This window comes from Lissotriton helveticus, chromosome 12 (genome assembly GCF_964261635.1).
Source record: "Lissotriton helveticus chromosome 12, aLisHel1.1, whole genome shotgun sequence".
Classification (NCBI taxonomy): Eukaryota; Metazoa; Chordata; class Amphibia; order Caudata; family Salamandridae; genus Lissotriton; species Lissotriton helveticus.
The window spans coordinates 647,299,743-647,371,831 of NC_136073.1; positions in this window are offsets into that span (position 1 = coordinate 647,299,743).

Below are 72,089 nucleotides of genomic sequence, written 5' to 3' on the forward strand. Positions count from 1 at the left end.
TTCTGGAGGAAGGCCAACCACTTCATCGACCCCTGTATGTCGTCGTGGTCCGAAAGTCTTTGCTGCGAGGTTCCCCGCTTTCCGACGGCTACGAAGGACTGCTGCCCTGACTATCGCCCTGTCTTGGAGCCTTTGATGGTTTGTAAAGCGAGACGATAGACGGGTCTTCTGGTGCCGACATCGATACCTCAGTTAAGTATGAGTGGAGCGTCTCCCAGTCCTTACTTTTTGGGTATCCCCTTGGGATCTTTGATTTGGAACTTGCAAGTACCAAAGCCGAGGAACTCGTGTATTCACGAGACTATCGTATTCGATATTCCCTTGAAGTTTGAAGCTAGACTAGTGAGCGAAGATGCCTGGCCTTAGCAGACTTGGAAATTTGTTTTGTTGTGGTTATAATAGGGATTCCCAATTGGAGGACTCGTGTCCGGTTCCTCCGATTGGAACTCCAACCTATGAACTGTATGTGAAGCATGGCGTAGGCCCCATCGCATATAACGAAGTATGGATTTGTTACACAAAAAAGGACGGTGTCCTACAATGGCCCCGATATGGTAGTTTTGACACGGAAATTTTAGATAACCTAGAGGTTAGACTTTTTAAGAAGAAAGCCCGGCCGGCGATGTTTGACTCTTTCCGCCTATGGCGAAAGGAAGCCAAACAGAAAGAAATTAAATTAGCAAAGAGAAATAAAAGAGAAAAGGGTATCTCGATAATGCAAGCTGATATGCAGTATAAAGATAATGAAGAAGAACAAGCGAGTGAGCAGTTGCACAGGCAACGTAAAACGGCGATCGATAAATCCTATCCAGTTTTGCCACCTCTTCAGCAAGATACAGCAAAGGAACTTGAGACAGATCCTTTAATGTCACATTTGTTGAGCTCGCCACCCCCTTATGCGCAGAGTGCTACAGCACCTCCGCAACCTTTAGCGGTGCAACCTCTGGTTGCTTTGCCTCTTGCTATTGCACAGCCGCCAGCTCCTGTTCAGCTGGCTCCTACTCCTCTGGTGCAGCCTATCAAGGGCTGCCTACTTTGCTACCTGTTCCGTCTTTAATCCCTACGACTTTTCCACCTGTTTTTGCTGCCTCCCCTGCTACTGCTCCTACATTAGCTTCCTCTCAATCCGCTTTATCTCCTGTTCTGTCAACTTCTCCTTCTGTACGACAGAGAATGACGGATACTGTTACTAGTCTTTTGTCTCCTTTCTTTGGGTCATTAAACACGACCCCTGTTTCAGAGCATAAACAGTTACGTAGCCAATTGCCTGATTCTAGAGAGAAGGGAGTATTGGATCATTTGGCGCATAAATGGGTTACCGACCCTGCAAGATATGAGTTAGAGTCTGTTATGGATGTCTTCCGCCAATGGGAAGCACCGAAGCAGAGATATGTTTTTGATAAAATGTGTGTTTTTCTTTGTGAAGAATTGGAGGATAATGATTTGGAACCCAATCCACCTGAGTTGTGTTGTGTACGGTTCGAGTTTACGAAAGGCACGATTGTGGGTTCCGATGTTGAGAGAGCAGTTGCGACATTGTTGTCATTTAGGAGTGAGGCTATCTCTCGGTCGTTGTTTGAACCTGATCCCTCTGTTAGGAGAAAAGCGCCACAATATCCAATGAGAGAGGTTCCTCCGGTATGGAAGGAAGAAGTACCTGCTGGTGCAAATAATAACCCCCCAGCTGTGCCAGCACATTTTCAACGTGTTTGGGTACATGTTCCATGGAAACGATCTGAAGTTTTGGCTCTTAAACAGACCTTACCTGACCCCCGTAAAAAACCTACAGGGTATTATAAGGAATTATCACAGACTGCAGACTCATGTGTTATGAATTTAGCTGATATAGACATGTTGTTTGGAAACGTGGTCCCACAGCCTTTATGGGGATTGATTCGTCACACGGATCATGCGCAAGAGTTAGGTGATACCTGGGTTAATATTAGTGCTGCAGATGGGCGACAAGTTGGTGGTGCTAAACCTGAGCCTTTAGTTGCAGAACTTCCTGGTAAGATCGTTACTTACATGAAGACTTTAATGCCTGCTATGCGAGTAAACTGGGACAAATTGTCTGCGTGTAAGCAGAAGAAAGATGAAACTGTGTCCGATTTCTTCACTAGGTTTGACGAAACGTTTATCGACCACAGTGGTCAAGACATGAGTACTGAAGGTGGTCAACGGTTGTTTGTTGATAAGTTCGTGCATAATTTGCTTCCCGAGTTATGTACCAAGTTGAAGGATTCCGAGAGTTCATGGGCTGTTTCCTCATCAGCACAGATATTGGCTACTGCACAATACTACGAAAATAGGGATAAGGATGAGAAGGATAGGGCAGACAAAAAGACGAAAGAGCTAAAGATGAAGGTTCTTTTACAGCAAGCGTATCCGCCCCGTAGTAAAGAGCGTGATTATCAGCAACCTCAGCAGTTTCAGCAAAACTCGCAAAGGTTCGAGCCTTCTCAACAATGTTTCCCTGTAGGCCCTAATCAATGTGCATATTGCAAAGAAGAGGGCCATTTTAAAAGTAGCTGCCCTGTTTTGCTACAGCGTATGAATGGTGTTTCTAGCACAAGAGGTCGGGGTGTTCCACAAGCTCTTAGAGGTAGAGGACGTGGAGGTTTCCCCTAGAACGCACGTCCCTTTCCTCCACAAAATTCAATGAATAGTTTTGATCAGCAGAATAACGCGTCTGGTAGGACGACTCAGTATTATGCTAATGACTACTACGCAGAAGGTGAAAATATGGAAGATGATGATTGCTAGGACAGCCATAGACAAAGAGCGGGAGTTGTTTCAGTTCCAGTAGATCAGAGTGGACCTTATGTTGAGGTGATTACATCAGGTGTGTCAGAGCCTTTTCTGTTGGATACTGGTGCTACAAAGAGTTCTATTATGCACTCTAAACTCCCTGGCGCACCTTTGTCTGGCGAGACGAATGTTTCAGTAGGTTTTTCTGGTGCCCCGGTTAGGAACCCGATCTCTAGTCCTATGTCTCTTTCTGTTGGACCTTGTGAATTCGAAGCACCCCTTATTCTGACGACAGGTTGTGGTGAGAACTTATTGGGATTGGATCTGTTGAAAAGATTGTACGCGACATTGTATTGTTCTCCCTCGGGAGTACAACTTACACTGGGTAAGAAAGTGGTCTCCTCGATGTATTTGTCAAAGGATAAACTTCCGACAGAATTGTCGTCTCTTCCTGATATTATTTGGGCTACTGGTCCTAATGACGTGGGTCTTTTGGAGATACCGCCATATGTTGTGACATTGAAAGCGAATGTTAAAATGCCACGTATTCCCCAATACAAGATCTCGAGTGAAGGTGAAAGGGCGTTGCTAGCGATCATTCATGACCTGATTGAGAAAGATGTAATTGAAGAAACAAGAGTTAATGTTTGCAATAGCCCTGTGCTGCCTGTCTTAAAACGTACTGACTCTTCTCAGCCACCTGTTTACCGGTTTGTGATCGATCTTCGCGAGGTGAATAAGATTGTAGTTCCGCAATTTCCTGTCGTTCCAGATATCACTGCCTTACTGACCATGATTCCAGCTTCAGCCATGTGTTTTTCGGTGATTGATTTGAAGAATGCCTTCTTCAGCATCCCGATTGCCGAGGAGAGTAGGGATATTTTCGGCTTCTCTTTAGGAGGTCGAAGTTTCCGGTTTAAGAGAGCTCCTCAAGGCTATTGTGAGAGTCCATCAATATATAGTCAGGCTTTGAAAACACAGCTTTATACGATTGTTTTACCTGATGGTGCTGCTCTTATTCAGTACGTCTACAATTTGTTAGTAGCTGCAGATACTGAGGAGATTTGTAAAGAAGCCACCTTGTCGTTGTTGCGTCATTTGTCTGATTTACATCATAAGGTGTCTCTTTCAAAGTTACAGTATTGTCGACAAGAAGTGACCTACTTAGGTCATCTCTTATCGAAGGAGGGAAGAAGATTGACCCCAGAACGAATTCAAGCGATTGCAAAATTGAGTGTGCCAATTACACAAAGAGAAGTGCGTGCTTTCTTGGGTATCACGTCATATTGCAGACAATGGATATCGAATTTTTCCCTACTGGCCAAATCTTTGGTGGCATTGACTTGTAAAGATACACCAAATCCCCTTCTGTGGTCCGAAGAGTGTCAGAAAAGTTTTTCGGAATTGCGCGATGCATTGTGTTCGGCTCCTGTGTTGGATACCCCCGACTACAGCAAGCCCTTTACGCTGTATGTCCATGAGAGAGAAGGATGTGCATTGTCAGTGTTGACACAATCTTTTGGGGACAAGCAGCGTCCATGTGCGTATTTCTCGTCGCCTTTGGATCCGGTAGCTAGAGCGTTGCCGAGTTGTTTGAGAGCTACAGCGGCAGCAGCTGTTTCTATTCGACAGTCTGCTGGTTTGGTGATGAATAATACATTGATTGTAATGGTTCCACATGCAGTGGATACTTTGCTAAACAGAACCAAGACACAGCACTTAACTAGTGCTCGATTGTCAGGTTATGAGCTGACACTTTTAGCGAGTCATGTGCACATAAAGAGATGCAACACGCTGAATCCAGCTACGTTGTTGCCGATTGTAGCAAAGACAGATGTTTCTGAACAACATGATTGTTTTCTCAGGACAGAAGAGAAAACGAAAGGGAGAATAGATCTTAGGGACACTCCTCTTGTGAAGTGTGATGGTACCTTATGGGTGGATGGTTCATGCTTCAAGCTTCCAAATGGTGATAAGACTGCGGCATATGCTGTTACGACTTTGCATACGATTGTTGAAGTTGCACGTATCCCACATAATTCAGCTCAAGCAGCAGAGTTGATTGCACTTACGAGAGCGTGTGTATTATCAAAAGGAAAGAAAGTGACCATATATACTGACAGCCAGTATGCATTTGGTGTGGCTCACAGTTTTGGACGATTGTGGAAGGAACGTGGGTTCCTCACGTCTCATGGAACTAAGATACAGCATGGTCAGTTGGTGAATAAGCTTCTTGAGTCACTTACCTTGCCGTTGCAAGTTGCGATTGTGAAATGCAGTGCACATAAGAAGGTTACTGACAACGTTGGTCGCGGTAATGCGTTTGCTGATGAAGTTGCGAAAGAAACGGCAAGAGATGTGATGAGTCGAATGTATTTTGCGGGCCCTGCAAGATGGATTGGTGACGTTGGAATGTATGAAGATACGATAGAGAGTGTGAAGTCTATTCAAGCTGAAGCTACAGAAAAAGAATTGAGGGTGTGGAGAGAGAGTACGGGTAAATTAGACGCGAATGGTTGTTGGGTTGAGTTGTCAGAACATCAGCGATGGTTGTTACCCGATGCGTACGTGCTTGCAGTGGTTACAATGGCGCATGGAATGGCCCATATCAGTGTGAAAGGGATCTGTAAGTTGTTGGCTCCAGTATGGCAAAATGCTGGAATTCCTAAGTGTGCAGAGAATGTGGTCAAGAATTGTGTGATTTGTTTGAAATACAATCCTGGTAAGGGAACTCCAACTCCAGCTGGTCATTTTGCTCCTCCGACGTATTCGTTTGAGGTTTTGCAGCTAGATTTCATTCATATGGAGAGATGCAACAACCTGAAGTACGTACTACTGGTTGTTTGTGCCTTCTCAAGATGGGTAAAAGCATATCCCCTAAAAGATAATACTGCCTTGTCCACAGCTAAAGCCCTTGTCAAAGAATTCTTCCCTAGGTTTGGTTTGCCGAGAATGGTCTGGAGTGATAATGGGAGTCAATTTGTGGGTCAAGTGATGAAGAGAGTGTGTGAAGGGTTAGGAATTCGCCAAAAGTTTCATGCTGCAAATCACCCCCAATCAGCTGGTCTAGTGGAGTGCTATAATGGCACCCTCAAATTGAAACTTGCCAAGATACAAGCGAGCTCTGGTCTTAAATGGCCTGATGCTCTGCCATTAGCACTTTTATCAACTAGGATGACTGTGCATTCGCGAGTGGGACTTAGTCCATATGAAATAATTTTTGGTCGCCCGGCAAACATATGGGGAGTGCCGAGGCCGACGAAATTCAGTGAGATTGAACACCCTATACTGCTTGATTACTTGTATGATTTGACGGCTAAATTGCGTGTCTTACACCAACAGGTTCATGATACACTGCCTCAGGCCGCTGAAGATCCAGGGCATGCAATCGATCCTGGATCGTGGATACTAATCAAGAATTTCCAGCGGACAAAGAACGATCAGCCCCGCTGGATCGGCCCCTACCTGGTGCTTTTGTCCACGAGAACTGCAGTGCGGGTGCAAGGAAAAAAGAACTGGATCCACGGCGTACACTGCAAGAGGGTTCCTTTACCTCTGCCGTATGACCAGTGGGTCCAGGAGGGCATTCCTGATTCTGAGACTGAAACTGTGCCTCGTTTTCTGCCTTTTAGCGATGCACGTTTAATGGGGACAAGTTCTGAGCGTGAAAGCGACGATCTTCTGCAAGAAGCTGTGCCACCGTCAGTTCGACTGGACACTACCGAGCCTGAACTCTTATTCTGCGATCACACAGTGCCCGGCAAAGGCCGTTATAATCTGCGACCAAGAGTCATGGGACTAATAAAATAAAAATCCTTTTTTTCTTTACTATTTTTGAAAGTTCGGCTCTCCCATCTGAGAAACTGTTTTGACGGATTTTTGTTTTTCGAACCGCCATCCGGGTTCAGCTGTAGGGTCGCGCCGTCAAGTCTTTGGAGTGCAAGCCGAAGACACAAGGTCGACGGTTCTGGTTGGTCCTAGGGCGTTTCCTGGACTGACAGACGCATTCCTTAGCACGGAACACCCTACCTCCGCGAGCAGCAAGGTTAGAGGATGGAGTTTTTCGAGATGGAGAGACCTGTTGAAGAAATTAATTTTAGAGCCAAAATGTGTCGAATTATGAGCAGAAAATGTTTTTTAATATTGTGTGTTTTTATGTTGCTTAGCTTAATGCTGTTTTTAATGGGATATGTTATATTCTCTTTTCAAGTGACGTTTGCACCCACTACACAGCCCATACTTTCTTCCACTGTTTCTTCGCATTCTTTTCATCCCCTGCCTGAACATGAGTCCATTAGGAGATTGGAATTCGTTAATAACTCTTTCATTCAGCTTCTGCACCAACACCAGTTAGTCGTGAACACGACTAACTGTTGGGTGTGTGGCCTTATACCTCATACTACTGAAAAAGGTATTCCTTATCTGGTCCTGCCATTTAGTTACAATGGTTCTGTGTGGGGCATACAGAACGATGTTTATCTATGCTTGTGAAGTCCACCCCCTACGTTCTGTGAAGGATAATCCAAAGAATAGAGCTCTAGTTAAGGGAATAGTCGATATGATTAAGGGAGCTAGTTCCTATGAGACTATCCCGAAAGATGAGACACTAGCATATATTGGATGGAACGTGACTGGATATGGAGCGAGTCTGAGCGAGAACCAGCGAGCAAAAAGATCCTCTACGATTTGGATTGTACCCCATCAGGGTCATCTATGTCTGCAAGGTAATGGCAAGAATCCAAGAGCTCAGTTATGGAAGAGTATCTGCACTGAGACGTATGTTTTTGCGTCCCAGACTTCCCCATCGTTCCTAGCAGCTAAGGGTACCTATTTCATCTGTTATGATAGAGCATACACATTGTTGCCCCCTGATTTCTCGGGCACATGTTTTGTCTCGTTCCTGTTGCCTCCCACCTACACAGCTGTGGCAGATTACCACAAGACAAGGGTAGTTAGAGGTGTCGTCACTAACGAAGATACTGCAGGACAAGAATTAGGAGATTTCTTGAAGGGTTTTCTGCCGTTTTGGGGACCTATGGTTAACAGCAGGAACATACGGCAATTGACGAGGGTGGTTGAGTCCACCGTAGTTGAAACTGCCGGTGCCCTTAGTAACTTGACTGCTGAGCTCCAGTCGGATCGTCTTATGACACTCCAGAACAGAGTTGCGTTAGACGTCATATTTGCAGATCGAGGTGGGGTATGTAAAGTGATCCAATCAAGTTGCTGTGTTTTCATTTCAGATAATGCTCCGACAGTTTACCAGGCCATTTCCAAACTACATAAAATCTCAGAATCTATACATGTGCATAAAGGAGATTGGTCGTTGATGGGATGGTTCTGGGAACTGTTATCCACGTGGGGATGGAAGTGTGGTGTATTTACTATGTGTACTGTATCGATCCCCCTATTTCTGACCCTTGTCTGGTTATAAATTAACTAGCAGCCGTTCAACTGCACTGAAACCCGTTATCTGATTAGCCACACAACGGCACAGAAGCCCGTTATCTGATTAGGTCATAGCGCATGCCATCTCATTAGGCAAGCACTATTCCTCCAGCCCCCTAATAGGCATACGGTGTTCTCAAAACAAATCAAACCTACCACGACCTGGGAAATCCCCACAGCCATTGTTTTGATTTAGCCGAGAACTTCAGTAAAGAATGTGCGAACGATCAGTTCGTATGACATCCTTATTGACGTATTTATGTCCATCCTTACGTCAATCCCGGCACCTTTCAGGTATAAATAATACCGACATTGCCTTAAGCAAACACACGAGGTGGTGACAAGATTGGAGCAGCGAGACTTGCCGAGGAGCCCAGCTGACAGCAAAGCCCACAGACGCTGCCCCTCCTTTCTGACGCGCTGAGAGAGAGAGACGCTGCCTTTTCTCCTGCCGAGAAATCCAGCTCCGGCGCTTCCAAGCAGCCCTCGCAGGCAGCTGGAATATCAAGACCTGAAATAGAGATACCAGCCCTCCAGCCTTCTAAACTCCCAGGTACTGAACTGAATCATCCTTTGTAGAGAATTCTTGAAGCAGACCCTTGGCAAAGCAAACTTAACTTAAACTGCTACTTATCTACTCCCGCCACGTATTAGGCTTAGGTCAGGTACATTGGGGTAGGCGTAGTTAGAAGCACCAGTTGAGTACGATTAGTCAATGTATATATGTATGTATCTATTTTATCCATTTTAAGTATCATATGGCTAAGAAACCATATCAATGCTTTTACAGTATTATTTTATAATTCTGTTATTACTGTATGCACTTTACTTAACTCTAAGTATTACAATAATAGCGATTCATTTCTCTTGTATGAGAAAAGAGACTGATCAATAAATAACATCTTTTTATTGAACACGCCCGTCTCTTCCTTTTCTCTACAATCTGGTGAAACTAAGAATGCACTGAACTGACTGAGTAAAATAAGTTGTCTTTTGTTTTCACACGACTCTAGAGATACACTCTTGATTAGGGAAGAGCAAAGTTGTCATGTTCTATGGTTGTCAGAAACTAAATCCCTTCTTGTCTATCCAGGGAAGTTAATCTCCTCCTTGTCTATTCGAGAAAGTTTCTAGTGAACTCTGAGCTAGCTGGCACAAACATTAAACTTTAAGTCTAATATCGGCAGTAGAAGACCTAGTTAACCTCTGTCCTACGTCTATACTATTGAAGATATTATTCCAATGCGCAGAGCCTATTGGGATGATAGGAACTACACTACATGGCGCCCAACGTGTTTGGATGGGCGATAAATCTAACGTAAGACATTAGAGTAACTCAGTCGTGCTTTTTCACACAGACCCCTTTTCCCCATAATACTCCAAAGACGTCTGGAGTGGGTGAAAGGTTAAATCCGCCAAACTTAGTAGGAGGAGACTCCTATGTATGGTTCTTGGTTTATTCAACGTTGAAGGATACACTGTTCCAAAATATTGTGCATCTAATCTTTGTTTCCATAGAAACCTGATCTGCAAATAAATAAAATAATTTTTTTGACATTAGAATGTCAGAAACTGAAGAAGAAAGGGAGACAGCTAGAATAGCAGCTGAACTCATAGCAGCTGACAATACTCTGCTGCAAACTGACCCGGAGGCAATACTCATCCCGGTCAACATAAGGAAATCTGTAACTTTAAAACTTATAGAAAATGGGCTGACACCGAGAGGTGGTACAGTCATATTCGTAATCGAGGCACACGAATATCGGCAGACAGAGGTATTCTATTCATGGATAAACTTTCCAGCAGCAAACGCTGTAACAAAGAACTTCCACTATTACAAAATAGAGGAACCTCCAAATGAGTACACTCCTTTCGAGGAGGTGGAAATACCACTCAAATACCAAGAGCACCTGCTCTGGTTTAATGGCGCCCTAAAACATAATAATCACATCACCAGGCTCGGTCCACTAGGTAGACCAGGAGCAACGTGGCCGGTCCTATCCGGATACACACCACAGCCAGACATTGAAGAAATGTCTGCACCAGATCTTTTAGCACAGCTAAAACAACTAATTAAAATACACAGACAATTAGTCCAATATGTAATGCGGACTTCAACAGTCCTACCAGCTATTAAAATTCCACAGCTGATCCCTCACCAGGGGAACACAAATAAAATTACACCACAGAACATACAGTCCTTTCTAGGTAAAGTACCCGCAAAACGGGAACAAATTCCATTCTGGTTAGCACAAAAAATCACTCAAATAGAGGCGGTATTTCCAGATACCACCCCGGTTGAGAAACACAGGATTCTGACTATCTGTCTTCCAATGGGAATCGCACCACATGTGGAGGACTGTGACACTTGGGGTACAGTCGTTGCTTCCATTTACACAAAAACACATGGTGTTCCATCCATGTCAGTAATACCAGATGTGCTAAAACAAATTCAAGATGAATACGGTCCAGAACCTGCTTTAACTCTTGGTATGAAATTACTAAAAGACTTCAAGCAGGTCTCGGCAATATTACTAGCCAATATAAAGGGAGAAGCAGCAAATGTGGCGATCCGCCAGAGGTTAAAAGAGACAGATATAGCAGACCAACCATTTGAAATTGCCAGAATCATAGAAAAATCCTATGAAGAACTAGGAAGAGATAGTTTGGGTGGAAAACCAGTGAAACCCCAACTCATTGAAAAACCTGAAAAAATATTTATTAAAAATAATCTAAACACTCAAAAAAAGAGCTGGGATGGAAATAAACAATCCACTCCTAAAGAAAAAAGATTCCAGTCCAGAGGAAGGTCTCCTCGGCGGAGAGAAAGATCTCCGGACCAAGGACACAAGTCTCCCCAAAGGGAGCCCTCTGAGAAAAAATACAACCTTAGAAATAGGGATAATCTGAAGAAACCTGATAGATATCAAGATATTGATACACGTCCCTCTCAATCTTTTCAGACTTCCTCGCAGAAATCGGAAAGAAGAGGACGGTCAGAACACAGGGAAGAGCACGTCAAGTCCAAAGACAAGGAACCTGCTCATCAAAATAAAAAATTACAGTTTCCAAAAAAGAAGGTAGCCAGTATTAAAGTAATCAACCATGCCGAGAATACTGAGGACACAGCTGAAAAACGGAGAATGGGCTCAGACAGGGCTAGACAGCGCAGCAGAAGTGAGCATAGCTCGCAAGATCCTTATGAATCATCTGGAGACAGTGGACACGAATGAATACATTCAGGTGGAAACTGCAGATACCAGAGTTAGCAAACCTCATAAAATATATGAAATAACATTACGTATAGAGGGGGATAAGACTAGGAAAATAAGGGGTCTCTTTTGGGATAATCTCTCCAAAGGCTATGATATCCTTCTAGCTGAAAGAGACTGGCCACCAGAGTTTGTCAGGGAGTGCCCTCATGGCGAAGAAATAATTATGCCTGCCTTCTCAAATCATATTCCAATTCATAAAAAATATACACTTGCAAGAAAGTGGGCAGTAGCTCAAGCTCCTGCATTATATAAAAACCATGTGGGATGGGATGAGGACTCTCCTATTCACAAAATCCAGTTAAAATCACAACCTACTGCTCAGAGGCAGTATCCAATTAAGCAAGAAGCTAAAAAACGGGTAAAAGAGATCCTAGATCAACTTGAATACCAGGGGGTGATTGAAACTTGCACCTCACAAATGAATAATCCTTTGTTTCCTGTCTCCAAACCAGACAATTCATATCGTCTTGTTTTGGACTACAGACACCTTAACTCATGTTGCAAAACTTTTGCAGTACAAAACTCGCATAGTGCTGCACTAATGAATAACATAGTGCGCAAAAAATACAAAACAACATTAGACATCTCTAATGGATTCTTCTGTCAAAATATAGCACCAGAAAGCAGATATTTGACCGCGTTCTCAATAAATGGCGCGCAAAAAAAATTCTGTCGTTTGCCCCAGGGGTTCAAGAACAGCCCAGGATTATTCTCAGCAAGAGTAACAGAGTTACTACAAATATATGATGATGAGGCATTATCTTATGTCGATGACATCTATCTAACAGATGATGACTTGGATACTCACTTGAAGAGAGTGAACACCATAATACTTGGGTTCGCAGCAGAGGGTTACAAATTCAACTTTAAAAAGTCAAGAATTGCCCATCTAACTGTCCTGTTTTTAGGACATGAACTATCAAGTGAAGGCAAAAGCCTGGCTGACAATTTCCTAGAGAAATGTGCTGTAATCCAAGCACCTAGAACACTAAAAAACTTACAATCAATTCTAGGCTTCCTAAATTTCGGAAGAACTTACATTATAAATTATGCAGAGAGAGTTAAACCTCTCTATGACCTTATAAAACCAGATTTTAAAAGAATCAATTGGACTCAAAAACACACAGAAATTTTGAGATCTTTACAAACAGATATGTTAGTCAAAACAAAATTACAAACACGTGACAACACACGCAACCTTGTGATTCGAGTCATCCCAGGAAGATGCGGATTCACATACCTGACCTCTAATGAGGGAGAGAAGGTACCAATAGCATACAAATCACATTTGTACACAGAAGCTGAAAAAAGGTTCAGCATTAAGGAAAACATTGTTCATGCGGTTCAAACAGCTGTAGCAAAGGAAAAATACCAAGCCGACGGTAGACAGGTTACAGTCAGAACAGCAGAATCAGCTTTTGAGGCATTAACAACACCATGTAATTTACCGACAACTGCACTGAATCCAGAATGGATACAATGGGTAAATTCTGTTGCTACAGACAAAGTAAAATACTATTTTGACCCGGAAATGAAAGAATTTAATTATCTAGAATATGAGAGAGAATACCCTCTGCCAATCGAAATTCTGCCATTACGACAGTACGCCTGTATAATATATACAGACGGACATGCTCAACCCTCAGTTTGGGGAGAGCTGGCTTACAACGCCACATGCGAAATTGTAAAAGAAGTGTGGCGCGGAGGTAAATTAAGACCTCTACTTACAAAAACACACTCAGTGGAAAATAATTCAGAACAACAAACTGAAATAATAGCGTTAAAAATGGCGCTAGATAATGCAGATCGTGAATTCCCGACACTTATAGTGTGCGACTTGTATTACTGCGTCAAATCATACAATAACGATTTACAGAAATGGATTCAAAACGGTTACAAAGATGACACAGGTGCAACAATAAAGCAAAAAGTGCTTTGGGAACAAGTAGTTCTTTTACAGAAAGAACTACCAAAAACTCACGTGATACACTCACTGAGTCATCAGCGTGATGGCGTTCACGTTGCAGGGAATTCATTTGCTGAGACAGCCACAGCGGTAGCAACTAAATCGGCTTCCGTAGCTACAAAAAAGCGTGCAGTAAAATACATTGACGGTGAAACTGTGCTGGCAGTAAAAACGTCATCAAAAGGCGACTGCTCAGCGCTACCGATCAATTACCCACTCAATTATACATACATAATCGATGCAAACTCAGTCCCTTTTGCTCGAATCCCTGGAGTGGGGGATAGAGTAATTCCAAACATGGACAGGAGAGGCTTGTTAATAGCAGACGCACATATGGGTGAGGGTCTCAGACACCTTAAGCTAAAAGATTCTCTGGAAGAATTACAATCAGTGTACTGGTGGCCAGGCATGAGCCTGCATCATCACATTTTTGTAAAAAACTGCCCAGACTGCAATAGAGATCGCAGTGGCGAGAGAAACGGTTTAATATCATGGCGTTTCACTCCAGAATGTATCAAATCAACAAAAAAAATAAAACCCAGTATGAATAATGCGTCGTATTAACATGAAGAGACTATTATCACTTATAATGTAGGCCCCAACTTTCGGCTGACGTCGGAACTGTTATACAAAGATTTGCGAGTCTATAATGGCATATACGCTAGAAGCATGTTACGTTCTGACCAAAATCTTTCCTTTAGCTCTAGAACAGCTTATGGGGGTGCCTGGCCAGAATTAACATTGCATTGCGGGACTCTTCTCACTTCCTTCCTGAGGGAAACGGGATGGTGTAAAGAAAAAACCATGGCATAAAGCAATCTATAACAGCAAAGGTATTAGGTTCGGGAGCTGGGTGGGTCAAACATTTAATAAGTGTCCAACGTAGTCTAAATAACTTGCCAAGAAATTCTCTGAAAGGACTCAGTCCGTATGAACTATTGTTTGGGACTAGAATGTTAATCCAGGACTTAGATAGTCAGACTTCAGTGGTTAAAGAAAAATGCTTTGATATCAAAGATCGCTTGGCTATTTTACAGGACTTAAATGAAACAAGAAAAGACCTGAGCAACATAAAGTTGAAACAGCAGCCAGCAACCACTGAAGAAAAACCACCTGTCCCAGCAAGGCCTGTCTGGATTCCAAAAGTCGGGGATCTAGTCAGAGAAAAGATCGCGGTAAAGAAGGAATTTGGGCCTTCTTACAGAAAAGCAGTTCCTGTCTTGTCTATCAACGGGACAAGATCAGTAGTACTACCGCCCCTTGCTGGTAAAAAGGAGAACCGAGTCATATCCATCGACCTGGTTAAACCACAATCATGTGGCCGATAACAAATAGTAGGCCAAGTGGACTCCCAAGAAGTAGCAGAACACCAAAGTTTGCTACATCCACAGAGGTTCAATCTGAAAGACTGATCACATTTGGAAAATCTACAGTGAAACAACAAGGACTATGCAACAAAGCAATGGAACTTGAACCTCTTAAAACCCAAATCAAAGCTTTTCATCAAGAAACAACAACCTACGATGATGTAACTACAGATTCTTCTAATGAAACAAAGCTAAAGCCAAAAACAAGAAGTAATCCAGAAGCAATTGGAACAATTGACAGAACGGCATCCGGCTACTTCATCAACTTCGATGATTCTTCAGAAGAACAAAGCGAACCAGTAGTACAGCCATCAACAAAAACTTTTAAAGACAAAGCAAAGGAACTTTTTCAGCAACTAAAGAGAACCTATCTGACTTCTCCATGGATTGAAATTTGGGTGACATTAGGTGCATTTGTCCTCATACCTTGGCTCATCATGGTACTATGCTTGGGACATTTCATTGAGGGAAAATATGCTAAAATGGACACAGCAAGCCAGAAAATCAACTTGGTTCTTAAACCACACACATCTTCACATGTCAAGAAAAGAGAACTTTCTTCAGTGAACTTCACAGCCAATCCTATACCAGGCGGTGTAGCATGGGACAATACTGATTATGAAATCTATGGCCCGGTTGAAATCCTGAAGTATCCACACCAATTTAAGATCTCGTTAAGTGACTTTGTAAAACCAAGCACATTTGCTGATGATTGGGACTTTGAAAGTGTTAATGATATGATGTCTGACCTAGTAATGTCTGCTAAGTTTACAGAACATGATTATTTACAGGGTTCATCTAATTATGATCAAATGTTCTGCTATAACCACTATGGTAACCATTATCTCCATAAATCTGCACAACCTAGGAATGTTTTAAATTATAACCAATGGGAACATTGTGCTACTCCACCAAAGGGTAGTTCCAAAACATTTTTTGATAAATATTCATACTTTTCAGGGTTTAATACAAGTAATGCAGAAACATTTTATTTCAAATTGTCAAATAAGACAGGTATGAAGACCATGCTTACAAACACAAAATTGATATGTTCAGATTAATTTTTTGAGCAAATGAATACATTTGGTTTTGATTTCTGGAACAGTAACATTGAAACAAAAACTGTTTGGGGTACAAAAGATTGGCAAGTACAAGGTATAGAATCATTGTTCAGAGCCTGCATGATCCCAGAACAAATTATATTTTTGAATGACACTATTCAACAAACTACCTGTCTTGGCTTAGCCAAAATCAAAGACTTAAACAAACCGTCTATTCCAAAGCCAACAACGAATAGTAATAACTCTATAGAGGTTGAGATAGACGTAAACCATATTTTAAACCAAAACAGAACACATCCTGATTGGAAACAATGGATGATCTGGCCCACAGACACAAATAACTGTCAAGACAGATTCCTGAACAAAATACAGGGGTTCAAATTGACCAGGCCAGACCCTAGATATTCCCAAAGACAACATCCAGGGATAGTAACTACTTACAGTGTGGGCAAGCTCTGCCTTCAATGGCTACAAACATCCACACTGGCAGAAATTAAGCAACACCTAACTTTACTTCAAGAAGGTGCTGACTTGCGTGATTTCATTATGGGACCACGCAAACAGCGTCAAAAACGTTTCATAGCGGCCTCTATATATGCAGCTTACAATGAAGTTTGGAAAGTAACTCAAATTGAGACAGCAGAAAAAATACGGGAAATTGACCATATTAAGTTGGAAAAATCACTTTCTGTTGTGGACAATGGGTTAATGACTCTGTCCTCCAGAATATATTCACTGGACAGTATTGTATCTTCAGCAATCGATATAATATCGCAAGACTTACTGATGTTACAACACGGTCAGTCCCAATTGCGTTCTATTGTACAACTTGGCTGGACGTTACAAAATCTGCGTTCAGGCTATGTGCCTTGGCGTTTAATCAACACAACGTCACTATTTAATATCTTTAACCTTACTGATAAACAAATCAGTTTGGCACAGAAGGGCGCTGACTATACAATTCTGAGCATTGAAAAACTTGAGAGATTACCATTGACAATGTCAGAACGACCTGTCATTGAATGGATAATACACGGGATAATAAATATTCCGATAACAACTTTCCAGTTTCAATACTGCCAAAAATATATACAGGCAGGCCAGTATGAAAGGTTGGGTAAAGGATACATTAAGTCAACATGGAACTTGCCCTATACACACGCATGTGTTAGTAATAAAGGACAAAGTGTGTTCCTTAGTGGCAATGATTGTGAAAGGTCACTAAGCGGTACACTTCTGTGTCAGAGTATTAGTTTGCATGGAGCTTGTGAAGGGAACTCAAATAACCTTTCATGTCACCAGCTAGGCACACCTGCAACACAAATAGAACCATTCTTTAAGAGACTCTCGAACGGGAGTTACATTCTAATTGTAGATCGCAGATGTTGCAGTCTGCTGCCCGGAAAACCTTATCTCATAACCGTGACTACGAAGGTCATGTGCTGTGAATGAGTATTGTACCCGAATGATGCCCGAGACAGGGAGGCAAGGTTGTGGCCCAGTTTGAAGATTTCTTCTATTCGAATTGATACTTTAAGCAGAATGAAGACAGTGCTCCTACAGACGCCAACCATGTTATCGTCATCAAAAGAAACATATGATCTCCAAGTTGCAAGGACAACGGCTGAGATTCATTCACTGTTATCAACCAATTCCCCCCTACATTTCGCAGAAATACTGAGCGAAATCTTAAATATTTCTGATACAAGCGGAATCGCGAGTGTATTTAAGACAGTGTTTTCGGGAGCTTAACCCCATTCAAAGCCATCCTGGGTATTTTGCCTGATTTTGTCCATTCCATCTTTGGCGGACTTCCTCTCCTTTTGGGACTAGTGGCAGGCATCCTATTTTTGATCCTGGTACTTCGCTATGGCAAACCACGTCACAGACAAGACACCAGCGATAATGGAAGAAACAATCCGAGCTATTGGCTACCGGGACCGCATAACTAAAGTCCTTGGACTAGCAAGGCTACGAGATTTAAACATGACTTGGTTTCTTTCATTCAGACCGATGTGGCAAAGTTGTGTTATGCCTGTATTAAGGTGCTTGCTATGCGGCGAAGAATGCGTGTTGGACACCTGTCTGACACTACAATCGGATGTGCCAATGGACGCAGAGACTTTGTTGGGTCCGGTAACGGCTCATGCATTGTACTGTCCCCAGCGGCTACCAATCCTGATGACGGCATTCGTGGAGACTTCACCACTACGATTGAAGAGTAGTGAAGTACAAGATGAAAGCAGCATCGATCAGGTACAACCTTCTGTCAGCTATGCTGAACAAAACATCTATGAAGGCAATCATGCTCATGAATGCATGTTACAAAATTTATCCGAGCTAGTGGAACTTTCACAAGAAGCAGTTGACAGTTTTTTCGAAAGTCTCAACAATATGATGTTTTCACCAGAGCAGAAAGAATGACTTTGAACAAACTAGCACACGGCGTTCCCTACACCCTGTATTTGGCCTTCAACTTTGAAAATACAGCAAAAGAAATTTTCTCACCAGTTTTTACAGAGAGCGAGACATTTTTTCCCCTTCCATTCCAAAATATTTACGATTTTTTTGGGACACTTATCTTCTGCTTAAAGTAAAACTATTCTTAGAGAACAAAATTTCTATCTTTAGCTACTCAAGACACATTAGCTACCTTCTAGCATGTTCACGAGTATTATGATTTTTGTGATGAGATGGTCTCGACTTTTTTCTTCTGTATTAAGAGCCATTTCATGTGTAATTTCCGCATTTCATTTATGCTGATTTCAAAATATGCGTTTAGATTTAGCTTTATTATGCTGCTTGAAGTGCATATAGTGACTGTACTCATCTTTTCGTGTATTTCCCATTTTGCAATTTCAAAATGCATTTGATTGTATTTTGGGGTGGTTCGGTATACACATGCACTACTAGTATGTTTACTATGCCTAGACTTGTAAATATGGACATAGATTACGTGGAGTGGGTGTGGTGTATTTACTATGGGTACTGTATCGATCCCCCTATTTCTGACCCTTGTCTGGTTAATAATTAACTAGCAGCCATTCAACTGCACAGAAACCCGTTTTCTGATTAGCCACACAACGGCACAGAAGCCCGTTATCTGATTAGGTCATAGCGCATGCCATCTCATTAGGCAAGCACTATTCCTCCAGCCCCCTAATAGGCATACGGTGTTCTCAAAACAAATCAAACCTACCACGACCTGGGAAATCCCCACAGCCATTGTTTTGATTTAGCCGAGAACTTCAGTAAAGAATGTGCGAACGATCAGTTCGTATGACATCCTTATTGCCGTATTTATGTCCATCCTTACGTCAATCCCGGCACCTTTCAGGTATAAATAATACCGACATTGCCTTAAGCAAACACACGAGGTGGTGACAAGATTGGAGCAGCGAGACTTGCCGAGGAGCCCAGCTGACAGCAAAGCCCACAGACGCTGCCCCTCCTTTCTGACGCGCTGAGAGAGAGAGAGACGCTGCCTTTTCTCCTGCCGAGAAATCCAGCTCCGGCGCTTCCAAGTAGCCCTCGCAGGCAGCTGGAATATCAAGACCTGAGATAGAGATACCAGCCCTCCAGCCTTCTAAACTCCCAGGTACTGAACTGAATCATCCTTTGTAGAGAATTCTTAAAGCAGACCCTTGGCAAAGCAAACTTAACTTAAACTGCTACTTATCTACTCCCGCCACGTATTAGGCTTAGGTCAGGTACATTGGGGTAGGCGTAGTTAGAAGCACCAGTTGAGTACGATTAGTCAATTATATGTATGTATCTATTTTATCCATTTTAAGTATCATATGGCTAAGAAACCATATCAATGCTTTTACAGTATTATTTTATAATTCTGTTATTACTGTATGCACTTTACTTAACTCTAAGTATTACAATAATAGCGATTCATTTCTCTTGTATGAGAAAAGAGACTGATCAATAAATAACATATTTTTATTGAACACGCCCGTCTCTTCCTTTTCTCTACAATCTGGTGAAACTAAGAATGCACTGAACTGACTGAGTAAAATAAGTTGTCTTTTGTTTTCACACAACTCTAGAGATACACTCTTGATTAGGGGAGAGCAAAGTTGTCATGTTCTATGGTTGTCAGAAACTAAATCCCTTCTTGTCTATCCAGGGAAGTTAAACCCCTCCTTGTCTATTCGAGAAAGTTTCTAGTGAACTCTGAGCTAGCTGGCACAAACATTAATCTTTAAGTCTAATATCGTCAGTAGAAGACCTAGTTAACCTCTGTCCTACGTCTATACTATTGAAGATATTATTCCAATGCGCAGAGCCTATTGGGATGATAGGAACTACACTACAGAAGATTCTGATGGTCATTGGGATGATCTTAGCCATTCTTTTCCTGTTCTCTCTGTGCGTACAGTGTGCTCCTGCTATATGTGGCCTCTGTGCTACATCGTGTGTAAGGAGGCCTGTATCGAGGGACGTGCTAAGTAATAGGATGATGCTACAGCAACATCTTGATGACCTGATGAGTATAGACCTGGACTCAGACTGACATGGGTTTAGGTTATTGTCTATGTAAGGGCAAAAGGAGGGTCTGAGGTACTGAAATTCTGAACCCGTTTCATAAAAGTCGTCGTATCATGACGATTTTGGTAACATTAGACCGAAAATGGCAAGTGTAAGGTATACGAGCATTTTCGTCATATTCGAGTGATGAGATCACAATGAAATCAGGGATTCCGTTCTGAACCCTCGGGTTCCATTTTGTATACGGCAGCCATTTTGTGGTTGCCCTCACATAGACCGATGACAGTGGCCAAACGAGTCTCCAAGCACACGTACACTTTAGCTGACTTCTGAATGACCTGAGCGAGCGACCCTCTTGCCTGAAGCCAAAACTTGTTAAGCCAGTTACTTTCCCAGTAGCTGATCAAGATTACTGAACAAGACACAAGACACCATCAAACCTTTTATTGCGCATCTCTATGTCTTATCTTGCTCACACCTGTCTCTGCTCCTTTCTTTATGGGCCATTTACGATGGGGATGTGCCCGTTTTTATGGTGGGTTCGATCGACCGATCTGATGAAGAATGTTAGGTTTGACCAATAGTTGATTGTGGGCTGGACAAACTGAAAAATGGACTTGTCATCATGATCCTGCTTTTTTCTTTTCGTGAAAACATGTGAATGGTCAATTGTAAATAAGGAATGTTTGCCTGAAGCATAATATTTGGTATAAAAAGGGATGACTAGCTTTGTAAAGTTGAGCAGTCTCCTGAGAACATACACCGTGTTGTACTTCTAGGATATCTGTTACTGGCTACAGCTAATAAAATTGATCTTTGACATCACCAAGAAGTATCCCGTGTCTCTGTACTCTAAGACAGGTGGACCCGGAGACTAGGGCGTTATCCCTGGCGCCGCTGGGTCTTAAATAACCCGGTTCTTCAGTGAGTGTGCATCTGTGTGTCCTATTGGTGATACGTGCAATGTGTCTATCTGTGTATATTCATCACACTGTGTGCCTACATGTGCTTGCAGTGTGAGGAAGGATCATATACTCAGCACTCACAACTACTCCTTATGATAATGTGGACTTTCTGCCCATACACAGGTCACAAGCGCATGGTCGCTTTCCACGGCCTAAGCTATTTCCTTTAATTCATCTGCTACAGAACCACTGGAGTCTCTCGCCTCGTTACTATTTAATACTTTTAGTTACGTTGCCTTACTTTAAATCTGTTTGATTCAGATTCAAACTGGCTATTATCACTCAACCGGGCGGTTACAAAATTCAGAAATATACAGAGCGGACCCCCCTAGCAGTATTGACCCTGTGGCCCTGTGAAGCGTTTACAGCTTTATTAAGACCCACGGAACTACGGACGTAGCGGCCGTGAGTATAGGGGACAAAAGAACATAATGTGTATAAGACTGCTATCGTCATCTGCTCAATGCTTCGGAGCGGCTCTGGACAGATGGTTAGCAGGTAGAGAAGATGTGAGTTCTAGTAGATAAGCAGAGTGTGAGAATGAAAATACCCCCTGTAATTAATTCCTAGATTCAGGACATGCCCAAATTGTGTGATCCTGCGCAAATCAATGTATTTGCACCAGTATCTCTAATGAAAGAAGGCAGAGGTATTGGGACCTTTGTGGAATGCTTCAGGAACATGAAGGGCAGCGGCAGCGCCTTGACAGTGCGGGCACTGACAGCAGCAGGAACCACGGTACTGAAGCAGGAGAGAGAGACGGACAGACAGCCCGCCGCTCTCAGCCCAGGGAGGGGCACAGCAATCATGGAGGGGTAAGCAGCACCTCTGGACCCGGGGCTGTCCCGGAAAATGGATTGTGCGAAATGTGTCTGTTTCCGGCCAGTCTGGGCTTTGTCAGACTGTATTTTCAGGCACCCTTGAAACACTGTTAGCCCGGTTGAAAGCAATATTTCATGGACCTCTCTGTTAACCCGCAGAACAGTTACATAAAGTTTGCTCCTCTTGTCTCAGAAGTCATCACAGTGCATTCTTGGAATTGTAATCATTTCGCACCACTAACGCTTAAGCATCATTAGCGAGACTTCGAGAACGGGCTGCAGGGGGCGGGGGAGTCAGGCCCTGCACAGACTCCCAGGACTGCCTCTGTCAGTGGTCTCACTCGGGCAAGCGTGACACCTCAGCACTTGAGGGGCATTGTTTTTTAAAGTATTCAGACAAAAGCTTTGCTTAGAAAACGTGCAAAACATTGTGCAAAGCAATAAATAAAATAAAAGCTGCATCACTTTAATACTTGGTTTCAAAAATAGCGTGCTGCCTAGCGTAAAGCGCTTCATCAGTGGTAGTAAGGGCTACATAATCGCAAGTAATATATTCACATGTATTGCTAAAATAGCTTTTTGGGGAACACATTTTCACATAATCCCACTTGGTGCTGATCACTAGGACGGCTACCTGTTAATTGTGTGGAGTTGGTTAGTAAGGCAGTTGTCCGATGCCCTAGGTAGTAAAAAGACCAACATTGTTCCTCTGAATGTGACCTCTGCAGGAAGCGCTCTGCTGCTGGGCACAGGTACCCCAAAGGTGCCTACTGCTAAGTTGTCTTCGTGCGTCTCCATGGCTCTGCCCTCGCCCTCTCTGAGGCTGGAGTCAGATGACAAGGCAACTACAAGTGGGCAAGGGTTCCCCTCCCGCCCTTTCTGAGACACGCATGTGTCATTGGAATGCTTTTCCAACTCTGCACTGCACCGAGAACATATTTTCATAACACACTAATATGGCAAAACCAATTGGCATGGCAAATGCTTGTTTTCTTTTCATTTCCCAAAACTTTGTATAAAAAATATAGGGGCATATTATCAAGAAAGGGCGTTACATTATCGCCGCTTTTATCGGCAGGAAACTGCCGATAAAGCGGCGATAATGGGCTTGATAATATGCTCTAAGGAATTCCAATCGAAGCCCATGTTAGATGTCTTCACATCTAACATGGAATTCCTTAGAGCATATTATCAAGCCCATTATCGCCGCTTTATCGGCAGTTTCCTGCCGATAAAAGCGGCGATAATGTAACGCCCTTTCTTGATAATATGCCCCATAATCCCTGCCATTATCTGAAAGCACATTTACATCCCCTTTAACACAGCAATAACACCGATTCAGAGGTTAACAACCTCCGACCCCTACCACATACCAATGTCAGCTCAAATACATTCTCAGCTTGTACGTGTACCCTTAAAAATTAAATTAAAAAGAATAGTATTTGCGATTAAATAAATAAATAGAATGACCAAGCTGGAATGGCAGCGGGCTGTTTTTGTCATAAAAGTAGCGCGAGAGCCTCCCATGCCCTGTCAGACGATGCCTCTGGGGACACTCCTGGCCAGGAGACCATCACGTGACAGGTCCTCGCCTGCTTGTTGATTGATGTTTCCGCATACGTCATACCTCGGAAGGCAGCTGGGCGTCGCTTTGCACCCCTGTACATCTCCTGCTGACAGCAGAGGTATGCCCGGGGAATCAGGTGACCGAGCCCTGGCGGGTCTAGCGGGAGCAGTGCCAGGTCAGGCTACTTCTATTCCCTGGGCCAAATTGAATGAATAAGTACATTTGGGATCAGTTTTCGTTGCTCGAGCTTGGCAGCTATCAGAGACGACGCGTGTGTCCCAAAGTGCCTGTAACAGATGAGGTCCGCGCGGGCGGTCCGAACGACCAATAGCGTGACGGAGAGGAGCCTGCCTTTCTTTCTCATTTATTACAGAGTCGCATTGAGCCTCAAGACCATTGTTTTGACCGTAAAGGATACTACTTCCCATTAAAGACATCTGGAGGGAGGGCGCACAGTTAACCAAGGCCCAACAGTCACTCAGGTAATCTTACAGGTGTCTTGTATTGTACGTCTGCAAGCAGGACAGCGAAATAAGGCCTGCACACAAAAAGCTAACACAAGAAGGTGGAACTAGATCAGCAACTTGGAAGGAAGCTTTATCAGGGCAATACAACATTGAAAACAAAAGCTGCTAAACATCTGCAGTGTGTATTTGACTGGCAAAATCTTATGAGCGTGCACACCAGAAGGTGGAAAAGCAGGGGAAACATGATTTGGATAAATACACTGAGGCAAGCTGTTCCTGTCACGTGCTGCTTGCTACACCTGCATATCCAGACAGTCACAGTGTGGTTTGTGAGTCACTACTGCTTGCTAATGCTACTGTATGCATTTATACGATTGTACAAAACAAACAAATAAATGTAGCACAACAGAGGTTACTCTGTGGTAGTATAAATGATGTAAAGCACAATGAATGAGAAAAACAAGGGTACACCAATTGCAATTCCACCCAGTGCTTAAAATGGGAAAATAGAAGTGCAGGTACTCTGTGCCAGAGTACCTGCTTGTTTCTGAGAAGTGCCGGTACTCTCCAATTGAAAGTATTACATTTCGCTTGAGAAGTGCCAGTACTCTGCCTCTCAAAATTAGTGCTTAGTAACCTGTTCCATTATTTTATCCTTCCTGTTTGTTTGAATACAAGTCTAATGTAAATGTACGATATTTAATAACACACATTGGAACGATGCTGTAATGTAAAAGACAATGGGGGATATGTTCAATGAGGTGGCGGAGCATGTTGTTAGCCTCCTGGGCTTAATGACACGCACCGCCACTTCGGAAACGCAAGGCTGCACCATATTCACAAGGATGTAGTGCAGCCTTGCATTTCCACTTGCGAAGGCGCTAAGTTTAACAACACATGTACCCTTGCACCAGAGTGCAAAGGTGTCTCTGTGCAGAGGAGGATTGGTTATGTGTAGGAAGGTGTCCCTTCCTGCAGATAAACAATCCTAAAATGCCATTTTGTAACTTTCATGTATACTGCTTCGTGCAGCACACATGAAAGTTACAAAATGGCATTTTTCAAAAAGGTTTGTTTATGTACAGGAAGTGACACCTTACTGTACATAAACAAACCATGGCATTTTGCTTTTTCCATGTGTGCTGCCTTAAAAACAAAAACGAGGAGAAATAACACATTCCTCCTCGTTTTGCCAACTTAAGACCGACATTTTCTTGGTCTTAATTTTGGTGCTGCCTCCTATGTACGCCACCCTTGTGTATAGGGGGCAGCGTCAGGTGTTACGGTGGAACGCCGATCGCAACACCCACTGGATGCCCCTTTTAAGCTAAACATAGCGTGAAAGGGTGCCTTATGTACAAGGCAGTGTTAAGCCACGTTAAGTGGCTTAACGCTGCCTTGTACATATGGCATGGCACCTATTGCTACGGAAACGTCACAAAAAGTGACGTTCCGGTGGCAATATAGGCTTGTACATATGCCCCCATCTGTTTTGTACTCACACCATACATTCCCTTGGGTCACTGACTCCAGTTTTTATCTACAGTATTTTGTCTTTTTTCGGTAATCACGTAATTGCAGCCTTTAAAAATTCACAATATAATGGACTTTCTTGTAATCCTATATCATTTTTTACCCCGTATGGTGGAACGAGAGGTGGCCATTTTGCTCACTCCCTTTTTCAGATTACATGGACTGCAAACAGTGATGGTAGCTACCGTGTTGGACTTTTCGACTATTGACGAGAATGCCCAGTAAGTTTGCTACCTATCATATTTCTGCTTTTTCCCAATAGTTGCTTTCTTTGCAGTCATCATTTAAATGTTTTGTGACTTCTTCCATATGAGTTAGTGAACTCTTTTTGCATACGTTTTGCATTTATCCACCAGAACATGTGGCAAGTCAACAAATATTCCCTTTTTGTCCATTCCCTTTAGATTGTCTCTTGCTCCTAGATGCAAATACTACTCTTTTCCAATTTATCTAGGCAATAAATGGATTTGGGACCTTCTTTTTTTAAATATTTTTTTATTGACATTTTTATCAGCAAGCAGAAAGAACACAAAGAATAAAAAGGCAGTCATGACACACCATCCAGCTTTTTGGTATCACTATATACGGATCTTATAGAAATATATAAAACAAATAATAATAATGACTACAAGACAATACAACGAGAAATATTCATATCTAGTTGGCTACAGGTGTCCACAATTTCAGATCCAACATTTTCCTTCTCTTGCCCTTAGATTTATAAACTGTAGTCTCAAGATGATATATGGACAATAATCTAGATTGCCAATTAAAAGAAGTTGGTGATTCAGTATCGAGCCATTGGGTCGTAATACAAAGTCGGAAAATAGACATACAAATAAAAATAAATCCTACTTCGGCCTCCTTCCCAGGTCTAGCCAAGCTTTCTTGAGAGCCCAAAATCACCAAATCCACAGATAATTGCAGTGAAATATCTAAGCTGTGACTCAAAAAATATTCAACGTCCCTGATAAAATGACAAAGTTTAGGACAATGGAAAAACATATGAGATGCATCCGCTGCGTATAACCCACAGCGATTGCACTTATTCCCCCGTATAGAATTCCACTTTGCCAGTTTTTCAGGGGTATAATATAAATTGAAAATAGACATAAAATGTTGATTCTTTAAGGGACCATTAAATAAAACATTAGTAGATAACTCAATTATTCTCTCCAAGTTAATTGAAACTATCCCGAATTTATTTTGCCACTTTACCTCCCAAACCGAGAGATTATCCTCAGTCTTTTCAATCAATCAATCAATCAATCAATCAATCAATCAATCATGCCATTTGTATAGCGCACTACTCACCCGGGAGGGTCTCAAGGCGCTTGGGGGGAGGGGTATGCTACTGCTCGAACAGCCAGGTCTTGAGTTGTTTCCTGAAGGCGAGATGGTCCTGGGTCAGCCGAAGGTGGATGGGGAGGGAGTTCCAAGTCTTGGCACCCAGGTAAGAGAAGGATCTTCCTCCGGCGGTGGCTCTTCGGATGCGTGGTACGGCTGCGAGGGCAAGGCTGGTGGACCGTAGCTGGCGGGTGGGCGTGTAGAAGGTCAGGCGGTCGTTGAGGTACTTGGGGCCCAGGTCGTGGAGAGACTTGTGTGCGTGGGTGAGGAGCCGGAACGTGATCCTCTTGTCGACGGGGAGCCAGTGCAGGTTCCTCAGGTGGCTGGAGATGTGGCTGCGTCGGGGGACATCCAGGATGAGTCGGGCGGAGGCGTTCTGGATGCGCTGGAGTCTTTTCTGTAGCTTGGCTGTGGTTCCGGCGTAGAGGGCGTTTCCGTAGTCCAGTCGGCTGGTGACGAGTGCCTGGGTGACAGTCTTCCTGGTCTCACACCTCTCTTAATACTAAATTTGTCAGAGCAAACCCCCCTCTCCCGTATCGTACCCTAGCCCCCGCTTCCCTGTATAGTTCTCTAATGAATAAAAGGGTCTGTTGGTTTAGTCCCATGTCGCTGAGCATCTTCCATAGCATGGAATGATCTACACAGTCGAACGCGGAGCTTAAATCCACGAATGTAATGAATAGGCTTTCCTTCTTGGCTTGGGTGTACTTAGCAGTCAGCAACGCCAGGTTTAGGCCCTGTCCTATCGTGGCCTTTCCGCTGCGAAAACCATATTGTAAGTTTGAAATAATATTTTTGTCCTCAGCCCAAGCCTGCAGTCTATTAAGAATAATTCTACCCGCAACCTTCATTAAGGCCACCAAAAGGGATATTGGTCGATAGCAAACTGGGTTGTTCCCATCCCCCTTTTTGAAGATAGGTACAACCACCGCTTCTGGCCAGGTAGATATAAAGCCGGAGGCGTTTGCACAGTTTAAAACATTAGTCAATAAGGGGGACCAAAGAGATAGTTCGGCTTTATACAGGTCTATCGGAACACCGTCCGGACCCGGTGCTTTTCCAGATGCACTGTCTTTAATTGCCTTAATGACCTCCACATGCTCGAAAACGACCCCCAACGGGAATGGGTTTGGGCACTCCTGGTCATCCTGGGCATTCTCAATCTCAGGCGCGATGCAGTTTTTATAAGTTGGTGAAATGGTCAACCCAGGTGTCCCCAGATATGGCTATGTCAATGATGTCTGTTTCTCTATCAGACAGAAAAGGGGCATTTACAGCTCTCCAGAAGGCTGTATTGTCTTTTTTTAAACAAGCATCATGGAGGTTCTGCCTGATTTCAATTTTTAGCTCTTTTTTTCTTCTGGCTATTGCAGCCCTATACAATTTCAGAGTCTGTCTTATCAGTGTCATTGTTCTGGGGGTTTCATTTAGAGCCTTTTTCAAATTTTGATGCGCCTTTGAACACTTTTTTTATCAAAGCAGCTCTTTGCTTTATGAAAGCTGATTTTATTATCTCTAGTCAACATTTTTTTAGTTTCAGATGTTATTTCCCCAAAGGCAGCAATGACTTGCTCATTATTTTTATGCAAGGAGAGGCAGATTTCAAACTGATCGTAGGTTTTGTTAACCAGTTTATGCATAAAGGTTTTTGGGTCTACTTTCGCCCATTTAAGACTATAGCCATTTGTACTCGCCAAATTTATTGACGTCTTGTAAATTACCTCCATAGTTGGTTTTAGTCCCTTTTTTGCCAAGCAAAAGGAAATGGGGTAGTGATCGCTGTGGGCAGCGTCCAGTGTTTCCCACGACAACACTAAAAACCGATGTCTAAAGGATAGAAGGGTGAAATCAATTATAGAGTTCACCCCTCTCCCGTTAAACGTTGGTTTAAAAAGTGCCTCTAGTAGACAGATTTCGTTAATATAGCCCAAATCAAACTCATGTGTCAGAGAATTCAACAAATCCCCCAGCCTAGAGTGACCAAAATGGGTTGGTATGTCTTCCCTGTCCTCGGCCAGATGGCAGGTGCCAGTAGCATAACTTGTGCAGAGACGACAATTGAAGTCACTGTAGGAGAGTGGGGTCTGCAATCCCATGGCCACCCCAGATTTTTGCTTTTTGCTTCACTGGTTTACGACTTTCCCTGGCTGTGGGCCTGCTAACCCCTTCCACGCTCATGACGAGCTGGGCTCGTCATGAAGCAGGGCGCTCACACGCTCATGACGAGCCCAGCTCGTCATGAATGCACTGAATCCCCCATACCCCCAGCACAGCAGGGGAATGTGCTGAGCGGCGAAGGTGCTAATCAGACCCACAGCCTAGCTGTTCTCTCTCTAAATTACAACCATGTACCTTAGGTGCATTTTACCAATTGGTACTGGGCCACCTTATCAGTCCCTGTACAGCATGCCTTAGGTATCCAGGGCATAGGTGTACCCAGGGCCTACCAGGGGCTGAAGCATGTATTATGCCACCCCTGGCTGGCCACCCAAACAGACACAACTGGCTGCACGACAGCTGGGGCAAGGTGGTGTAAACACCCTTTGCTTTAGATATAGTATTCCTATATCTAACCCTAAAAAGGACACATATATTCCTATCAGTCACTCCTATGGCAGGCCTTATCAATCCTGAAGGCAGAGTGCTTGGAATTATGTGAGATGGTGCTCTGGCATGAGCTGAGCCCGTTTGCAGCTTGCGGAACCAAGTCCAAATAGCTGTTCCATGATAACGCTATACCATATACTCTTAAGTGCATTATAATCCTCGCGGTTAAATGCTAACTTTGGTATAGCATTATCAAAACATGTCGAGTAAGGTGTCATACGAATTGGAATACTAACCCCTCACCAATTCTGGTGACGGGGTTAGCATTCCACCGTTCTAGAGGGACACGACATGTATGTAACTGTGAACCCCGGTTAAAGTCAGACACAGCCTCAGCTCCACAAAATGGATGCTGCCACCGAGACACAAGTCTGCCCTCCTGCTGCTGGGAGTCCTTCCAGCAACGGAGGCCTGGACAAAAGGTTTCCTGTCAGGGGCGGTGCTAGCACCATCCCAGACAGGATTTTGTGTATCCCAGGTAGGCAGGGCTGAAAGGAAGGTGACTGCAAGTGGCACCCAGGTGCTCACTGTGCATATGCCGGCTCAAACCAGTTCCTGGGGCACACCAGCCCCTGAGCTGGGGAGAGACCGGACAAAGGAGAGGGGTGTAACCACCCCCCTCCTGGTCCCACCCATAGGGCAGGACCTAGTCGCGTGCCAGCCCCTTTTCTTAGGATAAAGGTAGGAGCAGGCCCCCTTCCCAAATTAGATAATCTTGAATCTTGAACTACTTTCCACGAAAGGAACTCTTGACTTTCTCTGAAGACTCTCCCTTGTGGCTAAGGAGTAGCCACCCTGCACCAGCAGGCACCATCGAAGCTCTTGCGGTTTGCTGCACGTCCATCCTCCGGATCAAGACTGCCCAGCTCGACGAGACCCGATTCCCTGCCATCTCTGACCTCTACCTACATCATCCAGCCCAGCTGAGATTCGTGGGTGTGACGAGACCCGTGGGACCGGCCATCTTCAAGGCCTGCACGATGCTTCACCAGCACGACCCCCGAGAGACCCTCGAGTAAGTGCACTGGGGTTTGAGAAGCCCTAACCCTAAGCAGCTCCAGCACCGAAGTCCAGCCTCCCAGCATCCACGAGATCTGCGTGGGGCCCTTCTGCTTCCTTGCTGCTTGCCACGTTGTCCGGTCACTTGCCCATTGGCTAGTGACCCTCTTGACGACGTACCATGAGGTTTTCACCGCTGGTCTAGGTCTCCTATACTGGCCCTTGCTTCTTGTCCAACAAGAAGTGCCCTGGACCCTCCTGGTCCACTCCAGACGCCATCTTGACTCCACCGCGTGGGCTTGCCTTTGCCAAGGTTTGTTGCTCAAATCCTGAGTCCAGCATCGACGACAGCCGACAGCCTCGTGGGACAGCTCGCACCTCCAGCCTGGACGCCGACAACGCCTCCTAGCCCGTGTGACTGCAGAGTCCAGCGTCGCCCACTCACCTGGTCGAGGTGACTTCATCCTGGTGCCCACCTAATCACTGGCTAGTGATTAAGAACTAGGTCCCCTCTGCTTTCAGGTCGTCTCCTTCACTGATCCAGCCTTGGATCACACCGAACTTCTTCACTGGTCGCCTGCCAGCAACTTCTTCTTTCAGGCTCCATAGACTTCAATGAGGATTCCCGACGTCTTTTGAACCCTATGCAGCCGCGGCCCCTGGGCTAGGTAAATTGAGTATCTCGGTGCTCCAGCACAGGTTCACTATCCAAGTGTCCAGATCCTTTTTCGTTTTCAGTCTACCTAGTCGGATTCGTCCGGAAACAGTAACTTTAGAAACGCTAGCATCCATAGACTTCTTCCCGCATCCCGCGTGAGAGTGCACACTCTGCACCCGATCTCCCTAGGCCTCCTGCTCCTAACCTTAGGGTTCAGTAGTGTAGTCCTAGCGATCCTGAAGCCTCTGGATCTTGTTACTTACCTGCTAGTATTTCGCATTCCACTTTCTGTGCATATGGTTTTTCGTGCCCCTCGGGCATTTGTGTAAATTGTGCAACTTGAAGTATTTTCGTAAGAGTTTTGTATTGTGCTTAGCTCCCTGACTCATAAAGAGTTCAGGGTAGTCTTGTTATAAATAAATATCCTTTATTTTCATAACAACTTGTGTGGTGTCCTTTCACTTGGTGTTCAAGGGGTATATGTGATGGTAAAACAGCTGGCTTAACACGCCCTCTAGAGTTTAGCCTGAAGACTGCTCGTGTCCATGCTACTAGGATAGCTGGTCTAATAAGGTTGACTTACAACCAATCATCAATAAGGGTTGTTTGGTATGATACAAAGTGATCACTAGAATAGTGAGCACTATATATCAGGCCAACTTCTCACAGTCACCAACCCATAAAAGGGCCAAATCCCCATCTCTGTTTTTTTCTAACTCCTGTAATCGTCTTCTGAGGCCTGTTATTGTCTCTTCCCATTGGGACGCAAGGGCGTTGTTATAAAAATTAATAATGGCTATGTTCTTTACGCCCATCCAGCTAACTATCACAATCTGGTAGTACTCTGTTGAAATGAACTTAGTCGTTTTAATCCCTGATGCGTTAGAGATGTAGGTGCATAGGCCCCCCTTATTTCTGCTGTGGGTGCTGATATTAGCAGGAGTATTAAAGGTTTGATATCCCAGAAGGTGGGTATCATGGACCATCCAGGTTTCCTGGAAACACAAAATATTGTGTTTATTTACAATCTCAAACCAGTCTGGATGATCCACCTTATCTTTGAGACCTGCTAGATTCCAGGAAATAATCAGCTGACCCTTCTGGAACTTCCTACAGTGAGGATCGCACTGACCCCCGCTGGGACAGTTCCCAGTTTGACCTTCTTCCCTGTGTATTGTGTCATTAGCAGTGCTTCCAGGCAACTCGTACTCCTTCACATACTCTTTAGTTTGGTTAGCGAGTCAATCGACCCCCTCTAGTCCAGAAAGGGGGCCAAAACGATTTGAGATGGCAATGTCGAACCTGTGGGCCCCCGCAGACCTAACATTCGGATATCTTGGTCTCAGAGGCTTTTCTACTATAGATCTTGGATAGAAATAACTAAGGTCTCGGGTGGATATACCACCCTCATAGCCCTCTGGATACCGATCTCTAATTTAGTTTGTTGCCCTATAGTCCTTGAAATTAATTATAATAATATCCCCATGTAGATCCTTTTGTCTTGGGCCCACCCAGCCACATCTCCTAACATGTAGGATTTCCCCATTTATGTTGCGAGGTAGTGGCCTATTCACTCGCAACCAGTGCACTACCTTGTTCTTGAGGTTCTGATAGGCTTCACATTTCCTCTCTGTTAACTCTGGGACCCCTGTAAGGGTAATAACATAAGGTACTGCCTCCGGTGGAAGGTCTATGGTATGTGCTTGTCCATCTAAATTTAAATCATGATGTGATCTCCCTGTCTCGTATCTTTGTTCATGTCTATGATTGTTACTTTGTGCTTTGTCTCTCCCTTCCTTAGGTTTTATCGGTATAGGTGCTACCTTCGTTGCCTGAGTTACTGTAAGACTACCGTGCGCAGACGGCAATGTTTCTACGTTGTTTACAGGTTTAGTTATCTTCGGTACTGTTATTGGGGTAGGTGGAATAATGACAGGTCTAGTTTCTAATAGTTCCTTAAGTAAGTTTGTATTGGTAGTACCAGTTTCTTGAATGGACCCCAGTTGGTCCGCCATTCTTCTAACCCTCTCAACGAGTGGTAGCAATAGGGATTTGACTAAGTGCTCTATATTGGACATAAAGTTTTGATACAAATGTACAGTTGAACAGTCTTTGTCAGTTATATTATTTATGGGATCAATGTTTTCTTTGGGGCTCTTAACTGATTCAGTAATTTTTGTTTGAGTTCCTCTTAGTAGTAAGATCTCTCTGAGCATTAACTGGATCCAAATCCTGCCTAATCCCCTCCGCCAATTTCTGCTCAGCTAGTATAACCGAATCAAAATCCCTTGTGTGTTTGGCCCATATCTTTTTCCGTTTAGTATTCGAGAAACTAAGGGTTTCACCCCTAACTACAGATTTAAAAGTGTCCCAGACAACTTCATTCGAAGCTGTTCCTTTATTAAATTTAAAAAACTCCTGAATTATCTTGGTCATAAATTGATGATACTCATCATCCAATAATAGATTTCTTTCAAAAGACCAAGCCTGGTTTCCTTCTTTTAACTGAGGGCCTAAAGTAAGATCAATTATTAAAGGATTGTGGTCAGATACAATTTTAGGCTGCATCTCAATGTCAACCATTCCTAAAAGTGATGATGAGACGAAAAAATAATCTAACCGAACAAATATGGTATGAGAGGAAGAGAAAAAAGTAAAACCTGGGTCGTCAGCGTGTAATAAATTCCAGACATCATAGAGCCCATGATCTAAGCACAATCCAAGTAGTGACGTGAATACCTGCTTCTTCCTACCTACATATACCATATTCATTCTTAGATCCATCTGGGCATCCATGTGGATATTGGAATCACCACACATCACCACCGGTTGAGGCCACTGAGCTAATTCTATATTCAAATAATTCATGAGCTCAGCATCATCCAAATTTGGGCTGTATACATTACAAAAAGTGAATCTATAGTGACCAATCTTAAATTCACTTATTGCCCAGCGGCCCCATTTATCTTCTGCACATTTTGTACGGACGCCCAGGCCCCGTTTCATAAGGATAGCCACCCCTCTCTTAACCCCGGTTTGTTTAGGACAAGCCATCAACTCTAACCCTAAACTTTTCAACCACCCCCTATTGGCCCATGAACTATGGGTTTCCTTCAAACATAGTAAGTCAATATGTAACAACTGAACAATTCTGGCTAATACATGCCTTTTCTTAGGGTCATTGAGTCCGCATACTTTCAAAGTACAAATCTTTAGTTTCCTATCCATTTCCAGAAAAAAAATACATGCCGGAGAATTAATACGAAATAGAGAGCATAATCTCTTGAAGTTTTATAAACCCAATTGCTGTTTAGCATCTTCTGAACAAAGAGAGCCACTTTAAGTTGTATCTTAACTGCTGCTGATTTTTCACCCCACTACACCAACACCCTAAACCCACCACCTTAACCCCTCCCCACCCCCTCGCCCATCGCCCTTCCCAACTAACCCACCCACCCCATCCATCCCACCATATGAGGCCCAGGGGCTGCCAGTCCCTGAAAATTATGGAGTGCCGTGCCCCCCCCCCCCCCCCCCCCCCCGGGGTAGGAAAGAGAATGTTATCCCTATGTGTTCCTATGTATAAAGCAAAGACCCCTAAATGAAGAAAAACATGAAGCCCACCAAACACAGAGAGAGCAGTCAGCTGCTACTACTGCTACTACTAATAATGACTAAAGTCATCCTTTTCTATAAAGACCCCAAAAACTATTTGGCTTCAATCTCTGAGAAAAAAATTATAGTCTGACTTTTTGCAGTAACTTTGAGCTTTGCAGGGTTCCGCAGATATACAGTGGCCCCTTTGTTTTGAAAACCCGGTATAAGCTGACGGAGATGCCAGCGTTTAGAAACAGTTGCCTGACAAAAATCTGGCCTGACAAAGAAATTACAATCTTTAGCCACTCCCTTTTTATCTGGCCTAGCTAGTGAATATATAGCTTCTCTCGCAAAAAAATTATTAAAACAGACTAGAATTGCTCTTGGACGGTCTTCCTCTCCTTGCCGAGGCTTCCTGACCGAAAACGGAAACCTATGGGCTCTTTGAATTTCCTTTGGCCAGTCCCAAAGAGTCAAATCTGGGAAAGCTTTGGTAAGGAGTTCACACACAAATTTCCGTATGTCAGACCCCTCTTTCTTCTCCGGGGAATGCCTAAGATGCGCAGGTTATTTCTAAGTGCCTGGGTTCTCCAGTTCGGATAATTTATAGCTGAGATCATCACGATGTACTTTAATAGCGTCCATCTCCAATTTTTGGGCCGCTGCATCATCCTCTAATGCCAAGATTCTGGCCTCCGCTTCTGTAACTCTAACGGCTGTATCAGAGCAAATTTTTATCAAGCGGCGGACTGCATTCTTCCCTTTACTGCATGTTGCGTGCGTGAGCGTGTTTTCAGCTTTACTTTCTGCCCTTTGATTCATCATGGTGTTATAAATTGTGGACAAAGTAATCTCTTGGGGTAAGTTTGATTCGTTTGAGCTCTTCTCACCATCCGGCCTTACTTTTTCAGATAAGTCTAGTTCTGATCCTGCCACCCCCTTAACGCTCTCTGAGATCAGATCTTCCGACTTAGATTTAATACGGTGGGGCCCTCTCTTCTTCACTCTCTTAACCGTAGAAGCACTGGCATTTGGTGAAGCCGGGTTTGACATTAATTCATTCTCCATGCTACTACCCTCACCGTAATCAATCCAGTCTTTACTTAAATTAGTGCTCTCGTCCGAGGATGGATCTGACAGAGAATAGAAATTACCACCAGCTTCTTGAGATCCCGTCAGGTCCTGTGAAGAAGCACCCTCAGTTAATACCAGTAAGTCTATCTCGGATACAAGATTGTCCAAAGTACCAGTCATTACTTCCTTGGAGATGCTAACAGAAACTCCATCTCCCATCATGCCACTCTCTGCGCTTAAAAAATTCAGGACCGCATTTCCCTGCTCTTTCGGACGTTCTATATTGATAGTTGCGGCATTGCTTGTGATATCTGATATTACAACGGTTCGAGGAGGAGAGATTTCACCACTGTATAAGTCCACAACCGTTGCCTTATGTAAAACAGGTTTGACACCACCAGCGGGCTGTAACGCAGCATTTGTGGATATCTGTCTCTCAAACAGAGCTGGGAGAGTATGTGTTCCCTGTTTTACTGAACGTGCAACCGGGTTTGTCTTCTCAACGGATTCTCCCCCCTTTTTTAAATTTGGAGTAGAAGCATTTTGCATGGCGCTCTCACCTCCATCTTCCGTTCCCCCTGCGGCATTTTGACAGGCATCCACCGCCGTAGGCTGCTCCTTCGTTTTACCGCTACGCGTGGTGACTTTCAGCGACATTTTCCTTCAAGCCGCTACCTGAGCTCCTCCACGCCCACGGACTACACCACAATGTAACCCTGCAAAAAAGGCAGGGAGCCGCCAAAAGGAGCTCTTCGGCGGAGAAGGAGGAAGCCTGCAACCATCCAAGTGGTGTGAGCGGAGCCGGTAGAAGTTGATGCAGGTACGCCCAGTACGTCGTGGCTCTGTCTCGCACACCGGAAAAAAGCTCGTAGCCGCAGATAGAGCTGATTTCTTTTCCAGAATCACAGGTTTTACAGGGTTTTTTACACCATAATCTATCCTCAAGAGCAGGGCTTCTCCAAAACGTACCAAGGATCAATACAGGTACCGGTTCTCTCCCTTATACCCGGAGCGAGGGACTGAGCTGCTCACACAGCCCACACCACGGCTGCCATCTTGCCTCCACCTCCTGGTCCTCCTTTGTGTATGTTTTTTTTTTTCACAAGGTCACACTTTTTTTGCACCCAAGTAAGTGTATCACTTTCTTTAGAATTCATCAATGTTTACCTTTACCACCTATCTCAAATTCACCTTATTTATCACCTAGTCCTGATGAAGGCGATAAACCTTCAACGTTACAGATGTGTTGATGTCAAATATTAGGAAGTGCTAACAGGTTCTTGTGACGCCTACTTGTCCACTTCATTGTGATATCTACTTATAAAAACATGGGGGACCCATATCATTCTATTACTTTGCTTGTCTTCATCATTGTTTGTAATGCACTCTTTGTACTGGGCACTGCTCAGCCCACACTTCTTTAATTGATTTTGAAACGATTTTGATATTATACACATGGTGCAATTAGTATGTCCTTCTGTGTTCCATTCATTGTACTGGATTACAACTGTTACCAATATCTTCAATAAATAGTTTTCCTTTTGCACCACACTTACTACCATAAATGAACCTCTGTGGTACTTTGTCTATATCTACCCTTGGTTCTTCTCACCACAGGGAGCCCTGTCTTATATTATATTACCCAAAACCAGATAGGAAGATAAATTGAAACATACACAGATTGATTAGCAGAGCCAATTAACCCCACAGTGCCATCGTAGTATAACATTCTAAGGCTGCCAAGCAACACAAGCTAGTATCTCCAACAAACAAGCAACAGTCAGCACACAAGATCTTCAAGAGTTCTTTTTTATATTAAGAATGTTATTTGCCAGTCATTGGGTAGAGGAGCACAGAATACCTATTTGTGGACATCAATCAATCAGGGATCTGTAAAGTGTGGCTACTCACCCATGAGGGTCTCAAGGAGCTGGGGAGGAGGGGCTGCTGATCCATGGTGTGGCAGTTCAGTCGAAGAGCCAGGTCTTGAGGTCCTTCCCGAATTGGGTCAACAAAGAAGATTGCCTGAGGTGGAGAGGCAGGGTGTTCCAGGTCTTGGAGCTGAGGTAGGAGAAGGATCTTCCTACAGTTCTGGTCTTGTGGATCCATGGAACGGAGGCCAGGGCGAGTTAGGCAGAGCGGAGTTGTCTGGCTGGTGTGTGGAAAGTGAGGCGGTGGTTCAGATATTCTGGTCCTACGTCATGGAGAGCTTTGTATGCGTAATGCATATATAATTCCGACTCCTTTTATTAACATTTGGTCAATTGCTTACACATTTCTAATGTTAATACAAAGAAACTAAGGTGATTCTAAGAATATGTAACCACTTAGGGTGGAGTCATGCTCGAATAGGTTACTAGAATCGAATGAAGTAAAAATAATAAAATGGGCCTTACGATCAGATATGGGCACAATTACATGGGAATAGGGAATGGCAAATAAGACCAAAGTGATCCCAAACTAGGTGATAAGTATGAAAAAATGTATAGTGATCATTTGCATTAATTTTGATTGCATTGAGTGGCACATCCTTCTGGATATCTTCCAGTTAGATTGTAACAGTATTCAACGTCCCAGGTGGCTCATGGAATTAAATAAGAACTGAAAATGTAGAGAATGAAATGAACAGCTGTTATATTAACATATCTACAAGCTATTACTCTGGAGTATGGAAATCTTCTGGCTTTGTCGTTGTGTCGTATGGCTTATACCTTCTCAAGAAAAACTGTGTAATTGTTGAAAACATAAAAATACTGGTGCAAGACTGATTTTGAGCACCCCTCAGGATATGTTGGACTATAGACCTGAACACTTACAGTGCACCATATATACCCTTAACCTTATGGGGTAACAAATGGATGTGCAACTTCAGAACATGACAACCCTGACTCCCCAAGGAAATCGTGGTAATAGATCTAGAACCCTTTTGCTCTATTACTTATGCATACTTAAAGTGATACACATGAAATACGCAGTATGCAATTTCAATATTTATTGAAACATTGTGATTTTTGAATAAAATGCTTGTGCTGCATTGATTAATAGAAGGAAACAGAATAAGATGCTTAGCATTGTGAGAATGGTGAAAAAGATTAACAATTCATCCATTTTGCTGATTACTGAGGACTATGGAGCATATGTAGGTAAATCACATTTTGCGATTCTCAAATAGCAATTTTTAAGGAATCGCTATTTGAGAATTGCAAAATGGAATGTAGGTAATAATTCGCAATTTTATTGCGAATCTCTAAAATTCCTTAATTGCGATTAGCAAATTGCGAATCGCAATTAAGGAATGAGTGTCCCATTCATTCCTATGGTCCAAGAGGCCCATAGGAATGAACGAGGAGACATTCTCAAATTGCGATTTTCTATGAGAAAATCGCAATTTGAGAATCGCAATTCCAAGGGTGCCAGGGTGTCCAAAGGACACCTGTTGCACCCCTGGAATGTGCACATGTGGCGCACAGACATGCCCCTCAAAATCATTTTGAAAGGAAATCGTAAAATACCATCTATTTTGAGAAGGTGGTATTTTGCGATTCCTTAAGACATATTCGCAATGTCAAAGTCACTCCTACATAGCATTTAAGGAATCGCAAAATTGCGATTCCTTAAATGCTTGAGCAAAATAAGGAATCACAATTTTTGCGATTCCTCATTTTGATATGTGACACCTACATACTAAAAGGCCGTCTGCGATTTGCAAACGCCTTCCGGCATTTGCGAATCACAAATGCCTTCCTACATATGCCCCTATATGCTTGCATACATGTACTGTAGTATAGTGTAATCCTGCCAAGCACATTTTACCCTATCATGTCTAAGGTGAGGGGATCTGCCAAATTACTGTTTGGTGGTCAAACTCCCCATTACATGTGGGTAAGTGTCAGCAAGTTGCCTGTCTTGGTGTAGAGTTGGACAGCATCCCTTGCATGACGTGACAGGAAACAGCTGAGCTGGAATTCCGTTATGGACCGACTTCTCAGTGCCAGCGAAATGCTTCTCTGAATAAATAAAGGCTTGATGTCATATATACATGTGCATCCTCTATGTTACCATGCTAAAGCCCAGTCAGCCACTATTGTTTATTCTATTGTGATAACTCTGTCGGCGAGCGGACAAAAACAAATAACAACATCTTGCATGTTGAACTTAGCACTTGTACAGAACAGTCAATCTGTTCTGATAGAGTGCCTACGAAATGGTATTGTAAGCAAACTGAGTTTGAGGAATGTTATCCTGTGTGTTCACGCAAATGAATGTGCATCAATTGTCATCATGTTTAGGGAGAGAAGGCAACTTAAGAGCGTGAGCATGTAAAGATGGCATTTCTTAACTGGCCTAATACCTCCATGTGACGCCCACTCCTTGAACGCAAGGCGACTAAAATAAAGCTATCTAAATGCAATGCTAAACCTACATGAACGCATTAAAACCCTTAAAACTAATTAAAAAGGCACCATTCTAGTTTGAAAATAAAAGCATACAGAGAACCATATTTAAAAAGCATAAAAGGACATTAAAAATTGTGTTGAACAGTGTTGTAGAAAACAATTTAATATGTTAAAAACAAGTCTGAGTTAAAAAAATATTCACACAATTCGAAACTAATAGATTGTTTATGTGTTTCAAGGTAAAGACAACACATTGCTGTTCCCAGCAACTGCAGACAATGATTCCAGAGACATCCAATGCATTAGGTCTATAGAGCAAAGATGTTCCTGTCCATCCACCTCAGCGTCCACCAAGGGAGGAACATCTGGTGCTCATTCCGCAGATGAAGAGCCAGGATCCAGATCACCAGGAGTCGAAGCATCCCAGGAGGTCTCATAATATGCATTCAGGAGCAATGGCAAGCAACGGTACAAGTGAGCCGTTAACAGGCCCACCAGTAGGGGAATGTCAAGAGGATGAACCAATTGCGATCCCAAGCATATGTCCAGGGAACACTCGGAAGTGCAAAGGGGGGGCGTGGCCAAGATGGCGGCGTGAGCAGTCGGAGGGCTCCCACCGACGACCTGAATTGCACTGGCTCCTGGCCGCCGTAGCGAGCATCGATTGTGGTGGCCGGAGCGCCCTGGTTCGGGGGTGTGGGGGGTCTGTGTGCCTCCGGTGCCATCCGAGACAGCTGAGGCGAATCCCTGGGCTCCGGAGTCGGAGGCGTGCGTGCTGTGGTCGCTCCTCGGACTGGAGGTGCGGCTGGGCGTACGGCTGGAGAGGCCCGGGAGAGAGCGCCGGTGATTGCTTGGCCTGGGGGTGGTGGTGCGGCCCCCGGAGAAAAGACCCCGACGGCAGGAAGTGGAGGAGGCTTGGGCCGCCTGGCGTCACCAGTTGCAGCCTAGTGAGAAGTCTGGGAGAGGCGCCCAGGCCGCCATATTGGGATCGGCCCGGCCCGGGTCTGGCAGCGTGGAGAAGAGGAGCTGGTGGAGACCCGACCACCCGGTGCGGGAGTGTGCCCTGCGAGCCACCCTGTTCACTGACAGACTGAGACAGGTGAGCAGAAGGGGGGCTCCTGGTGCACCCGCAGGGCGAATTGGGGGAGGAGCAGACGATCTGGCCTTGGGGGGCCCTCCCACCCTTCAGGGATCACTAGAGCCGGCCGACTGTGGTGCAAATTGGTGAGTGCCGGTACCCCGAGAGTGGCTTGCGGGAGTGCAGGCTGGTGTGGACACCCCCTCTGTGTGGCTCAAGCTTCGGGACTGCTGAAATATCTCACCCTGCGAGCATGAGGGCATACAGACCTGCTCCAAGACTTGAGGTGAAGGGGCCAGGGAGCCGGACAGACTCGAGGGGACCGGGAATGCTTATGTCTGTGGCGAAGCCAGACTGATCAGGATACTGGGCCAAGTGAGAGAAGGCGATCAGCAGAGAGGCCTGGCTAGTGCTTGAGAGGTCCTGCAGGGGCGCGCGCTGCACCATACCCAGTGGGGGGGCCTGGGTCCTTGAACTGCGGTGGCCCTGCTGGGAGATTTGGAGTGCGGGCTTGTTGCTGTGCAGAGTGGGGGTCTCTGCAGGAGCTGTGCTGCTTGCGGTGCTGATCGGGTCTGTGCTTTGAAGGCCTAACGAGGGGAGTACATGGACCGTTGATCCTACCGGCAGTGGTGGCTGGTGACTTCGGCTTTGTCCTCTGTGGACGGTGTGTTTGCAGTGGCTGGAGGGCTTGTGGACTGGTGGTGGGCGATGACCCAGCCTGGTGGAACAGCGCAGCGAGTGGCGGATCACTGCCTGCGGAAGGCACTGGAACTAGTGAAGGGCGATGTCCACTACTAGGGGACACAAGGATAAAACAGAGAAGGACCTCTTTGCCAAGGTTCAAGAGAACCAACAACGCAACGCCATGGCGTCTGCTTCACCACAGGCACCTTCGGAGCTGGTAGGCGGCTCGGAGCCTATCACCAAGGCCTTTCTAGAGTCCCTATTCACGTCGCTGCGGGAAGATATCCACACCCTGAAAGCGGAATTTTCCAGTGAAATAAAAGATGTGAGACGGGATGAGGACGGTCTCGGAGAACTGGTGGCTGAACTAGAGACCAAGAGCGATAACAAAGACTCTGAGCTTGCAGCAATGCAGCAAGAAATTATACGGCTCCACGACCAGCAGGTTGACCTTCAACTACACATGGAGGATTTGAAGAACCGGTCGAGGAGACATAATGTCCGCATCAGGAATGTGGCAATGACTGAGGCAACAAAGGATCTGTTTCTTTTTGCGAAGGAACTGTTTAATCACATCCTGGGGTGCCCACTAGACTTGGAGCGTCACCTGGACAGGGCTCATCGCGCGGGACCTCCGCGGGCTTCCCCGGCTCCCCCACCAGATATCCTGGTCTGTGTTCAAGATTTCGGCACAAAAGAGGAGATCCTACAGAAAGCCAGACGGATGCACCTACTCTCTTTCAGGGTCAATCACCACTTTTGTTCCAAGATCTCTCAGCCCTTACATTGCACAAACGTAGATTTTTTAAACCTGTCACGACCCACCTGCAACAGCGAAATGTACCCTATAGCTGGGGCCACCCATTCCGACTGGTCTTCAAATTGGACAACAAGCTTTATCAGCTTTGATCGGTCTCTGAGGCCTTTTGCCTGTTGGGCATCAACCAGCCTGCCAAAGAAAGTGAGGGTCGCGGTCCGGTCGTTGATACAGATGACTCCAGGCCCGATGGCGCCAGCAGGTCAGATTGGGTCAGGTGAAGAAACCCCCAGCAACGGTGATCGCGGAAGGCCAGAGAGCTGCTGTGGACGCGGTTGCATCGGATGGTAGTCCGGCCCATACCGGTTGACATTACATGACATTTACAGTCTGATGGCTTTATTCATATGCTGTTTGGCCGTTGGCGGGAGGGAGATCACTTGAATGTACACTGGAATACCTCATTTCAATATTTTTCCGATCATCTAGGGATGATGGACTCTTTGGATATGTGTTTTTGGTTGTTTCTGGGGTTCTGTTTTGCGGGGAGGGGTATGGGTCATTGTCCACCAAATGCCTAGGTCTGTGCTAAATTCCCACCCGCGGGCTCTTTGGGGCATGATATGCTGCAAGCTGATGCACCCCTTGTTGCTAGAACGCCTTTCTTGCTGGCTACACAACCCCTAGGTTAGATGCCGGTCGCAGAACTTAAAATACTCACACTCAATGTGCGGGGGCTAAACAACCCAGTAAAGTGCCGGGCAATCTTGCTATGCTTAGACCACTCCCAGGCCGATATTTGCCTCCTGCAGGAGACACATCTCTGACAGAGGGATTGACATTGTCTCCGGTCCCGGAACTTTTCCCTTCAATTTTTTTCCCCGAACTCCACCAAGACGGTGAGGGTTGCTGTATTAGTGGCCCAGAAGTTTAGGGGCAAGGTCCTACACAAATCAGCAGAGATCAGGGGGAGGTTATTGTCTTATAGGTTTTCTCTAGGGGACACCACGTTCACTGTGGGCACTGTATGTGGCCCTAATGAAGGCCAGGAGAGGTTTTTTTCATAAGGCCCTCATGGAGGTTACAACCACACCTGACCGCCCCATTGTGCTAGGGGGTGACTTAAATTTAGTGTTTGACAATGTCTTAGACAGGTCGTGCCATCACGCTTCCCAGGCTGGCGCTCTCTCAGCGGAAGATTTGTCCCGTTTCGCTATTCTGGGCTTCAAGGACCTCTGGCGTAGCTTCCACCCGGGTGAGAGGGATCATTCTTACTACTCTAACGAACATAAGACATACGCTCACCTTGATTATCTGCTTGCATCCACACCTACACAAGCGCTCGCTACTAAGGTGGAAATGGGGGTAGCCTCACTCTCTGACCACGCGCCAGTGGCGGTGGTTCTCTCTTCCCGCGCTGCAGTATGCGCGCAGGACTTGACGACTCAGAGAGACGCTATTACATCAGATTTCAGATTACCTCTCACATAACAGCAACAGACACTACACTCGCCACACAGTAGGCTGCCCTGAAGGCTGTCCTTCGGGGGGAGTTCATTGCAATCTCGGCCACGGAGAATGTAGAGCGACAGGGCAAAAGAGATGAACTCACTCAGCGGTCTAAAGAGCTGGAACAAATGCACCAGAGAACAGGGCCCCCTAGGATATGGAGGCAGTTGAAAGCGGCTCGGCAGCAGCTAGCGGCCCTTGACCAAGATTGGGTGGAATTTGCGGCTCTGCGGCTACGCCATGCGTATTATACTGGAGGGGATAGGTGCAGGCGCCTACTTGCACATAAACTGTGGGAAGTGAGGCAGCGGCAGGCGGTCCGGGAGATCCTTCGGGGAGATGGTAGACGGGTCATGGAGGACCATGAGATTGCGAGCGCCTTCAGCGACTTTTACGCTGATCTCTACTCCGCAGACCCTCCTGCAGACCATGATGGTGTTGACTTTCTGGCCTCTGTTCCTCTTCCGGCCCTTTTACAGGGCCAGGCAGAACACCTGGAGCGTGACATCCGGCCGGAGGAGGTTATCTCGGCCATTTCCCACCTTAAAATAGCGAAATCGCCGGGTCCGGATGGTTTCCCGGCAAGCTTTTTATAAAACATTCTGTGCCCAGATTGCCCCTTCACTCACGCGCCTCTTTAACTCCTTTTCGGAGCCGGGAGCGATCCCTGGGGATGTTTTGGAGGCCTCCATTGCTGTTATACCTAAACCGGGGAAAAACCGATCGCTGTGTGGGGAATATTGCCCCATTTCTCTACTCAATGTAGATCTTAAACTATATACGGGGATTCTAGCTGCTCGACTGGCTCTGCACATGGGAAGCCTTGTCGATCCAGACCAAGCCGGGTTCATACGGGAACGCCAGACCTCCAATAACACTAAACGGGCCTTCCACCTTATTGAAAAGGCCACCCGCACGGAAGGGGAATATATGATGCTGGCCATTGACGCCGAGAAGGCGTTTGATAGGGTCCACTGGCCCTACTTGGAGAAGGTTCTGGGGAAGGCGGGTCTGGGCCCGAAGTTCTGCGACCGAGTGATGAACTGCTACAAATTCCCGACAGCCACAGTACGGGTTAATGGCTATACATTCCCCCGGTTTGTTATCGAGAGAGGTACGAGGCAGGGGTGCCCATTGTCGCCCCAACTTTTTGCTCTTCACATAGAACCACTAGCGCAACTCATGAGGCTTGACCCGCAGGTAATGGGGATTAACTTTGGGGGCCATGTCCACACAATTAGCTTATGCGCTGATGATGTTTTGATATCGCTGTCTCGTCCGAAGGACTTCCAACCTGCGTGTCTTGGGGGCCTGGAGGTCTTTGGACGAGTATCTGGGTTCAAAGTCAACATGAGCAAGTCAGTGGCCCTCGACCTATCCCTAGAGAAGCCCACTCTGACTTTTTTGCAGGCCTCGTTCCCCATTCAGTGGATGGCAGAAGCTGTACCGTACTTGGGGATTCAGCTTGCTCCTTCCCTGTCGGAGACCGTCAATATCAATTATGCCCAGCTACGACAGAAAATACAGCGGGAGCTGGGGCGGTGGAGACACTACCCATTGTCGTGGCTGGGCAAAGTTGCAACAGTCAAGATGACTGTTCTCCCTCAGATTTTGTAAATTTTTTACACAATTCCCCTCTGCCCACCTCTTGGCTGGATAAAATAGATGCAGTCTGAGTTGGCAGAGTTCAGTTGGAATGGGAGGAAACCACGTCTGAAGTTGCGGCTGGCGGTGTTTCCCCCCCGAACAGGGAGGGATTGGCATATTGGATCTGACGGCGTACTTTCAGGCCGCTCAACTACGGTTCTTGGTGGAGTGGAGCGGGTGGGAATCTGAAAAACATTGGTTATTTCAAGACCAAGCCGTTGCTGGTCGACCACTGCAAGTGATTCCATTCTTATGCAGACAGCATAGACCCCTTAACCTGTATGCCTCTCACATCATGAGGGTTCCGTTGGCAATCTGGGACCGGACGAACGTGAGCCATGAACTCACGACTTTTCCGTCTCCTCTTACCCCTATTGTGGACAACCCAGATTTTGCACCCGGAAGGGACTTGGTTGCTTACGCGAGGTAGAGATCTGCAGGTTGCCGGTTTCTTTTTCACATGTACACTCCGGAGGGCATTATCCGATTTCCCCAGTTTCGACAAGAATTCGGGCTGCCAGAATCGGAGAGACTCAGATACCTGCAGGTGAGACATTGGGCACTCAGTGAACAAGTACACCCCACGGCGGATAGACACCTCACGTTTTACGAACATTGGTTTATCACGCGCAAGACAGATAAACAACTGATCTCAGATCTCTATAGGATGCTCCAGGGCAAACACATACACACTTACAGTGCTGGCAGGGCGCACTGGGAGAGGGATTTGGGCAGGACACTTAACCACAAAGAATGGGAGGGGATCTATTATAGAGCGCGACACTCAGCATTTCACATGGGGCTTACAGACACCCTCACAAAGATAGCGACTTTTTGGTACTACACCCCAGAGCGTCTCCATGAGATGGATCGCGCTAAAGAAGCACTGTGCTGGCGCGGCTGCGGACAGGTGGGCACGTTGGTGAACTTACTCTGGGAATGCACACAGCACCAGGGATATTGGAAGCAGATATTAGATGAGGTGGACACCCATTTTGACACAGAGATCCCACGTCTCCCATCGTATGTCCTGCTAGGACTCCCAAACCCCCTAACGTACCCGCTGCGCTCCCGCAGGGGCCGTTTGATAGCCATTGCACTGGGATCAGCGATGCAGAACATACTTGCGCACTGGCCCTCCACACACGTTCCCACATTTGAGGGGTGGCTCCATCGCCTTTGGATGGTGCTTGGAATGGAAAAGCTCTCGCTGTCAAGGGCGGGAGAGAGTGGCAAATACTCAGAGCTATGGCAGCCCTTCTTGTCTTTGTTGGCCTCAGAATTTCACGAGATCCCTTGTCCTATGTACCTCAGAATATTGCGTCTCACAGACACAGGGTAGGAGCAAACCGATAGAGAGAATGGGGGTTGGTTGAGGGTAGGCGGTGGACATGGATCTTGGGTGGTGGGTGGGTAAGTGAAAAAGTGACCCTTCAGGGGACCTCTAGGGCATTGCAGTGCCGGCCCGGCGAGGAGCAACTGCCCGATGATGACGTATGACATCCTAAGGGGTGTGTGAAGGCAACAAGAGACAAGACTTGTTCTTTCCCACTGAGTCCCAGACCTAGGACATTTCTCTTTCCTCCTTGCTTTTATTCTCCCACTTTGTCGGAAGTGAGGTAGTGACTTTTGTACTTCTCACCCTGGAACAGTGCCCCCCCTTTGTTGCCTTCATGGTTAGTGTGGAGCACGGACACTGGACCATTAACTAGCTCCTGGTCCCCTCTCTCTTCTTTTTTGACATTGCCCGTAAATGTAGCCCGGCAGGTCAAAAGGATAAGAACCAATAGTTGTTCAGTTCCTGAAGTAAGGGTCAGCCAAAGCACTGTATCATGCATTCACGACACAGGAGCATGTGTGGTAGTGATATCCCCATTTGGCCTTGCAGTGGGACATCCATTGTGGAGCAGAAACATTAAAAGCACAGTCCCGACATCTAGGAACAAGACAAGCGGTAAGCCTCCAAAAATGCTGCCAAGCACGGAGTATATAAAAGATGGAATAACTCAGAAGACTGTCTGGAAGGTGCTAACCACTCCAGAGCCAATTGTGTTAAAAAAGTGTGCCACTCCCACCATGTTAGACATGTTAAACATGCGGTGCACAAGTTCCTCAAAATGGTGTGGGAAGTTAGTGCGGAGTAGTGACTGTGTCTCAGAAATTGACCTTGCAACCTGAAGATCAAACGTCTCCCTTCCAACTGTGAAGGCCACACCTTTCTGGAACAATGAGTATTTCAGTCTGCTTAAAGCATCAAAATGCACATTTGTAAGCTTTATCGAAGGCCAAAGCGTTGCATCCCTAACTGTGCGGAAAGGTGGAAACAGTACTTATGTACAGCAAGTCACAACAACAGTGACCGTTACCAGATAGGCAATGCCTGGTCTTATCCCACAGCAGCCTTGTTCATTCAGAGTGCCTGAAAAGTTTCAGCGCTCCGTCCATCATCTCCATGTGTTTGCTTTGTTTGCCCTAGGTTGGCAGGGTATGCCCAGACGTGGGTCTCTTGCTGACTTTGCCACTGGATTCAAGCTAGCCAGGCTGATAAAGGGTGTTACCCAGAAACTGGTCCCAGGATGCTTGTTTCTGGTTCTAGGAAGACTGGCTTGGCAGTTCGGGCTGGATTGTTCCCATGAGGCACAGGGTCAAGACTGATTTGCATATAGCTTGGTCTGAACTGAGGTGGTGAAGAGAGCTAAAGAATGATGATGGATTCAACTCAGATCTATGACTGGGTGTGAGTTTGAAAAGTTTCAGCACTCCGTCCATCATCTCGTTGTGTTTGCTTTGTTTGCCCTAAGTTGGCAGGGTATGCCCAGACTTGGGTCCCTTGCTCACTTTGCCACTAGATTCAAGCTAGCCTGGCTGATGAAGGATGTTACCTAGAAACCAGTACCAGGATACTTGTTTCTGGTTCAGGGAAAACTTGGCTAGGCACTTCGGGCTGGACTGTTCCCATGAGGCACAGGAGCAAGACTGATTTGCATATAGCTGGGTCTGAACTGAGGTGGCGAAGAGAGCCAAAGAATGATGATGAATTCAACCCAGATCTGTAACGGGGGGTGAGTGTCTAAAACGTTTCAGAGCTCGGTCCATCATCTCATTGTGTTTACTTCATTAGGAAGAGGATATTCCTTTTTGTATTGCAGGTCTGCTTAAGTTGGTAGTGTAGAGTCAAATCTGTAGTCTACATTTGTTGTGGTGAGAAAGTTAGCCCACTGTGTCCAGCACAGATGTAAAGCCTTAAGGTTAGGAATGCTGGCCTTCATGGCAGCCTCAAGGGTGCAAACAGGAGTCACAGCAATAATGCCTTTCCCTTGAGCCAAGGATCTTTCTCTCACTATACCAGTCTATACCACCATCAGGATCTTTTCTGTCAGTGCAAAGCGCATCTCAGCATTGGTGTATGAATGTGATATATATGCAATTGGTACAGTGTCTCCTTTGTTGAATGTATCACAGGTATATCCTGATGCACTCGCCATTATACGGATCACCAGGTTGGTTGTGTTTACATGTGTGTGTAAGTGTGTTGAAGCTAGCATGTCAGCTTCTACTGAACGTAAGAGTTGTGTATTCAGTTGTCCAATATGTGCTTGAAAAGTCAGGACGCATCAAGTTGTAGAACGTTTTTACCTGCTCTGCGTAATTTGGAATGCAAGATCTGCCAAAATTCAGGAAAACCAAAACCGATTAGAGTTTTTAAAGGTTTTGTTTTGGTTGTAGAAATGCACACTTCTTGAGGAAATGTGTTGCTAGGCTTTTGCCTTCACCTGACAGTTTATGTCCCAAAAATAGGACATTGAGGTGGGCTATTTTTTTAAATTGTAACCCATTTGAACAAATCCCAATATTATGTGATCTACTCTGGCCAAGTGTGTTGAAAGGTAATCATTCACCAGATAGATGTCATCGACATATGACAATACCTGGTCATCATATTCTTGCAAAAGTTTTGTTACCTAGGCTGAAAACAATCCTGGGCTGTTCTTATACCCTTGAGACAAACAACAGAACTGCTTCAGAGACCCAAACAAGCTAACTGCTATCAAATACCTGCTTTCAGGACCTAGGTTTTGGTAGGAAAAGCCATTAGAGATGTGTAGGTTTGTTTTGTATTTCTTTTGCACTATGTTGTTCATTGGTGCCGTGCTATGTGCATTCTGTACAGGAATGTACATGTAGCTGTGTTCAGGTGTCTGTAATCTAATACTAGACAATATAAATGGTCAGGTTTCATTACTGGGAATAAAGGATTATTCATTAGGGGAGGTGCAACTTTCAATTACACCTTGGTATTCAAGCTGTGTGAGGATCTCTTTAACTTGTTTTTTAGTCTCATATTCAATGGAGTATTGTCTTTGAAGTTGTGGGGTCGACTTCACTGGTATTGCGTGATAAGGAGAAATGTCATCCCACCCCACATGGTTGCGATATAATGCAGGAGCTAGCGCTAAAGCCCACTCCTTGGCCTACGAATGCTTCACTGTCTCTGGGACGAGGTGGGAGAGAGTAAGTAAAATACTGTTTCTCCATCTGAGCAATACATCACAAATTCAAATGGCCAATCCTTTTCAGCCAAGAGAATATTGTAGCCGAATGACAAATTCTCCCAAAAAACATTAATGTATCTTGGTACGTATCCCTCCAATTGGAGTTGCATCTCATTAGTCGATGCGGGACACTCACTGAATGCTACTGCCACTAGATAAACCATCAGGTTCCAGCAAACTATCATGACTTCTGCCACTCTGTCCAGCATGGTCAGAGCCCACTCACCGGCCAGACGCAGTGTCCTAAATATCCATGGCATGCTTGACTTTTATGCCAGCCACTTTCTTCTTTTTGAATTGAGGTTTGGACAGTTTCGATTTTTCTTCCTTATTTGTTACATAGTCGGAAGAGCAGTGTGAGTTCTTCTTCAGTTTCATGTACTCCTCTGATCTGCGCTCTGACCGGACCTCCTCTCTCTGAACATTTTTCAGATGAATTCTGAAAGGAACGAGATTAACGTGTATCAGTATCCTGAAACCTGTCAGGTGTCTTAATATTGTCACGTTACACAGGTTATAGTGCTTTTCAGTGGCCTCCTGTTGAAGAGATCCACCCTATGACTTGGGGCTAGATGTAGGTAAATAGGATTTACCGATTCTAAAATACAGAATTTTACCGATTCGGTATTTTAGAATCGGTAAATGCTATGTAGCTAATAATTCGGTAAAAATGACTGAATCGTTAAGATTCGGTATTTACCAAATCGGTATTTACCGATTCGGTAATTGCCATTAATTCGGGCCTGGAGGCCCATAGGAATGAATGTCAATTACCGAATCGGTAATTACAGATTCGGTAAAATAGAGAAAGAGTCAAGGGTGGCAGGGGGTCACTGTGACACCCTGTTGCACTCCTGAATAGTGCTTGTATGCACATGTGGCACACATACATGCCCTAAGGGCATGTATGTCTGTCACATGGCACAGGTGTAAATGCACTGATTTGCATTTACAGAGGTATTCGTTATTTACCACCAACTGATAGTTGGTGGTAAATAACGAATCCTTAAAGCACAGAAGCACTCTTCAAAGTGCTTTCTACATGTCATTTACCGATTCGGTAAATACCGAATCGGTAAATGATGATTCGGTAAATACCGAATCGGTAAATACCGATTTGTTATTTACCGAATCCTCCCCTACATCCCAAATGCCCAATACCGGTCGGTAACGGACGAAATTCAGTAATTTCGGCCGTTACCGACCGGTATTTGCCTACCTACATCTGGCCCTTAGTCTTTTGTTTATGTTTCTTACTATCCCATTTCTTCGTAGAAGATTTGGGTGCTTGCTTTGAGTTATCATTTTAAGAATTGCTCTTAATTTATGGTTTACTAGGTCTGACTCCCAAATTATCTCAACCTATTGTTGCATAGGTTGCCTCAATTTTAGGTAACTCACACTCCTGTTCTCTCGGATTTAAGTTAATGAGTCGTTGGCATACTGCCTATGCTGCTGCTTCCCCTTTAATGTTACTCAACATGATGGCGGACACTGCAGCAAAATTGGCCATCAGTTTCATCCTCAAATCCAGGGCAGGGGCTGCCTCATACTCATTTTGAATCTGTTTAAGCACCTTTAGCAAAACAGCTAATGAAGGTATACCATGTGTTATAGTATATACTGCAGAAAAGACTGTAGCCCAAGTTTCGCAGACTACCACAGGGGGAGCCATCCCCATTGGCTAGCAAATTGTAAGAATTCAGTGATTTTTCTGCGGTCCCATATGGGGAAACATTGCTTTAAGCTGGTTTGTTTTTGTGTGCAATCCACTGCGGTATTTCCTCCTCTCTGATAGACATCTTACCCATGATTGCATTGATGGTTTGTGGACTATTTCCAGGAGTAGCCAACAGTGGTTGTGCAGCCCTCACAGGATTTATTGATATTGTTTGCATGACAAGTTGTGTTAAAAATCTATATGTTTAAACCAGATTTGTGTATAATGTACTTATGTCTGGAGCTGTCAGATTGTCTATATCGGGATATGGTGTGTAACCGGCTAAGACTGGGCATGTTGCTCCCTCATTGCTAAGGGGACCTAGTCTAACATTATTGTATGTATGTAGTAAGGCGCCTTCAAATTATTTTTGATGTTCTTGGTAACTTAATGGTATTTCTTGAGCTTCAGAAGCTGTGTAGGTATTAGGAGCTGTATCTGCAGTGTATGTGTAAAACAGTCTTGAAGTTGTATTTGCTGCTGGGAAGGGGACATGGCTAATGATCCAGCTGGCTATTGGCTTGTGTCTAAATATGTTGCTGGTTGTCTCCTGGAGGAACTAGAAGATTGGGTATCAAATAACAACTTAATCCTGTTTAACCAAACCAAACTGGATTCTCAAAAAGTGCAGGAACCTCAAATCTATTGGCCATATCACTCTTACTGGCCCACTGCAGGACCTCCAAGCAAACTCTTCATCTTTCATTCATAGACTAAAAGGCTGCCTTCGACCAAGTAGATAGAGGCAAACTGTAGAGCAAACTAGCCAACTGGAGCATACCTAATCGTCTGTTGAGGGGGATAATCTATCTTAACACCTACAACTGTGAGGTTCCGAGATTCTGAACCCGTTCAATAAAGATTGTCGTATTCTGACGAATCTGGTGTCAGCAGACCGAGAATGGCGAGTATATTATGTACGAGTGTTTTCGTCATGTTCGAGTGATGGATTCATTACGAAATAAGGGATTCCGTTCTGAACCCTCGGGTTCCATTTTGTGTACGGCAGCCATTTTGTGGTTGCCCTCACATAGGCCGATGACTACGGCCGAACGAGTTCTTGAGACACGTACACCTTTAGCTGACTCTTGTTTGACCTGGGCAAGCTGACTTCGTTGCCCGAAGCCAAACTTGTTAGGCCAGTTCTTTTCCCAGTAGCTGATCAAGATTAGCGATCAAGGCACAGGACATTATTAACTTTTATTACACACAACTATGTCTTATCTTACTTACACCTGTCTCTGCTCCTTTCTTTTTGGCCTGTTTACGATGGGGAAGTGACCGACTTTATGATGGGTTTCGATTGACTTGCCTGATGAAGAATGTTGGGTTCGACCAATAATTGATGGTGGGCTGGACAATGAAATGTGGGTTTGTCATGCAATGCTTTTTGTCGTATACACATGGGATTGGTTGGTTGTAAATAAGGAATGTTTGCCTGAAGCACAATATTTTGTATAAAAAGGGTTGACTGGCTTTGTAAAGTTGAGCAGTCTCCTACGAATATACGTCACTGTACTTCGTGGACTTCTGTTACTGGTTGCAGCCAATAAATTTGATCTTTGACGCCACCTAGAAGAGTCCCGTATCTCTGTATGCCGACACAGGGGAATCCGAAGACTTCGGGCGTTATCCCTGGCGCCGCTGGGTTCTAAAAACCCGGTTCTTCACTTGGCGCCCAACGTGGGGCGACTTCAGCGGTACCGGTCCAAGCCTGAAGATCGTGAGGAGCTTCGTGTGAAAATTCTGGAGGAAGGCCAACCACTTCATCGACCCCTGTATGTCGTCGTGGTCCGAAAGTCTTTGCTGCGAGGTTCCCCCCTTTCCTACGGCTACGAAGGACTGCTGCCCTGACTGTCGCCCTGTCTTGAGCCCTTAGACGATTTGTAGAGCGAGACGATAGACGGGTCTTCTGGTGACGTCATCGATACCTCTGTTAAGTATGAGTGGAGCGTCTCCCAGTCCTTAGTTTTTGGGTATCCCCTTGGGATCTTTGATTTGGAACTTGCAAGTACCAAAGCCGAGGGACTCGTGTATTCACGAGACTATCGTATTCGATAATCCTTTGAAGTTTGAAGCTAGACTAGTAAGCGAAGATGCCTGGTCTTAGCAGGCTTGGAAATTTGTTTTGTTGTGGTCGAAATAGGGACTCCCGATTGGAAGATTCGTGTCCGGTTCCTCCAATTGGAACTCCAACATATGAGCTTTACGTAAAACATAGCGTGGGTCCTATCACGTATAATGAAGTATGGATCCGCTACACTAGGAAGGACGGTGTCTTAAAGTGGCCCCAATATGGTAGCTACGACACCGAGATTTTAGATAATCTAGAAGTTAGACTTTTTTAAGAAGAAAGCCCGGCCGGCGATTTTTGACTCTTTCCGCCTATGGCGAAAGGAAGCCAAACAGAGAGAAATTAAATTATCAAAGAGGAATAAAAGAGAAAAAGGTATTTCGATAATGCAGGCTGCTATACAATTTAAAGATAACGAAGAGGAACAAGTGAGTGAGCAGTTGCACAGGCAACGTAAACTGGTGTTTGATAAGTGTTATCCAGCTTTGCCGCTTCTTCAGCAAGATGCAGCGAAGGAACTTGAGAAAGATCCTCTAATGTCACAGTTGTTGAGTTCGCCACCCCCTTATATGGCGCCTTTATGCCTTCGGGTTATTGTCTGCGCGATATAAATTTTACTCAAATCAAATCAAATCATATGCAGAGTGCTACAGCACCTCCGCAACATTTAGTTGCGCAACCTCCGGTTGTTATGCCTCCTGTTATTCCACAGCCGCCAGCTCCTCTTCAGTTGGCTCCTACTCCTCTGGTGCAGCCTTCTCAAGGCCTGCCACCGACTTTGATACCTGCTCCGCCTTTACTTCCTACGACTTTTTCACCTGTTCTCGGTGCCTCTTCTGTTTCTGCTCCTACATTAACCTTTTCTCAGTCCGCTTTATCTCCTGTCCTGTCAACTTCTCCTTCTGTTCGACAGAGAATGACTGATACTGTTACCAGTCTTTTATCTCCTTTCTTTGGGTCATTAAGTATGACCCCTGTTTCAGAGCGTAAACAGTTGCGTAGTCAACTGCCTGATTCTAGAGAGCGGGAAGTATTGGGTCATTTGGCGCATAAATGGGTTACTCGCCATTTAAGATACGATGTAGATTCTGTTATGGATGTCTTTCGTCAATGGGAAGCACCGAAGCAGAGATATGTTTTTGATAAGATGTGTACTTTCCTTCGTGAGGAATGGGAAGATGGTGATTTGGGACAGACTCCGTCTAAGTTGTCCCGTGTACAGTCCGAGTTTGCGAAGGGAACTATAGTGGGTTCCGATGTTGAGAAAGCGGTCGCGACATTGTTGTCGTTTAGAAGTGCAGATCCTTCTCAGTCGTTGTTTGAGCCTGATCCTTCTGTTAGGAGAAAGGTGCGACAATATCCAATGAGGGAGGTTCCTCCGGTGTGGAAGGAAGCAGTTCAGGCTGATGTAGGTCGTAATATTGATGCCGTACCGGCTCATTTTCAGCGTGTTTGGGTACATGTTCCATGGAAGCGTGCTGAAGTCTTGGCTTTTAAACAGACCTTACCTGACCCCCGTAAAAATCCTGCAGGGTACTATAAGGAATTATCACAGATTGCAGACTCCTGTATTATGAATTTAGCTGATATAGACATGGGGGCAGATTTATGATGCCCTTGCGCCACTAAATGTGACGCAACGGCGGCGCAAACAATGCGCCCTATTTACAACGTGACGCATCTAAGAGATGCGTCACGTTGGAAAGCCCTGCGCCATAAGGAGGCGTTCCTGTGCAGGGGGGGGCGTTCCTGCGCAGGAACGCCTCCTAAAAGTGGCTGAGTGATATCTATGAGATTTCACTCAGTCACTTTCTACGTCAATTCCTTACGCCTGCTTGAAGCAGGCGTAAGGGTGACGCAACATGCATTGAATAGGAGGCTCCTGTGCATTGCAGGAGTCATGTCGCACTTGCGACATCCCTGGGGATGCGCCAGTTAACATAAATCTGCCCCATGTTGTTTGGGAGTGTTGTCCCACAGCCTTTATGGGGATTGATTTGTCATACGGATCATGCGCAAGAGCTAGGTGATACTTGGGTTAATATTGCTGCTGCGGATGCGCGACAAGTTGGTGGTGCTAAACCTGAGCCTTTAGTAGCAGAACTCCCTGGTAAGATTGTTACTTATATGAAGACTTTAATGCCGGCTATGCGAGTAAACTGGGATAAATTGTCCGCGTGTAAGCAGAAGAAGGACGAAAATGTGTCTGATTTCTTTACCAGGTTTGAAGAGACATTTATTGACCATAGTGGTCAAGATATGAGTACTGAAGGTGGCCAACGGTTGTTTGTTGATAAATTTGTGCATAGTTTGCTTCCCGAGTTGTGCAAGAAGTTGAAGGATTCAGAGAGTTCTTGGGCCGTTTCCACCTCAGCACAGATCTTGGCTACTGCACAGTACTATGAAAATAGAGATAAGGATGAGAAGGAAAGAGCAGAGATGAAGACTAAAGAGTTGAAGACGAAGGTGCTTTTACAGCAGGCGTATCCGCCTCGTAGTGGCCAGCGTGAATATCAGCCACCTCAGCAGTTTCAGAGGAACTCGCAAAGGTTCGAGTCTCCTCAATCGCGTTTTCCTGTAGGCCCTAATCAGTGTGCATATTGTAAGGAAGAGGGTCATTTTAAAAGTAGTTGCCCGGTTTTGTTACAGCGCGGGAATGGTGTTTTTGGTGTGAGAGGTCGAGGTGTTCAGCAAGCTCCTAGAGGTAGGGGACGTGGAGGTTTCCCCCAGAATACACGTTCCTTTCCTCCACAGAATACGATGAATTGCTTTGATCAGCAGAATGGTGCGGCTGGTAGGACGACAGTACTATGCTGACGATTACTACGTCGAAGGTGAGAATGTGGACGACAATGATTGCTAGGACAGCCATAGACAAAGAGAGGGAGTTGTTTCAGTTCCAGTAGATCAGAGTGGACCTTATGTTGAGGTGATTACATCAGGTGTGTCAGAGCCTTTTCTGTTGGATACTGGTGCTACGAATAGTTCTATTATGCACTCTAAACTCCCTGGCGCACATTTGTCTGGCAAAATGAATGTTTCAGTAGGTTTTTCTGGCGCCCCGGTAAGGAATCCGATTTCTAGTCCTTTGTCTCTTTCTGTTGGACCTTGTGAATTGGAAGCACCCCTCATTTTGACGACAGGTTGTGGTGAGAATTTGTTGGGATTGGATCTGTTAAAGAGATTGTATGCAACGCTACAGTGTTCTCCTTCGGGAGTACAACTTACATTAGGTAAGAGGGTGATCTCTCCGATGTATTTGTCGAGAGACCGACTCCCAGTTGAATTGTCCTCCCTGCCTAATACTCTTTGGGCTACTGGTCCTAATGATGTGGGTCTCCTGGAGATTCCGCCATATGTTGTGACGCTGAAAGCGAATGTTAGACTGCCACGTATTCCACAGTACAGGATTTCTAGTGATGGTGAAAGAGCGTTGCTAACGATCATTTATGATCTGATTGAGAAAGATGTGATAGAGGAAACGAGAGGTAATGTGTGCAATAGTCCGGTTTTGCCCGTTTTGAAACACACTGATTGATCTTCGAGAGGTGAACAAGATTGTAGTGCCACAATTTCCTGTTGTTCCGGATATTACTACTTTACTGACAATGATTCCAGCTTCGACTGCCTGGTTTTCGGTGATTGATTTGAAGAATGCTTTCTTCAGCATCCCGATTGCCGAGGAGAGTAGGGATATTTTTGGCTTCTCTTTAGGAGGTCGAAGCTTCCGGTTTAAGAGAGCTCCTCAAGGCTATTGTGAGAGTCCATCGATCTATAGTCAGGCTTTGAAAACACAACTTGATATGATTGTCTTACCTGATGGTGCTGCTCTTGTTCAGTACGTCGATGATTTGTTAGTGGCTACAGATACTGAGGAGATTTGTAAAGAAGCTACTTTGTCGTTGTTGCGTCATTTGTCTGACTTCCATCATAAAGTGTCCCTTTCGAAGTTGCAATATTGTCGACAAGAAGTGACCTACTTAGGTCATCTCTTATCGAAGGAGGGAAGAAGATTGACCCCAGAGCGAATCCAAGCGATTGCGAAAATGAGTGTGCCAACCACACAGAGAGAAGTGCGTGCTTTCTTGGGTATTACGTCATACTGTAGACAGTGGATCCCGAATTTTTCACTTATTGCGAAGCCTTTGATAGCTCTTACTGTTAAGGATACCCCGAATCCTATTCCTTGGACTGATGAATGCCATAAGAGCTTTTCTGAATTGCGTGATGCATTGTGTTCGGCTCCTGTGTTGGGTACCCCCAACTACAGTAAGCCTTTTACACTCTATGTCCACGAGAGAGAGGGATGTGCGTTGTCAGTGTTGACACAGTCTTTTGGGGACAAGCAACGTCCATGTGCGTATTTCTCGCCGACTTTGGATCCGGTAGCTAGAGCGTTGCCGAGTTGTTTGAGAGCAACAGCGGCAGCGGCTGTTTCCATTCGACAGTCTGCTGGTTTGGTGATGGATAATACATTGATTGTGATGGTTCCACATGCAGTGGACACGTTGTTAAATAGAACCAAGACACAGCATTTAACTAGTGCTCGATTGTCAGGTTATGAGTTGACACTCTTAGCGAGTCATGTGCATATAAAGAGATGCAACACGTTGAATCCAGCTACGTTGTTGCCGACTTCAGTGGAGACAGATGTTTCTGAGCAGCATGATTGTTTTCTGAGGACAGAGGAAGAAACAAAAGGGAGAATAGACCTTAGGGATACTCCTCTTGCGGAATGTGATGGTACCATATGGGTGGATGGTTCGTGTTTCAAGCTTCCGAATGGTGGTACGACTGCGGCATATGCTGTTACGACTTTGCATACGGTTGTTGAAGCTGCACGTATCCCACATAATTCAGCCCAAGCAGCGGAGTTGATTGCTTTAACGAGAGCGTGTGTGTTGTCAAAAGGGAAGCGAGTGACTGTATATACTGACAGCCAGTATGCATTTGGTGTGGCTCACAGTTTTGGACGATTGTGGAAGGAACGTGGGTTCCTCACGTCTCATGGAACTAAGATACAGCATGGTCAGTTGGTGAATGAGCTTCTTGAGTCACTGACCCTGCCGTTGCAAGTTGCGAATGTGAAGTGCAGTGCACATAAGAAGGTTACTGATGATGTTGGTCATGGTAATGCGTTTGCGGATGAAGTTGCGAAAGAAACGGCGAGAGATGTGATGGGTCGAATGTATGTTATGGGTCCGGCGAGATGGGTTCCGGATAGAGGAATGTTTGAAGATACAATAGAGAGTATGAAGTCAATTCAAGCTGAAGCTACAGAGAAAGAGTTGAGCGTATGGAGAGAGAGTACGGGTAGATTGGATTCGAATGGTTGTTGGGTTGGGTTATCAGAGCATCAGCGATGGTTGTTACCCGCTGCGTACGTGCTTGCAGTGGTTACGATGGCGCATGGGATGGCTCATATCAGTGTGAAAGGGATTTGTAAGTTGTTGGCTCCAGTATGGCAAAATGCTGGAATTCCTAAGTGTGCAGAGAATGTGGTCAAGAATTGTATGGTTTGTTTGAAATACAATCCTGGCAAGGGAACTCCAACTCCAGCTGGTCATTTTGCTCCTCCGACGTATCCGTTTGAGGTTTTGCAGCTAGATTTCATCCACATGGAGAGATGCAACAACCTGAAATATGTGCTCGTGGTTGTTTGTGCCTTTTTGAGATGGGTTGAAGCATATCCCCTGAAAGATGATACTGCCTTGTCCACAGCTAAAACACTAGTCAAAGAATTTTTCCCTAGATTTGCCTTGCCGAGAATGGTCTGGAGTGATAATGGGAGTGAATTTGTGGGTCAAGTGATGAAGAGAGTGTGTGAAGGGTTAGGAATCAGCCAGAAGTTCCATGCTGCAAATCATCCCCAATCAGCTGGACTAGTGGAATGCTATAATGGCACTCTTAAGTTAAAACTTGCCAAGATACAGGCGAGCTCTGGTCTTAAATGGCCTGATGCTTTGCCATTAGCACTTTTGTCAACTAGGATGACTGTGCATTCACGAGTGGGACTTAGTCCCTACGGAATAGTTTTCGGTCGCCCGGCAAACATATGGGGAGTGCCGAGGCCGACAAAATTTAGCGAGATTGAACACCCTATACTGCTTGACTATCTGTATGATTTGACGGCTAAATTGCGTGTCTTACACCAACAGGTTCACGATACACTGCCTCAGGTTTCTGAAGATCCAGGACATGTCATCGATCCTGGTTCATGGGTGTTGATTAAGAATTTCCAGCGAACGAAGAACGATCAGCCCCGCTGGATTGGCCCCTACTTGGTCCTGTTATCGACACGATCTGCAGTACGAGTGCAAGGAAAGAAGCACTGGATCCACGGCGTACACTGTAAGAGGGTGCCTTTGCCTCTGCCGTATGACCGGTGGGTCCAGGAGGGTATTCTTGATTCGGAAACTGAGACTGTGCCTCGTTTTCTGCCTTTCAGCGATGCACGTTTAATGGGGACAAGTTCTGAGCGTGAAAGCGCCGATCTTCTGCTAGGAGCTGTACCATCGTCGGTTCGATTAGACACTACTGAGCCTGACCTTTTGTTTCATGATGAGACATTGCCTGGGAAAAGCCGTTATAATTTGAGATCGAGAACTATGGACAAATAAAAGTAAAATTCTTTCCTTTGATATTTTTGAAAGTTCAGCTCTCCCATCTGAGAAACTGTTTTGACCGATTTTTGTTTTTCGAGCCGCCATCCGGGTTCAGCTGTAGGGTCGCGGTGTCAAGTCTTTGGAGTGCAAGCCAGAGACACAAGGTCGACCGTTCTGGTTGGTCCTTGGGCGTTTCCCTGGACTGACAGGCGCATTCCTTAGCACGGAACACCCTACCTCCACGAGCAGCAAGGTTAGAGGATGGAGTTTTTCGAGATGGAGAGACCTGTTGAAGAAGAAAGTTTCAAAAGCAGATAATAATGAGCAGAAAATGTTTTTTGATATTGTGTCTTTTCATGATGCTTAGCCTAATGATGTTTTTAATGGGATATGTTATATTCTCTTTTCAAGTGACGTTTGCACCCACTACACAACCCATGCCTCCTTCTACTGTTTCTTCGCATTCTTTTCACCCTCTGCCCGAACATGAGTCCATTAGGAGATTAGGGTTCGTTAATAAGTCTTTTGTACAGCTTTTGCACCAGCACCAATTAGTAGTGAACACAACTAACTGTTGGGTATGTGGTCTTATGCCCCATACTACTGATAAAGGTATTCCTTACCTGGTCCTGCCGTTTAGCTATAGTGGTTCTGTGTGGGCATACAGAACGATGTTTATTTACGCCCGTGAAGCCTACCCCCTACGTTCTGTGAAGGACAATCCGAAGAATAGTGCTCTAGTTAAGGGAATAGTGGATATGATTAGAGGAATGGATTCCTATGAGACTATCCTGAAAGATGAGACACTAGCGTACATTGGATGGAACATGACTGGATATGGAGCGAGTCTGAGTGAGAAACAGCAAGCTACAAGATCTTCTCCGATTTGGATTGTACCCCATCAGGGTCATCTATGTCTGCAAGGTAATGGCAAGAATCCAAGAGCTCAGCTAGGGAAGAGTATCTGCACTGAGACGTATGTCTTTGCGTCCCAGACTTTCCCATTGTTTCTAGCAGCTAAGGGTACCTACTTTGTCTGTCACGATAGAGCGTACACATGGTTGCCCCCTGATTTTTCAGGCACATGTTTTGTCTCGTTCCTGTTGCCTCCTACCTATACAGCTGCGGCAGATTACCACAAGATGAGAGTTGTTAGAGGTGTCTTCAGTAAGGAAGATACTGCAGGACAAGAATCAGGTGCTTTCCTGAAGGGTTTTCTGCCGTTCTGGGGACCGATGGTTAACAGCAGGAACATACGGAAGTTGGCGAGGGTGGTTGAGTCCACCATAGTTGAAACTGCCGGTGCCCTTAGTAACTTGACTGCTGAGCTCCAGTCGGATCGCCTTATGACTCTGCAGAACAGAGTTGCGTTAGATGTCATACTCGCAGATAGAGGAGGGGTATGTAAATTGATCCAATCGAGCTGCTGTGTTTTCATTCCAGACAATGCTCCGACAGTGTACCAAGCCATTTCCAAGTTACATAAGATCTCTGAGTCTATACATGTGGACGAAGGAGATTGGTCGTTAATGGGATGGTTTTGGGGATTGTTATCCAGATGGGGATGGAAGATTCTGATGGTCATTGGCATGATCTTAGCCATCCTTTTCCTGTTCTGTCTGTGTGTACAGTGTGCTCCTGCTATATGTGGCCTCTGTGATAGTAATAGGATGATGCTACAGCAACATCTTGATGATCTGATGAGTATAGACCTGGATTCAGATTAACGTGAGTTTGGGTGATTGCCAATGTAAGGGCAAAAGGAGGGGCTGAGGTTCCGAGATTCTGAACCCGTTCAATAAAGATTGTCGTATTGTGACGAATCTGGTGTCAGCAGACCGAGAATGGCGAGTATATTATGTACAAGTGTTTTCGTCATGTTCGAGTGATGGATTCATTACGAAATAAGGGATTCCGATCTGAACCCTCGGGTTCCATTTTGTGTACGGCAGCCATTTTGTGGTTGCCCTCACATAGGCCGATGACTACGGCCGAACGAGTTCTTGAGACACGTACACCTTTAGCTGACTCTTGTATGACCTGGGCAAGCTGACTTCGTTGCCCGAAGCCAAACTTGTTAGGCCAGTTCTTTTCCCAGTAGCTGATCAAGATTAGCGATCAAGGCACAGGACATTATTAACTTTTATTACACACAACTATGTCTTATCTTACTTACACCTGTCTCTGCTCCTTTCTTTATGGCCTGTTTACGATGGAGAGGTGACCGATTTTATGATGGGTTTCGATTGACTTGCCTGATGAAGAATGTTGGGTTCGACCAATAATTGATGGTGGGCTGGACAATGAAATGTGGGTTTGTCACGCAATGCTTTTTGTTGTATACACATGGGATTGGTTGGTTGTAAATAAGGAATGTTTGCCTGAAGCACAATGTTTTGTATAAAAAGGGTTGACTGGCTTTGTAAAGTTGAGCAGTCTCCTACGAATATACGTCACTGTACTTCGTGGACTTCTGTTACTGGTTGCAGCCAATAAATTTGATCTTTGACGCCACATAGAAGAGTCCCGTATCTCTGTATGCCGAGACAGGGGAATCCGAAGACTTCAGGCGTTATCCCTGGCGCCGCTGGGTTCTAAAAACCCGGTTCTTCAACTGGGTGAGGATCAAACTTGAGGATGGTGCTCATCTCTCGAGGGAGATTCTGACTTATTCGGGGCTACAACAAGGGTGTGTGCTAGCCTCCACCCTCTTCAATCTCTTTTTTGCCGACTTGCCAACCAGCTTAGCGCAAGTAAATTCTCATGTCCTGAAACTGTGGAACGCGTGCTATCTTGCTTGATATACGCCGATGACCTGGTTCTGCTCAGCCAAACAAAAAATGGCCTCCAAAGACTTCTGGAGACTACTGCTCAATATTCAGCTATTAACACTATGACCATAAACTTAATAAAGTTTTTAAAAAGTGTATTTTAGGAAATCTTTGCGATGCCCTAACCAGTGGTATTTGGACGGCAACAAATCGAAGAGGTGCAGGAATACAAATACCTTGGCGTGCTTCTGGACAGCAGAGGCTCCTTCAAACCAGATATAGAGCAGATGCTCTAGAAATCTGTTGCCATTACAGCTGCTTTCAAGCGCATTAAGGCAGCTAAGGGATCTTCCACTTATCTACCCTAGCTGAAAATAATTCAGATTAAATGGCTCCCCACCATCGTCTACGGAAGTGGTATTCTGAGAGAAAGGGACTGTGCTCATCTGGACAAAATCTTCACCAGGCTCTTTAAATTTGTGGTCTCCCTGCCCACATTCACGTCTCCAGCCAAGGCGCTTCTCGAATTTGGCCTAGTTCAACAATCAATTGCAAGGTGTAGGGTGCCTTCATTAAACTCTGTTGCAAGCTAATGAAAGCTAGTACACGGACACCCTGTTCTCTTCTGTGGAATGAAATGAAAGGAAGGGCCTACTCTCCAGCTAGAAACTATTTTCAGAGGTCCCTGACATCACTAGGCCTAACAGATCAATGGGAGTCCTTTATCAGCTACCATCAAGCTAAGAGAATAGTCAACAAATGTCTGAAAGCCCATTCGCTGCTTGTGGACAAAGATTAATTCGTTAAGAGACAGCATGCTTGGCTAACAGGTATTGCCGGCACCGGTAGGAGCGGTGGACTCGGGATCACGGGGGGAAGAGTCGACAGACGATGGTGTAGGTAAAATGAAATAAATAAACCCACTTACCTTGTGCTCACTCGCGATACGGCGAGCGCAAGGTAAGCAGTTACATTTATTTCTAATTTAATTTTGCCTATCCCGTTGTCTGATGACTTTTCCTCTGCCCACCCCGCCCCTGCCTCGACCCAACTCTCTTACCTGTCCCGGACACGCCTGTTGGCTAACACTGGCTTCCTACACCAAATTAACACATCAGTCATACATGGGCATAGCCATTAAAGCACAACTCAAAGTAGCCTTCATGAATTATCGAATGGGCTGTCTGCTGTCATATTTACATTTCTTCCCTGTGGAGGCATGCAAACATGACAGGACTGGGCCAGCTATGTGGAATGGCTCCTGAGACACTAGTCCACCAGATCTGCTATTGCAGAGCCACCATGGAAGACTGGAAAAGTATTCTACAGACAGTTTAGAACCAGAGAGGCCTTCACCGCTGCAGGCCACCAATTCTGGCCTGTTTTAATAGGATGGACGTAGAGCTTAGCTGCAGGCTTGTGAAATGCCCCGATTACTTACCGGTAATCTTCATTACTCCGAGTCCTTGTCTTCCTCACCACAGTAATTACCCATGAGCCTCCGGCTCCACACAGAACTCCTCTAGTCTCCCTCCTCCAAGATGGCCCCCAGTGGCTCCAGCCAATCCCATAAAGGGATACAGAAACACCAACACGACCTGAAGAACCAAGCCGGAGACATGAAGCCACCAACAGGGCTGGGAGGGAAGGGAAACTATACTGTGGCGAGGAAGACAAGGAGTCGGAGTAATGAAGATTACCGGTAAGTAATCGGGGCATTACCTCCTCGTCCGTCTTCCTCGCCACAGTAATTACCCATGAGCCGATACCAAAGCAAATCAGCTTCATGCAAGGAAATAGATCACAACACGAATGCAGTGAAACACAGTTGAAACACAAGAGGTATATCAAACAAAGGAAAAACCGCAAGGTAAACCAGCAGTAAGCACAGAAGAGGCAAAGGAAACAGAACCTCCACCCCCAACCTGAAGGCGGCAATGGGACATGAAGGTATGAGAGGACAACCAGGTGGCAGCCCTGCAAACATCCTCCATGGAGACCCCATGAAAGCAGCCCACGACCCAGCAACAGACCTGGTGGACCGACCCTGAACAGGAAGAGAGGGAACCTCGGAAACAGAACGATATGCCAACAGAATGGCCTCCTTGAACCAACGACTGACCGTGGAGAGGGAGGGCTTCAGGCCCTGACGGGACAAACCAAAATTGACAAATAAATCGCACACCCCACAAAAGGAAGAAGTGCGCAACAAACAAAACAATAAGGCACTACGAATATCCAAGAGGTGCAAAAGACAAACCTCAGCCGAGGAAGAATCAGGTCAAAGAACCGGAAGAACCACTTCCGCAGACCGGTGAAAATAAGAATCCACCATAGGCACAAACTTAGGATGAGGGCGCAAGACCACCGATCCGTCAAAATAACAAAAAACGGAGCAGACCTCAGGAAAGCACCCGACTCCCCAATGCGCCGGGCAGAAGCAATAGCCACCAGAAACACGACCTGGAGCGACAAAAACTTCAAGGCCACCGACACCAAAGGTACGAAAGGAGTCACCTGCAAGGAACGCAACATCAAAGGAAGGTCCCAAGGAGGAGAACACACGACAGGACGGGGACTTTGCAAAGAAAGCGACTTAAAGTCGAGCCCCCAAATGAGAAACATGAACCAAAGGCAGGACATGAAATGCCCGAATGGCGGCCCAATGCGCCCTGAGAGTGGAAATGGCCAATCCCAAAAGAAAACCACCATTAAGAAAATCCAGAATGCGAGCCGGGTCCAAAAAACTAACGACAACCCGTGACACACACACCAAGAAGCAAAGTTATCCCAATGCATAGCGTAGGACGCAAGACTAGAAGGCCTCTGAGATTGCCGAATGACGCCAGCAACAGACAAAGAACAACCTTCACGCATCAGCGACTCCCTCTCAAGAGCCAGGCCCGCAGATCCAGGGACCGGAACACAGGAAGAGGCAGAAGATGACCCAACAGCGGGTAAGGCAAGAATGGCAACACCCAACCCGGAGACACAGCCAATTCCAATAACAGGGGATACCAAGGACGAAGGCACCACCTCGGAGCAATCAGAAGGACAAAGGACCCCTCCCTCTTGATCTTCAGCAAGACCGCCGGAAACAGGGGAACAGGAGGAAAGGCATACAACAGGCCCCTCGGTCAAAGGAACGACAGAGCGTCCACACTCCAAGCATCCAGTCAAGGCATAAACGTGTAAAAACAGCGGAATGTGGCATAGGTCCGGGAAGCAAAGAGGTCTACAATCGGAGACCCAAACATCCACCTCAACCATCTGAACAAAATAATCGGTGTCAGGGACAAAGACCCCATGGATGGAAACACACGGCTCAGACAATCCGCCACAAAGCTCCCCTGACCAGGCAGGAAAAGCTCAGACAGGGACGCCAGGCTCATCTCCGCCCAACAACAAACCAACGGCCGAGGCAACCGAGGGAACGTGACTGTCCGCCCGGACCCACACACGGTGACCCCGCGGAGATCCGAAAAGGTCAACAGACCCAACAGGAAGGACCCAGCCTCTTGCAGTTGGAAGAACAAGACAACACCGCCTGAGGCCAAACCCCCGAGTCATAGAATCCCCCAGAGAAGGACCCTACCCCAGCAGGCCGGAATCGGCATTGATAACCTGGGAGGGAACAACCAGAAACGGGCGGCCCCTGGACAGACGACACTCGGCCAACCACCACACCAGGACGACCCGAACCCCCGGGGACACAGGGAACAAAACACTCATATCTAGGGAACAGGGGTCCCAATGCAACAAAAATGTGGGACACCCACTGATATATGTGAAGGCGAGCCCATGCTACGGTCAACAAAGATGCAGACATCAGACCCCGAACCCGCAATGTTAATGTTAATGTTAACGGATTTTTAGAGCGCATAGCTGCCCGTGAGCGTCCCAGCGCTGAACAGTACTGATGAAGAGAGCAGGGGAGAAGCTCACGGGAACAGCCATGTCTTTAAGGATTTGCGGAATGCCAAAAGATTGGGTTGAGCACGAAGGTCAGGAGGGAGGGAATTCCACATTTTGGACGCATTGTGTGTGAGGCAGAGTGACTTGAACTGCACTCTTTCCATGATGGGCAGCCAGTGCAGTGCTCGCAGGGCTGGTTTGGCTGAGCAGCGGTTCCTAGTGTTGGTCAGGATCCTGGCGGCGGCATTTTGAACCACCTGAAGTTTGGTTGTGACTTTTAAGGGTGCAGCAAGGTAGAGTGCATTGCCATAATCCAACCTTGACAGGATGAGACCCTGTATCAAAAGTTTCCTTGATTGGAAGGGGAGTAGAGGAAGGATTTTTCGGGTGGATCGCAGGAGACCAAAGCAGACTCCGGCAGTTTTTCTTGCTTGGGTTTGCATGGTGAGGTTTTTGTCCAGCCATAGACCGAGGCTTTTAATCTCGGGCTTGGGGGTTGGGGGTTTGCCCATGCAAGGGGGCCAAAGGGAGTCTGTGAGGAGGTGGGCTTGATTACCCATCACCATGATCACCGTCTTGTCGCCGTTGAGCTTTAGGTGAGATCTGTCCATCCAGCTGACAATGTCAGTCAGGCAGGAATAGAGATCTATGTTGGGATTTTTTTGCTGGGTGAGGGAGACCACCAGTTGTGTATCATCTGCATATGTTAGGAGTTTTATCCCGTGTGGGGCAACTATCTGTTCCAGGGGGGACTTATACACGTTGAAGAGTGTGGGGCTCAAAGAAGAGCCCTGGGGCACTCCACAACTTACAGAGGTCTCCCCGGAAGAATAGCTGCCCTCTATGAACTGGAATGATCGGTCTTGCAGAAATGATTTCAGCCAGGATAAAGCGAGGCCTGAAATCCCAAGATCGCTAAGTCGCTGGGCCAGGATCTGATGGTTGACCGTGTCGAAGGCCTCGCTTAGGTCCAGGAGGATCACTGCCACTGATCCTCCTGTATCCATGATCTTCCTGGCCTCCTCGACCACTGTTAGCATCGTGGTTTCAGTGCCCTGACCAGGGCGAAATCCTGTCTGAGAGGACTTGAGTAGTTCGTTGGTCTCAAGATAGTTGGATAATTGAGAGTTTATGAATTTTTCTACTATCTTGCTGGTGGATGGGAGAAGGGAAATTGGCCTGAAGTTGGAAAGATTAAGAGGGTCAAGGTTCGGTTTTTTTAATAGAGCCCTAACCTTCGCCTTCTTCCAGCTGGGGGGAACCGTTCCGTTGGTCAAAGAGGCATTGATTACGTTGACCAGTGGTTCTAGAATAGTTGGTGTTACCAGTTTTAAGATTTTTACTGGGGCTGGGTCTGAAGGTGAGACACTTTTTAGTGACTGGAGAATAGGCGCCAGAGTATCGGGGCTTATGAGGTTGAAGGAGTGAAGTCCCGTGTTAAGCGCGTTGGTCTGTTCTACCACTCCCGGAGGGTGATCCGTATTAAGAAGGGGGGGCAGTTTTTGTAGGATATTTTGGATTTTTTGGTCAAAGAATGTGGCCAGTTTGTCACATTGGTTATCTGAGGGTTCGACAGATCCAGATGGTTCTGGTGTTTTTAGGAGTTGTTTAACAATTTGGAACGTCTCCCTTGATGAGCAGGAAGCCGCGCTAATTTTCTCTTGAAAGAAAGTGGTTTGTGCATTTTTCAAGGCTTTTTTGTACGCAAGAATCAACAGCTTATATTCTTTCTTGCGTTCAGGGTCATAATCTTTTCGCCACACTCTTTCCGCTTTTTTGCAGAGTTTCTTTAGGTGGCGGGTCTCCTGTGTAAACCATGGGGCCGGGTTCTTTTTACGGGAGGTAAGGTGTGTTTTTTTTGGGAGGATCGTATTAAGGGATTTTTCGATCCAAGAGGAGAACTTTATGTCTGCTCTTATAGGGTCTGAGTCGTGGATTGGTTTACGGAGTTCTAAGGCTTGTTTCCATTTTTCGATGTCTAGTTTGGCCCAGGGACGTGAGGGAGCGACAGAGGGCTTATTAGAGGGAGAGATGTTAGATATTTCCCATCTAAAAGGGATGAGTAGGTGATCCGACCATGGCAGGGGGATCGTGGCATTAGGTCTTCAATGTTGCATATGATAGGGTCAAGTAAATGTCCGAGCCTATGAGTAGGTTGGTTGTTCTGGAGATGAAGCTGAAGAGTCGCTAGATCTGCCAGTAGTTCCGTTGCAGTGTCATAGTCGTCTTTATCAAAATGGATGTTAAGGTCCCCTAGGATTATCATGTTAGACGAGGAGCTCGAAAGAGCAGTTGAAAATTCTAGTAGGGAGCTACAAAATTGGCCTAAGGGCCCTGGTGGGCGGTAAATGAGGACTCCTGAAAGGGTGTTGCAGGGGGACAGTTGGATGTTGAAATGTACATTTTCACAGTTTGATAGAGGGCTATCGTGAAAACGACATGTGAATTGGTTTTTATAGATAATTGCGATGCCTCCTCCCATACCTTTCCCTCGGTCTAGATGTTGCAATAGAAAGCCCTGAGGTAGGGTTTGGACAATGTCGAAGTCCGAATCTGATCTGAGCCACGTTTCTGTGAGAAATAGGATATCAAGTTTCTCCTCTTCTAGTAGCATATGTATTTCCTGTGTATGCTTGGGTAAGGATCGACAATTTAACAGGCCCATATTAATGATTGTCAGGGGGAGTTGGTTCTTCAGGGCTGGGGTGAGTTTGAAAGGACAGTTTGGACAGTGAGTGCACTGATTCTCACCTGTAAGGGAGTTGGTGCAAGAAGGCTGTAGGGGCTGGTTCAGTAGAAACAGGGAATCCCTGGAGTATGACAGACTTGTGTGATTGGAAAGGTCCAGGGTTGCTGGCCCTAGGCCCGTCCTGGCGCGGACGGGCGCAGACGGGCTTGCCTTAGGCGCGCATTCGGCACGCTGCCGTCGCGCCCGCTGCGCTCGTCCGCTGCGCTTACGCCAGAGGCACATATTTATTGGTGTAGAGGGACCACTGGGGCAGGGGCGTGGCCTCGAAGGGGCGTGGCCTCGGTGCACGCCGGCAATGGCGTCCGAGTAAGTTTGTTTTTGTCCCAAGTCCGCTTTCAGCGTTAAAATCCGCCGTGCAGTGTGTGGCCAAGGGAGGGTTTTCGTTTCTATAAGTGCTCAAAATGAAGGTAAGTTTTAAACGAAAGTACAAATAACAAGTGACACTCAAATTTTAAAATCGGTTCTGCTCCCGGCTGTGCCTCAGGAGTACTGTTTCTAAAGAGCGCTAGTAGTCAGCACTTTTGTACTGGTGCGGGATGGCGTGGCCTCGAAAGGGCGTGGCCTCGGTGCACGCCGGCAATGGCGTCCGAGTAAGTTTGTTTTTGTCCCAAGTCCGCTCTCAGCGTTAAAATCCGCCGTGCAGCGTGTGGCCAAGGGAGGGTTTTCGTTTCTATAAGTGCTCAAAATGAAGGTAAGTTTTAAACGAAAGTACAAATAACAAGTGACACTCAAATTTTTAAATCGGTTCTGCTCCCGGCTGTGCCTCAGGAGTACTGTTTCTAAAGAGCGCTAGTAGTCAGCACTTTTGTACTGGTGCGGGGGGGCGGGGCCTCGAAGGGGCGTGGCCTCGGTGCACGCCGGCAATGGCGTCCGAGTAAGTTTGTTTTTGTCCCAAGTCCGCTCTCAGCGTTAAAATCCGCCATGCAGCGTGTGGCCAAGGGAGGGTTTTCGTTTCTATAAGTGCTCAAAATGAAGGTAAGTTTTAAACGAAAGTACAAATAACAAGTGACACTCAAATTTTAAAATCGGTTCTGCTCCCGGCTGTGCCTCAGGAGCACTGTTTCTAAAGAGCGCTAGTAGTCAGCACTTTTGTACTGGTGGGGGGGGGCGTGGCCTCGACGGGGCATGGCCTGGGTGCACGCCGGCAATGGCGTCCGAGTACGTTTGTTTTTGTCCCAAGTCCGCTCTCAGCGTTAAAATCCGCCGTGCAGCGTGTGGCCAAGGGAGGGTTTTCGTTTCTATAAGTGCTCAAAATGAAGGTAAGTTTTAAACGAAAGTACAAATAACAAGTGACACTCAAATTTTAAAATCGGTTCTTCTCCCGGCTGTGCCTCAGGAGTACTGTTTCTAAAGAGCGTTAGTAGTCAGCACTTTTGTACTGGTGCGGGGGGGCGTGGCCTCGAAGGGGCGTGGCCTCGGTGGACGCCGGCAATGGCGTCCGAGTAAGTTTGTTTTTGTCCCAAGTCCGCTCTCAGCGTTAAAATCCGCCGTGCAGCGTGTGGCCAAGGGAGGGTTTTCGTTTCTATAAGTGTTCAAAATGAAGGTAAGTTTTAAACGAAAGTACAAATAACAAGTGACACTCAAATTTTAAAATCGGTTCTGCTCCCGGCTGTGCCTCAGGAGTACTATTTCT